This window comes from Hevea brasiliensis, chromosome 16 (assembly GCF_030052815.1).
Source record: "Hevea brasiliensis isolate MT/VB/25A 57/8 chromosome 16, ASM3005281v1, whole genome shotgun sequence".
In the NCBI taxonomy this organism is placed as follows: Eukaryota; Viridiplantae; Streptophyta; class Magnoliopsida; order Malpighiales; family Euphorbiaceae; genus Hevea; species Hevea brasiliensis.
The window spans coordinates 57,073,489-57,144,034 of record NC_079508.1 but is presented as its reverse complement, the minus strand read 5'-3'; the positions used below and the strand labels follow the sequence as shown (position 1 = coordinate 57,144,034).

The 70,546-nt window shown below is 34.0% G+C and overlaps 8 protein-coding genes and 2 pseudogenes across 13 annotated transcripts; 3 read left to right on the top strand and 7 right to left on the bottom strand.

The window, feature by feature from the left end:
- Positions 1-366: 366 nt before the first annotated feature.
- Positions 367-6,040, top strand: LOC110666434 (protein PIN-LIKES 3-like; annotated as a pseudogene).
- A 4,652-nt stretch (positions 6,041-10,692) lies between these two features.
- Positions 10,693-13,726, top strand: LOC110666398 (protein PIN-LIKES 3). The gene is made up of 11 exons (XM_021826885.2): positions 10,693-11,069; positions 11,211-11,359; positions 11,437-11,516; positions 11,604-11,728; positions 11,853-11,974; positions 12,260-12,460; positions 12,612-12,719; positions 12,794-12,894; positions 12,999-13,051; positions 13,141-13,326; positions 13,418-13,726. Exons 2-11 carry the CDS (start codon positions 11,225-11,227, stop codon positions 13,540-13,542), a joined length of 1,236 nt encoding a protein of 411 aa, XP_021682577.2. The 5' UTR covers positions 10,693-11,069; positions 11,211-11,224; the 3' UTR covers positions 13,543-13,726.
- Positions 13,727-21,955: 8,229 nt separating this feature from the next.
- Positions 21,956-24,723, bottom strand: LOC110666430 (vacuolar iron transporter homolog 2.1-like). Its single transcript, XM_021826913.2, has one exon. The coding sequence runs from the start codon at positions 23,218-23,220 to the stop codon at positions 22,318-22,320; it is 903 nt and encodes a 300-aa protein (XP_021682605.2). The 5' UTR covers positions 23,221-24,723; the 3' UTR covers positions 21,956-22,317.
- A 1,112-nt stretch (positions 24,724-25,835) lies between these two features.
- LOC110666397 (uncharacterized) lies at positions 25,836-26,925 on the bottom strand. The gene is made up of 3 exons (XM_021826882.2): positions 26,468-26,925; positions 26,256-26,372; positions 25,836-26,164 (listed from the first exon to the last, which is right to left on the bottom strand). Exons 1-3 carry the CDS (start codon positions 26,822-26,824, stop codon positions 26,087-26,089), a joined length of 552 nt encoding a protein of 183 aa, XP_021682574.2. The 5' UTR covers positions 26,825-26,925; the 3' UTR covers positions 25,836-26,086.
- A 1,235-nt stretch (positions 26,926-28,160) lies between these two features.
- On the bottom strand, positions 28,161-29,791 carry LOC110666396 (uncharacterized). The gene is made up of 2 exons (XM_021826881.2): positions 29,592-29,791; positions 28,161-28,865 (listed from the first exon to the last, which is right to left on the bottom strand). The coding sequence occupies exon 2, from the start codon at positions 28,846-28,848 to the stop codon at positions 28,402-28,404; it is 447 nt and encodes a 148-aa protein (XP_021682573.2). The 5' UTR covers positions 28,849-28,865; positions 29,592-29,791; the 3' UTR covers positions 28,161-28,401.
- Positions 29,792-33,132: 3,341 nt separating this feature from the next.
- On the top strand, positions 33,133-36,543 carry LOC110666403 (probable L-type lectin-domain containing receptor kinase S.5). Its single transcript, XM_058138681.1, has 2 exons — positions 33,133-34,531; positions 35,568-36,543. Exons 1-2 carry the CDS (start codon positions 33,292-33,294, stop codon positions 36,356-36,358), a joined length of 2,031 nt encoding a protein of 676 aa, XP_057994664.1. The 5' UTR covers positions 33,133-33,291; the 3' UTR covers positions 36,359-36,543.
- A 1,629-nt stretch (positions 36,544-38,172) lies between these two features.
- Positions 38,173-51,133, bottom strand: LOC110666424 (kinesin-like protein KIN-14E; annotated as a pseudogene).
- Positions 51,134-51,371: 238 nt separating this feature from the next.
- LOC110666394 (N-acylphosphatidylethanolamine synthase) lies at positions 51,372-55,540 on the bottom strand. 4 transcript variants are annotated; one of them, XM_021826877.2, is made up of 5 exons: positions 55,190-55,536; positions 54,971-55,098; positions 53,599-53,684; positions 52,344-52,481; positions 51,372-51,873 (listed from the first exon to the last, which is right to left on the bottom strand). In XM_021826877.2, the coding sequence occupies exons 1-5, from the start codon at positions 55,396-55,398 to the stop codon at positions 51,589-51,591; spliced, it is 846 nt and encodes a 281-aa protein (XP_021682569.2). In that variant the 5' UTR covers positions 55,399-55,536; the 3' UTR covers positions 51,372-51,588. The 4 variants fall into 4 exon arrangements, with proteins under 4 accessions (XP_021682569.2, XP_021682572.2, XP_021682570.2 ...); XM_021826880.2 differs by having other exon boundaries at positions 55,225-55,526; XM_021826878.2 differs by having other exon boundaries at positions 55,183-55,418.
- Positions 55,541-56,583: 1,043 nt separating this feature from the next.
- LOC110666392 (protein transport protein SEC23 C) lies at positions 56,584-64,102 on the bottom strand. Of its 3 annotated transcripts, XR_002497155.2 has the most exons (13): positions 63,133-64,101; positions 62,842-63,015; positions 62,161-62,322; positions 61,239-61,381; positions 60,772-60,847; positions 60,505-60,680; positions 60,316-60,397; positions 59,360-59,437; positions 58,904-59,065; positions 58,558-58,821; positions 58,228-58,302; positions 57,918-58,022; positions 56,823-56,870 (listed from the first exon to the last, which is right to left on the bottom strand). XR_002497155.2 is itself a non-coding variant. In XM_021826872.2 (12 exons), exons 1-12 carry the CDS (start codon positions 63,853-63,855, stop codon positions 56,730-56,732), a joined length of 2,286 nt encoding a protein of 761 aa, XP_021682564.2. In that variant the 5' UTR covers positions 63,856-64,102; the 3' UTR covers positions 56,584-56,729. The 3 variants fall into 3 exon arrangements, 1 of the variants encoding a protein (XP_021682564.2); XM_021826872.2 differs by lacking the exon at positions 58,228-58,302 and having other exon boundaries at positions 56,584-56,870; positions 63,133-64,102; XR_009144747.1 differs by having other exon boundaries at positions 56,818-56,870; positions 57,918-58,302.
- A 1,278-nt stretch (positions 64,103-65,380) lies between these two features.
- On the bottom strand, positions 65,381-69,722 carry LOC110666393 (ABC transporter G family member 11). The gene is made up of 10 exons (XM_058137790.1): positions 69,058-69,722; positions 68,540-68,829; positions 68,223-68,394; positions 68,004-68,126; positions 67,386-67,514; positions 66,997-67,191; positions 66,617-66,703; positions 66,253-66,525; positions 66,036-66,143; positions 65,381-65,953 (listed from the first exon to the last, which is right to left on the bottom strand). The coding sequence occupies exons 1-10, from the start codon at positions 69,445-69,447 to the stop codon at positions 65,600-65,602; spliced, it is 2,121 nt and encodes a 706-aa protein (XP_057993773.1). The 5' UTR covers positions 69,448-69,722; the 3' UTR covers positions 65,381-65,599.
- Positions 69,723-70,546: the final 824 nt, after the last annotated feature.

Genomic DNA, 70,546 nt, shown 5'->3' with positions numbered 1-70,546 from the left:
GAAAAATTTTTGCAGGTGAATTCAATATCAGAGGCGAACTCACTATAATAAAAAAAATATTAATTGATTCCTTTTATTTGAAGTTGTTATTGTATATTTATATATTTATTTAAATTGATTTCTTATAAATTTAAATATTTAATATTTTTAAAAAGTATATTTTTTATTAATAAAAAATCAGTTGGCTCTATATTTTAAGTAAATTATTATATGTATATATACACGTCAAAATCATCAGTTTCTTTTCACCGCTTATGGATGTTTCATTTTTTCGATTTTATGTTTTTAGAGCAACAAGACAGTGTTTTATATATGTGTATAGTGCAGCAAAGAGTTGTTGTGAGACTTTTGAGAGGAGAATTGAAGATGGGATTAGTGGATCTGCTGGTAGTGGCATTAATCTCAGTGCTGGAAGTTCTCCTTATAACCGGGATTGGCTTGTCCCTTGCTCTGGATCGCATAAATCTCTTGGGATCCACAGCTAGACACAATCTCAATAACGTGAGTCCCTCATTATTAATCAACTTGTCACTTTTCTGGACTAATTGTCCTCGTGATAACTTTTCTGGACTAATTGTCCTCCTGATATATATATATATATATATATATATATATATATATATATATATATATATATATATAATGATGATAAAACATAAATAATTAATTTGCACATGGCAAAGCCCAATTTGTCCTTAGAGAGTAAAGAGTATTTATTTATATAATAAGTTTGTTTGGTTTTGCCAGCTAGCCGAAAATTATTGCTTAACTATAATAAAATCATGCGGTAAAATTTTGTTAATTATGACGATTAATATGTCAAATTAAGATTAAGAATTTGAATAAATCAAATACAATTGAAACCGATGCCAACAACTATGTATTTGTCATAAATATTTTTCTTTTTAATATAAAAAATTTGTTATGTGGGACCAGCCATTCACGCTTAGGACCCCACATAATTGTATGGTCAATACTTTTTTTTCATGGACATCTTCATTACATGTCAATGTATAAAAAGCCAATAGTACACCACTATTTTTGTGTGCACATTGGAATTAAATCTTTTACCAACTTAACGTAGCCCTCACTCATGCATTCCCAAGTTTAGTTTACTTGGGCTATTTTAAAGAATTAATTATTTTTTTATTTAATTTTGATTAAAATTTAAATTTAAAATTTTACAATTCTATAATATAATATAGTACTATTAAGTTAAAATTTATGGGTGATTTTCATGGAAATTATTATTATTTTTAAAAAATTGGTATTTGACTATATAATCTTACCTTGTGTTTTGCAGCTGGTATTCTACGTGTTGAGTCCGGCACTGATGTTAGCCAACTCGGAGAAACTATAACTTTTTCAAGTTTGGTTTCCTTGTTAGTGATTTTTATAACGATTTCATGATAATTTCCTGGCCCATCTCACTTTAATTTTCTGCATTTTTATCAGCAACTCTTGGTACAATTTTTAATTTGGCCTTATATATATAGGTGGTTTATGCCAGTAAACATTCTGCTCACGTTCATAATTGGGTCGGTGTTTGCTTGGACTCTTGTTAAAATCACTAAAACTCCACCGCAACTCCAAGGCCTTGTCATTGGTTGCTGTTCTGCTGGAAATTTGGGAAACTTGCTTTTCATTATTATTCCAGCAGTGTGTAAAGAGTCAGATAGTCCTTTTGGAGATTCATCCGTCTGTTCTACTTATGGAGAAGCTTATGCTTCTCTTTCTATGGCAGTACTTAACTATCTTCTATTTATATTTCTGATGTAAGTGCATATAATAGAATCTATTTTTTATGATTAATTTCCAACTAGCTACGGTTCAAACTCTAAACTTCATAGATGTTTATTGCGCTACAGCTGGGAGCTGTATATAAATGGGCATATGTGTATTTTGTAATGCGGATATATGCACATAAGAGTAATGCTGCATGCACAGCTATTGATGACACAAATGAAACACAAACATTTGTAGAGAGTAGCATGGAATCACTGCTACTTCCTTCAAAGGACACCAATGGCTTTTCAAAAACTAGATACGCGGGAAGAGTTTCTTATTTGCAGAGAGCTTTTCAGCGTATTAAGAATTTCACAGAAAAGATCAACCTAAAGATGGTTTTTGCACCTTCCACAATAGCAGCGGTATGCATGCAAGAGAACTAATATGCAGGATTTCTCTATCTTTAGCATCAATTATTATATTGTTTAGGATGAAGGCATCTATTCATCCTCTATATAATTTTCTCCATATGAGAAAATAATACTACTGTGCAGTAGTCCTGACTAATATACTAATTTCCATTCATTTACTTCAGATTATTGAGTTTATTATTGGGGCAGTCTCTCCAATCCGAAAGTTGATGATCGGTGATAGTGCTCCTCTTCGTGTGTTTGATAGTTCTGCATCTTTATTAGGGTATAATTAAATCCTACTCTGGTGATTTGGAAGCCAATTTTGATAGCTTTCATTCATCTCTGATAGTCTTCTTGAAAGTTGAATTTGCAATATGATCAATAAATAGGATCAACAGGAAGACAATTGCTTTAATAATAACTTGCAACATTGAGTCACTATGTATATATAATTTAATTTTTTTCAATTTCACATGGGAATAGTTATTTACTGTGACATCCATATCAATTTTGGTTGCTTAATGACAATCTTATCGGTTGCAGGGAGGCAACAATTCCATCTATGACCCTGATAGTGGGAGCAAACCTTCACAAAGGTAATTAATTTTCTGATTCTAATATTATCTTTGATAGCCTGAATCTAGTTAGTAATTATAAGTAATGATTATCATCTTTCAGGTTTGAAAATATCAGGAGTAAGCGCATGGGTGATTGTTGGAGTTATAGGAATGAGATATATTTTGATGCCTCTGTTAGGCATTGGTATGGTGAAAGCAGCACACCATTTTGGTATGGTTGGATCTATAAAGGAAGAATGAATCTTCATTCCTTAATCAAAGGAATTCAATATCAACATCTGTAAAATAGCATAATATCAGGCACAATATCATCTTATATAAATTAGCACATTTTTCTTGATTTGTTACCTTGTATACTTAGCATTCTTTGTATATACATATTCACACTACAACATCAATAAAATCAAGTCAGAATTCCACAAATCATTCAATCTCTTTATGTTATCAAAGCCTCTCTTGCTTTAGGGAGTTTTTGTTTTCTGTTTGTGTATCTTCTCTTTATCACCATGACTAAGTACCCACCCCCAACAGTTAACTCACAAAAGGGTTGTCCAACCCATGACCCAAACCTCCACAGACACAACAGCTACTCTTATTACCCTTAATCCAACCTCACAACTGCCAATAAAACTCACTGGCAGTGGCAATTTTTTGACCAGGCAAGCCCAAATTACCACTCTTCTCCTTGGCTATGACTTAATGTCATACGTTGAAGGCACTTTTCCATGTCCTTCAACATTTATCACTGACAACAATAAGCAGATTGCAAATCCAGCATATAAATCATGGCAGCGATAAGATAATCTCCTCTGGAATGCTATTATGGCCTCTGTAGATCCTACCATTGCATCTCTAGTTGCATTTGCAACCACCTCAGAACAAGCATGGCAGAGGCTAGTCACTACATATGCCAATAAATCCCAAGCTCGAATTTAGGTTCTCCAAGAGAATCTCACACATGTGATGAAAGGAACCAAGTCTGTTGCTCAATATCTCGGTGAAACTCATACCATCGCTGATGAGCTCTCTCTTGCAAGCTCTCCTGTTGGACAAGTCGAGCTCATTATCAAAATACTAAGTGGTCTTGGCCTAGAGTTCAAAGAAATTAGTGTAGCTATTCATGCTTGTGATCATCCAATCATCAATGAAGAACTTTATGACAAGCTTAGTACACATGAAAATTTTCTCACTCATGAAGCCTTGAAGAAAGAAGCTCAGACAATTTCAGTTCATCATGCCTAGCATGGACAACAAAATTCCAATCAAATAGGTCTTTCAATGGCAATAAGACTACTTTCAATAATAATTGCAGGAATGGTGGAACAAATGGAGGTTTTTCCCAAAACTATAATCCTCGCCAGTACTCACAACACAATAATAGAAATTTTAATGTTGATTCAGGATGGCGCAACACAAAAAGCAGATGGTTCCCTTGATCATTTCAAAGCTAGGCTTGTTGCCAAAGGTTTCCACCAACGCCCTGGGATTGATTACACTGCTACCTTTAGTCCTGTAGTCAAGCCTACAACAATATGGTTAATATTAACTCTTGCCACTCAGCATGACTAGCCAATCTCTCAACTCGACGTCAACAATGCCTTCCTACAGGGTAACCTATCAAATGAAGTCTACATGGATCAACCTCCTGGATTTGCTGATCCTAAATTGCCACATTTTGTTTGTAAGTTGTACAAAGCCATTTATGGACTCAAACAGGCTCCACGTGCTTGGTACACTACTTTTTGAGATTTTTTAATTTCCTATGGCTTTGTCAACACTCACTCAGATTCATCTCTCTTTGTCCTCCATAAGAATGAGCAACTATTATATCTTCTAGTATATGTGGATGACATAATATTGATAGGTTCTTCATCTCAATCGATTCAGGATATTTATCAGGTTTTATCATCCAGATTTTCCTTGAAAGATCTATAACCTCTCACATATTTTCTGGGAATTGAAGTTTGCAAGACTGATTATGGTCTCACTCTAACTCAGACAAAATCTATCACAGATTTGCTACAGGAATTTGGCATGATGGAATCCAAAAGTGCAGCAACACCTCTATCTTCCACTACTGTACTCAAGTTAGATAATGGATCAACAGCCATAAATGCCACTCAATATCGACATTTACTTGATGCTTGACAATAGCTATCACTCACTCGTCCTGTTCTTGCCTTTGCAGTTAACAAGCTGTCTTAGTTCATGCATAGGCCTAGCATGCTCCATTGGCAATCTACTAAAAGAATTCTACAGTACTTAAAGGGCACCTTACATTCTGGAATTCTGCTGCACTATGATTCTACTCTTTCTCTCCACGCCTATGCTGACTCGGATTGGGCAGGAAATCCTGATGATCGTACTTCAACCTCCGCATATATGGTATTCTTGGGGTTTTCTCCAATAAGCTGGTGTTCCAAGAAGCAATGTACTATAGCCCGTTCTAGTACAGAAGTAGAATTTAAAGCTATTGCCAATGCTGCTGCAAAACTTATTGGATTACCAATTTACTTCAAGAACTTCACATTTCCTCTCCTAGGTCACCAATCATCAAATGTGATAATCTTGGTGCCACTTACACAACATAGAACCCAGTCTATCATAGCCGTATGAAGCATGTGGCGTTGGATTTTCACTTCATTTGGGACCAAGTTCGGGATGGCAGCTTGATTGTTGAACATGTTCCTTCAACAACGCAACTGGCTGATACACTCACCAAGATCATTCCCACCAAGCAGTTTCGTGACCATCTACCCAAGTTAGGTGTTCAAAATTTCCCACCTAACTTGCGAGGGCGTATAAAGGAAGAATGAATCTTCATTCCTTAATCAAAGGAATTCAATATCAACACCTGTAAAGTAGCATAATATCAGGCACAATATCAGCTTATGTAAATTAGCACATTTTTCTTGATTTGTTACCTTGTATACTTAGCATTCTTTGTATATATATATTCACACTAAAACATCAATAAAATCAAGTTAGAGTTCCACAAATCATTCAATCTCTTTAGGATCAGATTCACTGTATCAATTTGTTCTAATGCTTCAGTATGCACTTTCGCCTGCTATGACCGTAGGTATATACAACTCAATAGGGCTAACTGAAATTGAAATGTTCAACTCCTTTATTTGCTTGAACTGGGTAATTAATTACACAGTGATCTAGCCTGATTGCTATTCCGATGAACTTGGTAGGAATTATTGTGCAGCTGTTCGAAGCTGGGGAGAGTGAATGTTCTGTGATCATGCTGTGGACTTAGTTGTGGCTGCATTTGCTCTTACCCTTTGGTGAAACTTTTATATATGGCTTCTTTAGCCATTTGCAATCTAAATTTCTAGAACACCATCGCCCTGACAAAATGAGATCATATACTTGTAGGTAGATCGATTAAATGGGGTTTTAGTTCTTAATTGGATAGTAATATAATTGAAAGTGTTAGGGTTTAGGGGGTGTTTTTGTGTGGGAAAATAATGGCATGCATACAAAGCACAAAAAATAGTATTCCTTATAAATAAATAATTACAATTATTTCTTAAATTATAAAGTAGTGAGTCCTATATTTTGTGAGAGATGGAACATATGCTCTAGGAGTACACATATATATCCCCTTTGTGAGTCTTTTTTTTTCCCCTAAATTTGAGTTTTTATTATGTGGTGTATAGTAGTTATGTTTATTGTAACCGGAATATGTACTCTAGCTATGTGAATTTTTTTTTTTTTTTGTTAAGCAATGACCAATGAATATTTGATCATCTTTTCATCCATTATCTACAGATTTGGCAGATTATTCAGTAACATTAAATCAAAGTATGGGGAGGATGAAAAAAAAGAAAAAACAATGACGATGAAGAAGAAAGAAGAGAGTTCTAAATAATCATTAATTTGGATATTTCTCTTCACTTTCTACGTATTGGAATTATTTGTCAATCTCCACTTCCTTCAAGTATAGTCTCTTCCACTTTAGATTTGCTGGCAATTGTCACTGAGGGAAACTTTAGTGCATTTTCAAGCAGATGTAGTCAATGGTCAGGTCCAAACTGATTTTACTAATTTTAATTTCTATATATTTTTTTTGTAGTTATTAATTTAAATCGATTCAATTTCCATTCAAAAAGAAAATAACATTTGAATTTAAACTAAAAAAATCTTGTTATATTTCAATTAAATCAATGGCCAAAGGCTTAAATTAGCTCTGAAGTATATCTTAATAGTGAAGTAAGCCCTTAAAAAAATTTTAGATTCATTTAGGAGCAAATAAAGCATATTAATTTTTTCTACCCTTGATGTAAATAAGAAATAAAAAATATCCTTCGCTCAAAAATGACTTCCCTCCACTGCCTTTTTTGTCTCTTCCTTGCAAAAACACCCAGCGCCCTTCCTCATCAACTGGCTACTATCCTTCCAACCTCCCTCCAAGACACATTGTCAGATCTTCTCCTTCAAACCGTTGCTTCTTTCACACTCATCTGCATCGCTTTCGGTTCAGGAGATCTTTATTGCGTAGACTAGACCCATCACCATCTTCTCATTTGACCCAACCCACAAGCAGAGAAGGCCCATGTCTCAACCAGCAACTCAACGCACGCTCACCCCCACCATTCTCACCATACTTTGTCACTAAAACCATATCTGACACATTTGACATTGTATTAGCTGTTCATGAGATGATATAAATCGGGAAACTTGCTGGCATTGCTATTCCATTGAAGATTGACTAAACTAGACAGATTTTGGACATATTTTGTGAGGGAGCGAACACAGGTCTTAATCTCACCTTCGCTGGAGAATTTGGAACCAAATTCTTTTTTTAATTTCTAAATTTTTAAATAATTAAGAAATTTCTTAACTTTAAAATATTTTTAATTATTGAGAATATAAAAATAATATTTTATATATTATTGACTGATTTTTATTATATTTTTAATACTGTTAACCCACACGTTAAAATAGGACATAATATGCTGGAATTAACACGTGGTGCGCTTAATTAAACCATTTAACTTTTTTTTGAAGGCTCAATAGTCAAATGGGTATACTTTAAGATCCTTTAGTCTGAATCAATCAATTTCACTCTGAGTAGGGTTGCAAGCTGTACCAAGTCCGCCTCCATTTTTGAAGTATTTATGATGTTATCAACTGAGCCCATGGACTTGTTCAGTGGGCCCGCTAAGCCACATCTTGAGAATGAGATTTGCCGTTCATCTGTGGGCTGTGACCATGCTAATAGATCATAATTAAGCATCAGGATTGGACAAATTATAATGATATATAAAGATAACATGCGCTTCATTGATCAAATTTAAAAATAAAAAAAGTTTCTTACTGTTGTTAGTGAATCATTATTAATTTCGCCTTTTTCCCCTAAATCATTAGTCATTATTATCTTTTTCTTTAGTCGCTGCGCATCTTTGACTTTTGTTTACACTAATTACTTATCTTGCTTATCATCAAATGTGCTTAATTTGAAAGAAATTACATAATTAAATATCAATTATAACAAAAAAAGCCGAAAGCATAATTTTTACTTAAAAAGTCGAAGAGATTATTATATTTGAAAATATTTAATTCTATGACTTTTAAAATTCGGGTGAGAATAACAATGGGATGAGTCAGAGCGAGAATTGTTCCTTTTGTCCCTGCTCTACAGGAGTTTGGGGTCGGAATTGGACATTTATAGTTGGGGTCCGGGGAGGGACAGGTTTTTCAGTGAGATTTTATTTATTTATTTATTAGTATATAATATAAATTTATTTATTAAAAAATAAAATATAATTAAAAATATAAATTTTATATATTATTTTAATAATATATTTATATATTTTATTAAAATTATAATATTTAAATATATAAAAATAAATTATTTTTTAATAAAAAATAATAATATATTACATGACAGAGAGGATTATGAATTTTCAAGGCAAGATGAATGTCTTTCCGTTCTCGTCCCGTACAAGTCAAGATTTGAGAAAATTGATCTAGTTTAGAACAGGGCAAGCTCGAAAACTTTTATTATCCTTAAATTTGGGCAATTCTTGTCAATGTCAAAATTGAAAGAAAGATAAGATTAATTAAGGGTGCCACTAAAATTTTTTTAATAAAAGTTGAGAGTTAATTTGCAGCTAGAATAGATGCCTCTAATTAAGGGTTTCAAATCAAATTATTAATACCAAATGCCTAATGAATTGTACATTATATTGCATCACAATCTAAAAAACGAATGAGTAATCATGATTCGAAATGGGGTAGAATGACAATTGGTGTTCATTGAGATTGGGAATGGAGGGATCGATTGCAGAATGGGAAGTTAAACATGCATGCTTAGTTAACCATTCTTAATGGTATATGATTCTCTTAAAGTAAAACTTCTATGTTAACAAACAGTTGATTAAAGGACAAATTAAAGCTGCTACAGAGATTGGAGAATCATTCACATGAATCCTCACATGCATCAACTTCTTAATCCAAAGCTAGCGATTCATAAATTAAAACAATACACATCTGAGTCAGTCTTTTATATATTAATTATTAATATTTTTTATAATTCTTTTATCACATTAATTTAATTAAACCCTCATTACGTTACATTTATATTCATGATAATATATATATATATATATATATATATATATATATATATATATATAAAATTTTCAGTAGTTGAATAATTAAGTGTTTTTCTTATAAAGTGAGAGATTCTTTTAAGAAATTTTGTATGTAAAAAAAAAAAGAAAATATTCATTATAATATATAAACCCATCAAAATCAGAAATTTATTAGCATGAGGAAGAAGACAAACTAGCACCACAGCCGTCAACACATACTTTCATCATTTAGCCAACAATATACAATTGCGTGAAGGACATGATCTGTTTGAGTGGAAGACTTCTGTGACTTACAAATTGGGCTGCGAGAAATGATGTTCGTGGGGCTCATCTTTCTCATTCCACTATATAAATCCAAATATGCTTTGAACCTTTTTACCCTCAGTCGAAACATGTTGCATAAATTTATTTATTTATTTATTTTTGAAAATCAAAATGGGGCGGCATAAAATAATATTTAAGTATTTATTCATCTTGTAAACTTTCGTAAACAGTAGGGAGACTGGAATGGATATTTAAGAGAAGAAGCAGCAGCAGCCGCCTTGGTAAAAGAGGACAAGAAGAAAGGGAAGCAGAGAAATAGGAAGGTCGCTGGAAGGGGCTGTGGGACTGCCCAGATGAGATGACAGTTTTGTCATCTTGTTGGGGTGGCTGGCCCGAATCTTTCCACTCCTCTAAATACCGTGAAATGTTATACTACCATTAATTGCTTAAAAATTACAACTTATTTTGGACTAATCCTCCAACAAGAAAGTGATGAATATGTATTAAATTATCCACGCATCTCATAATTATATTTAATGCTAAGATTAAGTCATTGATAATGGTAAGACTCAGAAAATCGTGCTTAAAATAAATAGAAAATCAGGCTTGATTTGAATGAATATTTCATAATCTTTTGACAAAGATATGGTTTAATTTTCATTTAAGAAGTGAAGATCAAATGTGTTCTAGTTCAAACACTTGTCATGACTATAATAAACCATCTTTTAAGGCTTTTGTATGTGTGGTGTGAAGTGAGTGAATAAGTTTGCGGTGAGAATTGGACAGGTAAAAGCATCGCCTTTTGTGTGTCAACGTGTGTGTAAGCTTGATGAAAGGATTAAAGAGTGAATGAGATAAAATATAGAAATTAATTAATTTATTTTTTTAATATAAAGATGAAGTAATTAATTTAAGAATTAAATAATAATTTTTTATAAAATTAACGTGTTGAATAATAATCATTCAGTTTATATATTTAAAAATTATTTTAAAAAAATAAATTCTGATGGATAAAATGTAAGATAAATTTACTTGTTAATCGAGAAAAAGGATTTAAATTGGATCAACAGGTAGTGCAATCACATAAGACCATAGTTGATGATATGGGTTTTTAAGCTTACAAGCTAGAAAAGCCATTAAGTGATGGCAACCCCCAGAGTGCCATTTTTCATTATCATGGTATTCTAGCATTTAGAAAAGAAATAAGATTTGGAGCATCTTTCATCTCCTCACTGTTCTTGTCTTTGGTTCCAAAAGGAATTTAAAACAATTGGGAATCGTACAAAATAAATATAAAAGTTTAAACTATACCAAACCAGTGCTACTATCTCCTCTTTTGAAAGCCGCCTACTTGTTACCATATTCTTCCAATGCTTTCTCTTACTTTATCAATCTCCTGTTCGACTTCCTCCTCACTTCAACGGAATATTCCCTTTCCTTCTCCTCTTAAAAAAACTCTCCACCCACAAAGAATTAAGGTGAGCACTTTTTTGTTTCATTTTTGTTCCTCCACTTGGTTCTTGGTCTACATTATTCCATTGCAGGGCAGCACGTCGAAGTTCAATGGAGTGGAGTGCATATATAACCTGTACTTACACGGTTCCCTTGTATACACGCAGGAGCAACAGTCACCATGCGCCTCCTGGACCTATTTGTCATTGCTTCTATGCCAGTTCTGAAAGTACTCCTACTCACAGGACTTGGCTCGTTTTTGGCATTGGACCATGTCAATATCTTGGGGGAGGATACAAGGAAGCAAATAAATCAAGTGAGTCTCACCTGCTGGATTTTAATTGATAAAATCATCACTTATGTATGGGGACTAAACTCATTCTCTATGAGCAGGTTGTTTTCTATGTGTTTAATCCAGCCCTAGTGGGTAGCAACTTGGCTAATACAATTACCATTGAAAGCATGGAGTTGTTGTGAGTTTATCATTTTAATCCTATATCAGTCTAATTTTAATTAATCGCTAGTCCAAATATTATATAGTTTGTTGTTTATTATTGCAGGTGGTTTATGCCATTCAATATCCTTGTTACATTTATTATTGGCTCTGCATTGGGATGGATACTTATAAAAATCACAGGCCCTCCAAAACCTCTAAAAGGTCTCATATTGGGTTGCTGTGCAGCAGGTACAGGCCTTGCAGTTTATAGTGATCTGCCCTTTGCTAATTTTGTAATTATATATGCTGCATCGCAAGCTTCACATTCTTGCATATTCTTCAAGGATTTCATATTTCGAAGTTGTTGTAACAGGAAACATGGGAAATTTGCCTTTAATCATCATCCCAGCAATCTGTAAGGAGAAAGGCAGTCCATTTGGACCCCCTGATGTTTGCTACACAAATGGAATTGCTTATGCTTCACTTTCAATGGCGGTATGATATTGATTCTGATATTTCCTGTTAAAGCGAAGCATAACCCGTCAATGATCTTCTGATTATTTATATATTTCACTCGTTTTTTGTTCCACCTTATTTCTGACAAGCTGAAAGCAAGCAATTAATTTGGTTGTCAGGAACAGTATCATCCCATGTCCTGCTTATGCTTTCCTAGCAGATGACTTTGATTTGATTTTTATACTGCATGGATTTTTAGTTTCCTTTTTCCTTGTTTGGCCTGACTATGGTGACCGAGAAATTCCATTTTTTGATACTCTTCAGATAGGTGCAGTTTATTTGTGGTCTTATGTTTATAACATTATAAGGATTTGCTCAAGTGAGATGAACAAAGAAGTTGCTAATGTCGACATGAAGGCCAATGGAGGAACACCAAAATTCATCCAGGAGAATAATTACAATTCCAAAGAGCTTACATATGGCTTATTGCTTCCTGATAATATAGAGTCTCAAACAAATGCCAAGGTTCATTTCCATCTTCTCCCCTCTGCTATATTGCCTTGGAAGTTTCAATTCATCTCTTCAATTAATCATACTGCTACATGTTGATACAATTCTTGTTAGTGTTAAAACAACAACAAGAATTTTAAGAAGTTCATCATTTGATTGCCTGTAGACTTTCTCCTGCACACGAATGGTTTGGGACAAGATCAAGAAATGCATAAGAATGATTTCAGAAAAACTTAATCTCAAGTCATTGCTTGCACCTTCAACTACTGGAGCGGTATCCCCTATTCCCTTACTAAATTAAACAAGACTTGTTTGAACTGGCTTTCATAGTATCTTCTGATAGCATAGGTTGTCGGGTTTGTCATCGGATTGGTCCCTCAAATTCGAAAGCTGTTGATTGGAGCTGGTGCCCCTCTTCGTGCAGTTGAAGACTCTGCTTTTTTACTTGGGTATAAATCCTGACTTCCAGGCCTGAGATTCTAAATTTGTTTATCAATAATAGAAATTGTGTAATAGTAGTCATCTTTTTGGTGTACCTAATTTGCAATTGCAGGGATGCAGCCATTCCAATTGTGACCCTGATAGTTGGAGGAAACCTTCTTAGTGGTAAAATCTTAAAAAAAAAAAAAAAAAAATTAACGAATCAGAGTATATCATTGTTGAGTCTTCTCATATATAACTTACTGTAAATTCAGGTTTAAAAGGGTCGGGAATTCGTTTCACTCTCATAGTTGGAATATTAGCAGTTAGGTACATTTTCCTGCCTCTTCTGGGCATTATCACAGTAAAAAGTGCAGTGCGTTTTGGTCTGGTGCATTCAGATCCCTTATATCAATTTATTCTTCTGCTGCAATTTGCCGTCCCACCAGCAATGAATATAGGTATGATAAAATTGGAGGATGAATTGAAGGGTAAATTTCACCTTTCTGATGATTGTTTCAACTTTCAATGATGTGGGGTTATATTTTGCAGGCACAATGACTCAGTTGTTTGGAACTGGACAAAGTGAATGTTCTGTTATAATGTTGTGGGCATATGCTTTGGCTTCGGTTTCGCTAACATTATGGTCAACCATTTTCTTGTGGATGGTATCATGAGTAGTGAGTGCATCTGCAAATTGGGTAATCACCCAAATTCGAATTTCACCTTCCCACTCTCTGTAACCAAGAAAAGGAGAAAAATCCTGAATGCTGAGTACCTGAATATGTTGAGAAAATTATTATTCAAATTGTTTGGATTATGGTTTGTAGTAAATGTAAAACAAATCTTTTTCAACACTAATATTCAAAATCTAGCTCAAGGATCATTTGGCTCCAATCAATTATTTTTATTTTATTTTATTTTATTATGCTTCGACTAAAGATTTTTCTTGATAATTCATCATATAATTGTATTACAATTTATCTAAATTTATTAATAAAAATGAATTATTTTTGAAATAAATAAATAACTAAATTATTGAAAATAATAAAGAGAACTTATGATAATCAAATCAATTATGTTGCAATAGTGTCTTTTTGTCACGACCCGAACTCACAAGTTGGACTGGCATTAGGACCTGTATCAGCATAAAGCTCCAGAAGCCCGTAGTAAGCATTCCTTACTATTCCCACATCCAGAAGCCCAAAATTTGAGGCCCATCATGCAAATAAAATAAGATAAAATATTATGTTATATTTTTATTTAGGTCAATTTAACCCGATAACTATTAAAATCTAAAGCCATGGGAGCCCAGCTTAACCCTGAATCAATCAATTATAAACTATATAAATATCATAAAAATTTCATTTATTAATATCAAAACTTAAATTAATATAGTCTTCAACAAGGCTCATGCTGCTGCTTAACACATGCGGAGTTATAGATTTTAAATTTTGAAAATAATAAAACAAATAAATAACTGATGTTAAACCTGCGAGGAAGAAAGCATGCTCCTGTAGCCTGAAAAAATAGTGAACAGAAGTGAGCGTTCGACTCAGAGAGTAAATATTTATTTCATATGCAATTTCTATAACTATTTAATTCTAATGCATCATTAGAAATGAAATGCATTATTTTCATATAAGTCAAACAAATCGTATTAAGTCACATCAAAGATAATTTGGAGCACTCACGCATCTGTGTCAAATCCATACTCACGTGTACATATATAGGGAGCTAATCCCTCTACCTAGCTCTCTTAATCCAAGACTTGTAGGCGAGATCAACTCGAGCCGGACTTTCGCTTAATAATCCATATGCAGGGGCCAGTGAGATTAACTCAAAACCGTGCCTACCCCGACTTGTACATAATGAGGATCGGGTCCCAGCGAGTCAAGTTTTAGCCGCGTTTACCTGTACTACTCATATCCATATACTCCACATACAGACCAACTTACACACACAGCTCCAGATTATCAAAATACAGCAACCAAAGTAATATCATCATGTATAAATGCAAAACAAGACATGTCTAATATTTAACTACATAAATATAAATATAAGTGATGCACGAGCATGTTAGAAATATAATAATATTGAAATTGTAAATAAAATAAATATCTACTAGCAGTACACCAGAGACTACTGTAGAGGTTGGTGAAGGAAAATGGTTGACCCTGATCACCTACATAATTTTATTGTAAATTTATTATTGCTAATTCAAATAAAAATAAATTTAAAGAGACAAGCACATCCTAATTTATGTCAAAAATTCGATAGAGTTTTCCCTGTACCTAGCACCTACCCAACCTGCAAAAAGATTTAAATAACACTTCTAAATCTCGATTTCCACAATCACATCTCATTAACGTCATATGACCCCTCTTAGGCTCTCCAAAACAGTCAATACTCACAATATTAAAAATTACATTTAATCCGTGAAATTAACTTTTTTTCAAAAATCACTCAAACGAGCTCTAAAAATTCTAAAATTTTGTCCTGTAGTCCTTAATAATATTACAAGGCTATTGCAAAAGGAATTTCAATTTTCTAATAACCCTCGAATATTTTATGAATTTTTATTCAAGACTATTACTCAATTCTATAAGTTTAGCTGTCACTCAATTCTATAAGTTTTCGACAGCTAAACTTATAGAATTGAGTAATAGTCTTGAATAAAATTTAAATACCATAAATTTAGATGATCTTATATGGTTAGATGCTAAAAATCTAACTAAAGCCGATATATATTTTTTAAAAATATTCCACAATCACTTAAAAATTCAACAAATACCATTTAAAAATACTCCACAATCACTTAAAAATTCAACAAATACCATAGAACATCTCTAAATAATTTTACTTTCATCATATATTTTTCTTAGAATTTTTTTTCAATTTTTTCTGTTTAAGAAACACTGCATTTAAGTACCACAGACTGAAAAATAAGGAAAATAATCTTACCCAAAGCTTATCTGTGTCTTGAAAATTCTAAAAATTTATGAGGAAGCCTCTGAAGGTTGAATCATCCTCAAAGCTCACCGGAGCCACCGCCGAAACCACCACGCACGGTGGCCAATCGTCGATGACATCTGTTGGATCTGATCATACCAAAATGTTTCTCTCATCTTCCTGAGTCTATAGGTGGTCTGGGATCGTTGATCCAATGGTTGGATCGTCTTAAATCTGACTAAAAAGTTTGAAAAACTCAAAATTTCTCTCCTTTATATCTCACTCATTCGACCACAAAATATTGCAAAATGGGTATAAAAAAAAAGCTCTCCAAATAAGCTCTCCAAATAAGCTTTCCAACGCCACCTGAATTGCCTTGATTGGACTTCGGATGAAGCCGGAATCGCGCCTGGAAGTTGGCTACCCTGCACGCGCATTTTTCTCTCTCCTCCATCACTTGCCGCCGCTTCTAGTGCTTCTCCAGCCAGCTAGTGGTGCGCCGGCGTCGTGGGGTGGTGGGAGAACTTTTTGCCGGTGGTAGTGGGTGATTGCTTGAAAAAATGGAGGAAATGGGTGAAAAAAGGCAAGGAGAAAGAGGGTGATGGGAGAGGAAGAAGAAAGGGAAGGGGGGCGGGGGGTGGCGGGGAAACTGCTGGAAATTTTTTTTTTTTTTTAATCTGGGAATGAATATATATATATATATATATATATATATATATATTGTCTAGATTCATTCCTAGAAATAAAAATTATAATATATAATAAATAAAAATAATAGTTAAATTAATAATCATAATTAAATATTAAAAACAAGGTTAACAATAATAAATAATATATTTTATTAATTGATTTAATATTAATATTTAAAACTAATCATTTAAATAAAATTAGATTGTTAAATAATTTTACATAATATGTTTAGAAACAATTATTAAAAATATATGTATAAATAAAAGTATTACAAAGTTATAATTTAGTTAGATAATGTTAAAATAATATTTAAATACCATGTAGAAGTATAAAATTTATAATTTAAAAATTTTGGTTATTACACTTTTATTATCACCGCCCTCAACCCTGCATTCTATAAACAGGCAACTTGAAATTTTAGTTTATGATGGAGTTAGATCACTGCCTGAATTTTTTCTTCTGATTCAATTTGCACTTCCTCCAGCAATGAACATAGGTCTGATAATAGTTATCGGCAAATTGTCAAGCTTTCAAGCATACGGCTAGTCAACTTGAACAATTCTTGACTGATTGAGATTCATTTTGGAGACAGATTTGGTTACGTTTTTGAATTGTATCTTAGTTTCTCTCTTATATTTAGCCATAAATTCTGGCATAGTTTGTGGTGTTCCAGAATTTGTGGAATTCTAAGTTACTCTAGTTGGTATTAGTTGTTGACCAGCTGCACCAAACTTTTGTAATTTGTACTCTTTGAATCTCAGCCATGTATTGAAGCATATGTATATATATATATATATATATATATATATCAGAAAATAATGGGAGTTGTTGAATTCCCTTTTGTTTTGAATGCTCTATTTTCTGCTCTTCCATTCTGCTGCAATTTCTCTAAATCATAGCAGTGGTATTAGAGCTTCAAATGGTCTTTTGTGTGACCTGTGAAAGAGAGAAAACAAGTTAGAAACCTTCCTCAAAAACCTTCAAACACCTGTGAGTGAATTTATGGCTTCAAATAGTTACTTAGCTCCTCCTCCACCTATCTTCTCAGGAGAAAATTATTCCATTTGGTCAGTAAAGATGCAGGTTTATCTTAAAGCCTATGATCTGTGGGATGTTGTAGAAACAGGCAAACATCCAGCTCCTTTAAGTGACAATCCCACACTTACTCAGATCAAGCAACATAGTGAAGAGTGTGCAAAGAAGTTCAAGGCTCTCTCTTGTATATACTCTGCTGTATCAGATGTTATTTTTACAAGGATCTTGGCTTGTGGATCAGCTAAAGAAGCTTGGGATAAGTTGAAAGAAGAGTATCAAGGGAGTGAGAAGACTAAAATGATGTAAGTTCTCAATCTAAGAAGGGAATTTGAAGTTTTGAAAATGAAGGATACTGAATCTATTTAAGAGTACTCTGACAGGCTTATAAAAGTTGTAAATAAAATCAGATAATTGGGAAAGGAGCTTAGTGATAAAAGAGTTGTGGAAAAAGTTTTAGTGAGCTTACCTGAAAGATTTGAGCCTAAACTTTCCTCTTTGGAAGACTCCAAAGACTTGAAAACCATTTCTATTTCAGAATTGGTGAATGCTCTTCAAGCTATTGAGCAAAGAAGGATTATTAGAATGGAGGAGTCCACTAAAGAAGCTTTTCTTGCCAAACAAAAGGATAAGAAATCTTAGGAAGCTAAGAAGAGTACAAGTGATTCAGCAAACAAAGCCAAGGGACCTGTAAACAGAAGGAGTGGCAGGAAATCAAAATTCCCACCTTGTCCTACTTGTAACAAGACCAATCATCTTGAAAAAGATTATTGGCAGAAGAATGTAGTCAAGCCACCTCAATGCAACTACTGCAGAAGGTTGGGACATGTAGAGAAAAATTGTAGAATCGAGCAAAGCAAGCTGAATCTGAACCAGCAATAGCAACCTACTTAGCAAGCAAATTACACTGATGATCAAGCTCAATATGATGATCATGTATTTGCTATTACTCACACTACAAACTCCAGTGGAAGACATGCATGGTTTGTGGATAGTGGCCGCAGTAGTCATATGGAAAGAGATGAAAGCATGTTCTCTTCAATTGATTGATCAGTGAGAATTAAAGTCAAGCTTGGAAATGGAGAAGTTGTAGAATCTCAAGGCAAGGGTTTAGTATCAATTCAAACTAAGCAAGGTACTAAACTAGTTCCAGATGTTTTTTTCATTCCTAGTTTAGATCAAAACTTGCTTAGTGTAGCCCAAATGATGAAGAAAGGATATTCCTTGTCATTCAAAGGCAATGTCTGCACTATTTTTGATTCTCATGGTTCTGAAGTTGTAAGAGTTAATATGGTGGGTAATAGCTTTCCTGTAAATTGGAATTCATTTGATCAAATCTCTTATGTGGCTAGAACAGACGAGTCTAATTTGTGGCACAAAAGATTCGGTCATTATAATTTAAATTCTCTAAAGTTTATGCAAAGTAGGGACATGGTTAGAGATATGCCAGAGGTTGTTGTGGATGGTAATGTATGTGAAAATTGCCAACTTGGGAAGTCACATAGGCAATCTTTTCCAAAAAATGCAGCATGGAGAGCAAAGGAAAAGCTGGAATTGGTTCATACTGATGTTTGTGGACCAATGAGAACAGCTTCTTTGAGCAATAACCTGTATTTCATCTTGTTCATAGATGATCTCACCAGGATGACTTGGGTTTATTTTCTCAGCAATAAGTCTCAAGTTTTTTCAGTCTTCAAGAAGTTTAAAGCTCAAGTGGAAAGACAAAGTGGTTGTCAGCTGAAAACTTTGAGATCAGATAATGGTACTGAGTACACTTCTCGTGAGTTTTATAAGTTTTGTGAAGATTTAGGAATCAAGCACCAACTTACTGTCAGCTACACTCCTGTACAAATGGGGTCTCAGAGAGAAAAAATAGATTAGTCATGGAAATGGCCAGATGCATGATGATAGAGAAGAAATTACCAAAGAATTTCTGGGCTGCTGTATACACGGGTGTATATCTTCTCAATAGGCTTCCTACCAGGTCTGTTCAAGGAAAGACACCAGTGGAGGCTTGGTTTGATTCAAAACCATGTGCTAAACACTTGAGAGTGTTCGGGTCTATGTGTTACATTCATATTCCTGCTATAAAGAGAGGGAAGCTTGATGAAAAAGTTGGAAATTGATATCTTTTTAGGTTATGCTGCTCAGTTAAAAGGTTATAGAGTATACAATGTTGAAGCGAAAAAAGTTCTTGTGTGTAGAGACGTAAAGATTGATGAAGATACATACTGGAATTGGGAAAAAAAACAAGTGGAGCATTCTGATGTAATTCAACAAAAATTGAGAATGGTGTTGCAAATTCTGAATTGGATGATCATAATTCTGACAGTGATTCATCAATTGATGCACCACCTCCCAAGACCAAATCTCTTGCTGAGATTTATGAAAGATGTAACTTGGCAATCTCTGGACCTACAAGTTATGCAGAGGCTTCAACAAATGAGGCATGGGTCACTGCAATGCAGGAGGAGCTTAAGATGATAAACAAAAATGAGACTTGGTTTCTCACTCCTAGAATAACAAATAGAAAAGTCATAGGAGTTAAGTGGGTTTATAGAGTGAAGTTGAATCCTGATGGCACTATCTTCAAATATAAAGCAAGGCTAGTTGTGAAAGGGTATGCTCAACTTCCTGGAATTGATTATGGAGATACTTTTGCTCCAGTGACTAGGCATGACACTGTAAAATTGCTGATTGCTCTTGCAGCTCAGTTTGAATGGAAAATCTACCATTTAGACATAAAGTCTGCATTTCTAAATGGTTTACTGGAGGAAGAGATCTTTGTAGAGCAACCTAGAAGATTTGTTATGGCTGGAAGTGAGGATAAGGTATACAAGCTAAATAAAGCTCTGAATGGCCTAAAACAGGCTCCTAGGGCCTGGTATAGCAGGATGGATTCACATCTACTTGATCATGGTTTTACAAGTTCAAATGAGCCCACTTTATATGTTAAATGCAGTGGAAATAGAAGTTTGCTGATTATTTCCCTCTATGTAGATGATCTGTTAGTGACTGGAAATGATGCAGATGAAATTAAATTACTGAAGCAACAGATCATTAGTGATTTTGAAATGTCTGATCTTAGGGAAATGAGCTATTTTCTTGGCTTTGAAGTCAATCAGTCCTCTTGTGGCATCTTTATTTCTCAACATAAATATGCTTTGGATTTGCTGAAGAAATTTAATTTAGAAAGCTGCAAGTCTGTTGCAACTCCTCTAGTTTTAAATGAGAAGCTGGAGAAGGAAGATGGAGCAGCAAAGGTGGATGCTACTGCTTATAGAAGTTTGGTGGGTAGTCTTCTTTATTTGACTACTACCAGACCTGATCTAATGTTCTCAACCAGCTTATTGTCTAGATACATTTAATCTCCAAGTCAAAAGCATTATGGTGCAGCAAAAAGAGTTCTTAGGTATTTGAAGGGGACTGCTGATTTTGGAATCTTGTATAGAAAGGTTGAAGAAGCTGATCTCTGTGGTTTTTCTGATAGTGATTGGGCTGGGTGCTTGGATGATTTTAAAAGCACCTTAGGTTATGCATTTTCACTTGGTTCTGGCATTTTTCCATGGAACTCAAAGAAGCTAGATATAGTTGCTCAGTCTACTGCAGAAGCTGAGTATGTTGCTGTTGCCTCAGTTGCAAATCAAGCAATTTGGCTAAGGAAAGTGATGACTGATCTGAAACAAGACCTCAAAGAATCAACTTTGATATTTGTGGACAACAAATCTACCATTTCAATGATTGAGAATCTAGTTCAACATGGCAGAACCAAACATATTAATGTGAAGTTCCATGCCTTGAGAGAAGTTGAGAAAAATGATGAAATAAAGCTGGTTCACTATTCTTCTAATGAGCAGCAAGCAGATATCTTTACTAAAGCTTTGCCAAAAGCTAAGTTTGAGATTTTGAGATCAATGTTAGGTGTCTCCAAGAAGAATCTCAAGGAGGAGTGTTGACTAATTGAGATTCATTTTGGAGACAGATTTGGTTACTTTTTTGAATTGTATCTTAGTTAGTTTCTCTCTCATATTTGGCCATAAATTCTGATGCAGTTTGTAGTGTTTCAGAATTTGTGGAATTCTGTCTAACTAAGTTACTCTAGTTGGTATTAGTTGTTGACCATCTGCACCAAGCTTTTGTAATTTGTACTTTTTGAATCTCAGCCATGTATTGAAGCATATATATATATATATATATATATATATATATATATATACATCAGAAAATAATGGGAGCTGCTGATTTCCCTTTTGTTTTGAATGCTTTGTTTTCTGCTCTTCCATTCTGCTGCAATTTCTTTAAATCACGGCAACAATGAATCCCAAAATTTGCGGGTACAATGACCGAGTTGTTTGGAGTTCAGTGACTCTTCCACGGACTCATGCATTTGCCTCAATTTCTTGTCATTCATACAATTTCTTCCAAAGATTCTTTCTTTCTTTATTGTTATTAATTGAGAAATGAAGAAAAGGTTTGCCACATCGACTTCTAAACTAAAACATAAAAAGAAAAAGGGGAAAAAAAAAAAAAAAAGACATGAAACTCATAATGCAAATTCAGCTCTCACGCACTTCCTAAGAAGCATTTTTATTTTTAGGGGAGTTTCCACAAGAGAATATTCATGTTCCTAACATCATAGAACACAAACATAGGAGTCAAACAATATATATTCGGCAAGTATCAGCACTTTTGGCTTTATGTAGCAAAATAAAATTGCTTATCCCTCCTTTCCTTGGCCACAGTAGGTTGTGAAGATTCATACAGGTCTGATGCCGGAATCATTCTGTGGCGTTACTGCCCTTGTCGTCACTGTCGAAAGGCTTTAGCAAGCCATATGTAATTGCCATGGCAATCCAACCACCAACCAGGACTCTTACTGCAGAAGTCGTAACTGCTGAACCTCCAAGAAAAGCTCCCAAGCTGCCAAAAAGAGCCAAAGCAATTGATGTGACCACTGCAATCACCACCATCCTAATAACATTTTGAGTAAGAAGAATGGCAGGCAACAACGGCACAGAAGACCCACACAAAAAAGCCAAAGCTGAGGCAGCTGCAGCCTTGTAGGGGTTTGTGATCAGCACCTCCTCTCCGTTATCATCATGCGATGTACCAGAACTTCCCCTTGCATCTTCTTTAAGAAGTTTGATCGTAGGAGTAGGAGACCTCCCGGGAGTCACAGTAGAAGGCAAAGTTGGCTCGACTACACTTGGCGACGCTTTCTCTATTGACTCAGTGCCGTGCTGGATATTTTCCAAGGGGGTCACAGTTAAGTTAGTCTCACCAAGCCTGGTTTCTTCATCAATGCTAGGCGGAGTGGCAGTGATGTCGAGCTTGATCGCAAGATCATTATGCTCGCTATCTTTGGAACCACTGTAAGAAACAGTAGCCTTTTCAATATCTCTCTGTGTTGAGACAGAAACAAACTCCCCAACAGCCATACTAAAGGCACCTGCAAGAGCTCCAGCTAGTCCAGATAGTACCATGGATCGTCCATCTTCCTCTGCTGTACCTACACCAAGCATAAGTGACGTAGTGGAGATCAAACCATCACTAGCTCCTAGAATGGCTGCTCGAAGCCATTGAGCTCGTTGCAGTCTTTTGGCCTTGTGATATTTGTTATCACGATCAGCTTCTTCAACCTTGTGTTCAGCACAAGTTTGTGATATTTGAGGGGAAGTCATGGGAAAGAAAGTTGGAGATCTAAATATAGGAACAGAAATTTGGGGGAGTGTGGCAACAAAGTTGAGACACGCTCAAGGCACGTGGAGTGACTTCTATAAATACTATGAATATACAATACATATATGCTGTGAGTGAGAATAATATTCTTCTCCAGCAGGTTTTTCTTTGAAAATAGCAACTGAAGATGCCTAAGGGCCTACAAGCGTTGAGGTCTAGGATCCTGTTGTCTTCTCTTATACCAAAACTTAGCGCTAGCAGTACTACAATTTTGGTCCCTCGTCTTGTTTTGTTTCAATCGGAGAAACTTCCTAAGTCTCTTCATTTCAAGCTTGGCAAAATGTTTGTTTCTACCACTGGCATACTGCAATTATACCCATAGTGCAGCCAACTTACCAGCGATATGCTTGTATTTAAGTTCTTACATCCATCAGAAAGGAAATAAGTAGAAAATTCTTTTCTTTTTGATAAGTCCATCATTGGTTGATGCATTCTTGTGTTTCTAACTGTCATTAGATTGCCGAAAATTATTATGCTTCAGAAGTCCTCTCTTCTTCAAGAGGTTCATGTTGTAAGCTAGTCTTTCAACCTGTTCAAATGTCCTATAATTCACAAAGTGTGTAACTCAACTATGCAATTTCATCCTTACTTAAAAATGCACAAATTTCAGCAGATAATGAGAGGCCAGAATGGGAAGCATCAACAGAGTAAAGTAATAGGAAAAACCTTCCTTCACAATCACACAGCCACTAAGCACCATAAAAATTCTCTCATTAGTTAAAAGAACAAATATTAATAACCACGGAAACAGTTTACTCAGTATTCCGCTAAGCAAGTTAATTGCCTTCCAAGCCCTCGATGCTTCAAATTTCCCACCAACAAATGTATAAAATAACTTGAAACCAAATTCACTTTAGTCTTTTTCTGAAAATGATGTGCCAAAACTTGGTCTGGTAGAAAGATAACAATAAATAAACCATACCCAAATAGCATGTGTCAAAATAGAGCACTGGTTTTTGTTCCATGAAGAATTAGTCATGAACAAGTCACAATAATTTGCTGCCATGTAAATTATTTAAAGCTAGCCTTTTACGGATTTCAAACTTCAAATCACACATTCCACGGATCACCAGCGCACGATTGAAAATTGACATGTGCCAAAACATCAATTGAACACTTTCCTGAACAAGGTAATTCTACCAAAGTTAACATGCTCATCAGGCATTTAAGCATAATCATTTGCAAATGATGCAATCAACGTCTTAAAGCTCATTAACGTTAATAAAAATGGACGACTCAAAAATCCCATGGACATACCACTTTGAAGAGTCATAGCTTTTTGTTCGTTTGTGTAACAGAGGATTAAAGGGAAAAGGTTAGAACTTTTAATAACAACGTCAGTTTCTTATCAAAAAGGGTAAATTATCATCGGGTCCCTATAATTCATCCAAATTAACTACGTAGTCTCTATTTCTTTAAAAACCTAATTAAGACGTTCCTATATTTTGTAAAATTAATCTCTTTAGTTCTTTTGTTAGATTTATGTCAAAGAAAACATTAACAATTTGCTTTAGCTTTGGTCAAAGAGACTAAATAGTATGAACATTTATAATTACAGGGACATTTTAATTTGGTTTAAAAAAAATAAAGATTAAAGTTAATTTTGATAAACTATATGGACCTGATAGTAATTTACCCTATCAAAAAAACAGGGAAAAGCTTGGTTAAGATGATAAAGATTTTGTTTAGGGCTTAATTTGGTGGAAATATGAATTGGCGTTTCTGGCTCAAAATGGGGCCAAAAAGGATTAATGAATGTGGCTGTTAATGGCTGAATTCTGAAAGTGCTTTCCAGTATGTACTTCCCAATGTGAATAAAAGGAAAAGGAAAATAAAAAAAAAAAAAAGATAAATAAGACTAGGTAATTGCACCTAAAATTCCAAACAATCACACCTTAGACAATGGTATCACACTCACATTTGAAAAGATATCTTCATAGATTGTCCTCTAAATATGGAAACGCAAAGTTTACCAATATGATTAAAAAAACTAGGAAACAGCTCATTGCCCAATTCACAAGAGAGAGAGAGAGAGAGAGAGAGAGAAACCAAGACACCTCCTGCATCCTATTTCCAACTCATCTACAACTATATCTGCATCCTAGACTTCTAAAAGACTGAACAGCAACTGTTGAATAAATGCAAAAATAGGATTCTGTTGGCAATAGAAAGTTCTACAACGTCTCAACGACTGATTATATCAAATCTAGACCCTGTCTATATTTTCTAAGTCTTTAACTTGTTCTCTTGAAAATCAAAGGGTTTTATATATAGTTAACTCAATTAATTTAATCCTAAACTAGTTGAAATTGGCTATATCTATCCATTTCCTCAATTTCATCTGGTTTAGGGTTATCTCATCAGTCCCATTTCTTATTCTCCACCACTTCAGTGTGCTAAGATCAAAGTGCTTTACACATTGATGCTTGTGCACAACAGGTCAGGACTATTCCACAGCATATACCATTGGTCAACAAGATACAAAAAAGTTGCAAATTGTCAATATGAATCCAACAAAATATCAATTCTTTGTTGGTAATTCAACGACACATGGGTATGCTTGGGGCAACATAACAGTGAGAAATAATTCTGCAATGAGAATTTTTCCACACTACATATCATATAAAATTGCAATGTTATAGAAAAAAATTCAGCTTTCTCAGCATATTAACCAAGGAATATCTCACCGTCAAGAACCACAAAATATTCTTTCAAGTATGAAATCAATAAAAATTGTTCTCTGACGTAGTTATGTATTCACAAGTGAACTGCACAAAAAAAAAATGCTAGAAGAAGGCAGGTTTGACTTTAAAGATATCCATCTCTCCTGTCTTGTTCCTCAGCTTCTTTGTTAGCAACTTGAACAGATTTGAACCACAAAAATGCCTGCGGAGATAGAAAACTGTATAAACGAAAATCCTAAGGAGATAAAATTTTCCAATTCGACCACTGCAAAGAGGTAAAAAAAATTACGTACGGAAGTGGGGATGCCAGTAAAAGCAAAGAATCCGAGCAATGGAGCATAGAAGATGTTGTCGGAGTTCAAAATTCCAAAAGCAGGCTTTTGATTCACATACTCAAACACAGAACCTATCTGCATTCATTCAACTCTAATCAGTGAACCTATTTATGATCTATCGCCTTTCAATTTTCATGGTAGATAGAGCGGAAAATTAAGAAGAAGCTTACAGCAGCAATTGCGGTAATTGCTGAGGCAAGTAAGTAAACAAAGAAGGGAATCTCGAAATTCTGCTTCGCAGAGTTGGCGTTGGCGTTGCCATTGGCTTCATCCCGGGCCCAAGGAGGAAGCTCATCGGAATCTGGTCTAGCCCAAGATGGGATAGATTCCTCAGATTTGGTGGAGTTTGCAGAACCTTCAGTTGCAGCAACCACGAGCAACCTATGAGAAAATTTGCGGCTTCCACAAGTTATCCCCGTGGTTGGTTGATCCAGATTTAGTATCCTCGGTCTAACATCTACCATTATGGTGGAATATAGAGCACGGATTGAGTTTAAATTGCACGAAAACAACAAGTTTGCAGCCATTGTTTCCTTCTCTAACCCAAAGAGTGAAGACTGAAGACTGGAGCTAATGCCTAATGCTCAGCGCTGCCCAGCCGCACGTAAACTTATCGCCTGATTCTATACTTTTTTTTTTTTCCTTTTATTTGTAGTTGTAAGATTTTTACAAGCTTATCCTTCAAAAATTTAATAAAAAAAATTATAAGCTTAATTACGAAATTAATCCAAATTATAGGGTAATTTTTTAAACTATTGCAAAAAATTTCAAAATTGAATACCTATCTGAAGTTAGAATTTAGACAGATTATATCATAACTCTTCAAATATAAATAAATATACATTTATAAGATATGCACATTTATTATTGCTCTTTTATTGAAATACATATATTTAAATTTTCAATAAGTGAAATGAGATGGCAGAGGTCCCTTTTTTCTCAATCAATAATTTTGGATTCGAACTCTAGCATGAAGCACCTTTAAAATTTGAAATTTGTGAGATGATATTTTACCACCGTTTGTGGGCCTACTAAATACGAATCCTAATTAATTAAGTCAATAGACTTTGAATATCAGGTTGTTTCTGAAAAAAAAAAAAAAAAAAAAAGAAATACATATATCTAACTTAATCAGTAAAATATTCTCCTAATTAAATCTAGAAATTCCTTCTAAACTCTCTTTGATTATGGGTAGTTGTCTTGCTTATCTCGAAACCCTTTGTGATTAATTATGTCACAAAATCGCGCGAACGCATTGATCATTTGTATTTTGTACCCTTCTGGTTTCATTTTTTAATCACTGTTTTCGTAGCTAAAAGCATAACATCAAAAGTTAGTTACCAGCCGTTTTATATGACCCAGAATTTATATTTTTTGCACCGCAGCCACATGCCATTAGGATTTCAATATTTCATATATAATAGTTTAGGGGATAGTAATTCATTTGAAATTTTCAGATTGGGATTATCAGTGGGATAAATTTGCCTCTTATTATTTAGATTTAATATATTATTAACAGAAAATAGGCAATGGTCAGAAAAGGATTTGTGAATCTTGCAAGATTGCACCTTCATTTCTATGCTTTTTAACCTACGCTTTTTAACCTACGCTTAACGATTTAGAATTTTAGAAAAACATATCCTGAACCCAGTTCGAGATCATTTTCATAGACTTCGCTGCAGAACAACAACAAATCCTGAAACCTGCAAGATCCCAATTTTGGAAGACACCACCTGCACTATCACATATCCCAATTTTCATGGACTCATCTCAGTCGATCAAAATTTTGAACAATTTACGTACCTGAGGAAATGAGAGATTAAAATAAACTATTTCTAGCAAAACCATTGTGAAATCTGCAGATATCATGCTGCACATAGCAGAATGCATATTTAACGACTCAATTAAAATATTTAAAAACAATTCCAGACATTTTACAGTTATCAAAACATAAAAGGAAACAATTACAGGTCTAAGAGTACATCTACTGGGAACTTCACTTGACCTATCAGATATAAGTGCACCATTAAAGTAGGCAACGCAATTACATATCATACAAGCGCACAAATCAATAATCACCAAGAAAGAGGTGCACATATAAGGATTACAGTAATTGCAACCCATGAGGATGCACTTCCCAAGGATCAATTAGACCTTCTAACACAACCAGCTGGTCTAACAATGCAAGCTTCTCATCTTCAAGAGTCTTGACCTCCTCTTCTACCACCTGCAACTCTCTCCCCAGTCCAAAGCTTTCTTCCTCCAACAGCAAATACTTCCTTCTGAGAGCACGATATTCATTCCCTGATGTAGAGGAGTCGGGCAATGAATCTGAGTTTGATCTCTCCTGTTGCTGGATCATCGGAGACCCCTCATTCTTCAAGCTCCTTTTGGAAGCCTTCTGGTTTGCTTTTAAAGGCCCCTTTACGTGTTGAACCTCTCTGATGTCATTACCTTGAAAAGGATTCAAGGAAGCTCTAGAGGTTGAGATCTTTTTGCGTGGCTCGGAGTTTGTGATTTCCCCTGAAGGTAGCATCCTTGGATCTTGCATGATCTTAGCAAGCAGAACTGCAAGATCAAAAGCAGAAGACCTTAATGAGAATTTCAACTATTTCCAATCCAAGCTAATTATAATACTCGCTGCTAAAATTAAAGTATGGTGTAAACCAAAATACTGCAGCCTATTAACATCACAAAATATATGGCTGACAGACGTAGGAAAACATCAATTGCATAGATTTAAACATATTAGGAGATGCCATATGAGCAAGCTTATAAAATATCTTCGTATTTCAAAGGGGCTTCATCATACAAGAACCCATATGCCAAAATGAACATATAGCTTTATCTGGTTGATGAAATTAGTTATTCATCTGATTCCAGAAGTCGCTCTCAATCCTATTGATGCATTCATATCATTCTTTTATAAATTTTATTTGTATTTCTAAATTTTTTCATTGTGAGAGATTTAAGCTTGAAGAATATGGTAATGTTATTGACAAGAATTATAACAAACAAGAAAATAGAAGGAATACCTAAAATTATAGAATACCTAAAATTATAGAACACCAAACACGTCCACCGATTAGGCATCATCAGATAACAACAAAGCACTTAGAAACGAAAAGAGCTAAAATTTTAAATTTTGTAAGGTAATGGCAGGAACAGGTAGGATACAGGTCGACGTCGATACTTGAAAAATATAAAGGGAAACAAATAAAAAGAAAAAAATAACAATTGAGAGGATGGATAAAAAGAGAAGAAAATTATACAGAAATTGAAAGAAAACCTTACTCGATTTGGGTATGCATGTCGTTTATCTTCTTTATCTCTCTGTTATGCTCCTTTTTTCTGTAGAACGGGAGGAGAAGACGAAGGCGGTGGTGGCACTGATAGGGTTAGCCGGATTTTTGAGAATGAGCGGAAATGGAGGACTAACCCACGGAATAGTGAAAAGAATAGAGACGTAAAGGATTCGACATCCTCTATCATATGAAGTGTACAATACAAATCTGATAAAAAAAAAAAAAAAAAACAAAAGTGTACAATACAATGTCGTTTTGAAATTTCGAGCACTGGAGACGGCAAAAAAACGACGCCATTTCAATTGTTTGGATGAGATCAAATGGTTTTACCGTTTTAGACTCGGTAGTCGATTAGTGAAAAGAATCTTAAAATAATTTCTTAAATTTATTTTTTTCCTCAAAATTTCTTAAAATTACTTTATAGTATTTAAAATTATTTTCTTAAAAATACTTTTTAACTTTTCAATTTGAACCGCAAAAAACTAAATTTTACAAATTAAATGAAAATTAAATGATGATGAAATTATAATAAAATAACAATAATATTAAATATAATGATAAAGTATAAGAAGAGCTTAGTTATTAAGGTAATATTTTCTGAGAGATTTTAATATTATTATTAAAGTTGTTATGAAAAATATATTTTTTTAATATATTAATTAAATAATATTAAAATTTAATTTAAAATTATCTTTAACATGTTTTAACAATTTATAGAAACTTTAAAATAATTAAATATTTTTTTATTATTTTTTAATAACATTTAAAATAATAATATTTCCAAAACCGTTTATTTTAATGTTTTAAACTCGAACTTTAGAAGAGGCTGATAAGATTATAAATTGTATTTGGGGTAAAAAAAAAAAACTCTTTTTTAAATTTCTTTTAATAGAATACGGTATCTAGAAGGTGGGTAATTATATAATATTCTTACTATTTTATATAAGATTAATATAATGAATGAAAAATTAATTAAAAAATAATAATTAAGCATAATAGGTAATTATTATTAAAAAAACTATCTTGAACCCATAAAAAAAACTGAATATTATATAATTCACTTATATTTATTTATATAATTTTTATTGACATATTATTTCATGTAATTCATTATACATGGAATCGTTGTATTATATAATTTTTCACAAAGGTGATATTTTATTAATAAGAAAAGTTTAAGGCGAATAATGACATATATATAATTTATGTTATACTAAAATAATAAATATAAACCTCTAACTATATGACATAATAGTATAAAATTAAAAATATATTAATCATTAAAATTAAAAAGACATGAAAAATTAGAGATTAGTAAAATAATAAAATAAATATATTATTTATAAAAAGTAATAAAATAAACATATTAGTTAAAAATAAATGTATATTTAAGTTGATTCATTTAAAATTTGCATAAGAGTTGATGTCACTAATTTAATTTACTTATATGGATATAAATAAAATAAATTTTGAATTTGAATGAAATAAATAATATAAAGCTAAATAAGAGGGAAGATATAAAAAAAAAAATATTGTATCCATATAATGAGAGAAAAGAAAAATTAAAAAAAAAAAAAAAACAAACTGATTTTAGATTATGTGATAGGAAAATATTAGATTGGATTAAATTCAATTTTCAATAACCACTACTAATCAAATTTTAATTTTAAATATAAAAATTTGAATAATTATTAAATTTTTATATCTAATTTAATGACAACTAGTTAATCATAATATATAAATTATAAATTATTAAGGTTCGATAAAGAATTTAAGGGGACAATTGATAAAAAATAAAATTTATTATACATATTTAAAATTTTATTTTTTTACAAATATATAGAGTGATTAATAAAAAAATTTGAGAAATTATTTAATTAAAAATTAAATTTTAATAGCATAATATTATGATAATAAATAACAATGAACGTCAAAGAGAATATTTAAAGAAGGTTATTAAATCTAATTAAGTCCACTTTGATAATAAAATCAGATAACTGAATTTCTCTAAGTAAATAATCACAACAACAATAATGATGTGTTTTTTTAATATATATTATTATTATTGTGATTATTTACTTAGAGAAATTCAATTATCTGATTTTATTATCAAAGTGGACCTAATTAGAGTTAATAACCTTCTTTAAATATTCTCTTTGACGTTCATTGTCATTTATTATCATAATATTATGCTATTTTATTTTTATAAATTTGAATTATATATATTCTTTTTTTTTTCTTTTCATAGTTAATAGCCAACATTGATCAATAAATAAAATTTAATTACGGGCTAAAAATAGAAAGATCTATATAGTTTTTTAAAACAAATTATTTCAATAATAATATTATTTATTAATTGAAAATATTAATTTAATAAATGGAATCCTTTATTTTTAAAGAAAAGTTTATTAAAGTTGATGATAACCAGCTCCTTTGCTGCAATGAAAGAATGGCGGCAAGTCTGTTTTTATTTTCAAGTTAATTAGGGCTATAATGTGAGGCTAATTATTAGGTATACCAAGAGCACTAAAAAATAGTACTTTTTCTCTCACAGAAAGTAATTACTTTCTATTATATATAGAGAGTGAATCTCACGTGATTATGAGAGAAAGTGTATGCACACCGGATACACCTAATAATTTCTCATAATGTAAATGTAAGTTTTAATTACTATTATTATTAAGTGCAATTTATGCCTAACTTGGTCAAATTAATTAATTTCATAAACTCATGTTTGTTTGTTTTTTTGTATGCATTGCTGAGGTTGATTAATGGTTTGGGTTGAAGAACATTGGGATGCTATTTCATTCCAGTCAAAAGATTGAGATGGTTGGTGATGAGTAAAAGTAGAAAAAGGTGTCATAGTTTTATTAAAACATCGAGTCCTATTCTTAAATGTTGGGTATATATATTTTATTTATTAACAAAAAAAAAATAGAGAGATAATTAATTATTGTAATTTTTTTTTAATCTTTAAATGAAAAATTATATGATATTATTTTCCTTTCAAATAAATAATAATTTATTTAGACACATAAATAAATATATAATTATTATTTAAAAAAAATTATGAGGTAATTATAGATTTTGAGATTCATCTATGTATGGGCATGTTTACTTATTAAAATTCACATATACACATATATATATACATATATATATATATATATATATATATAAATAAATTTTAAAACCTACAATCACCATGTAATTTGATTTTTAAAAAGTAATAATATATTCTTTCATTATTTATTTGTGTTTTATATTAGATGTTAAAATAAAATTACAGGAATACTATATAATTTATCTAATCCATTCTTGCATTGAATGCATGCAAACGTAATACGGTAATTAAATTATGACGTATTATTTAATCAAAATGACGACAAAGAAAGTATAATCTTTTGATTTTAATTTCAAAACTGTAATAAAGTAATAAGCAAGCAATAAATTTAATGGAAATTAACCAAATTTTGAAAATTACTCACATGTCTGCCCTTTATTTATAATAATATAAAATGCAAGTTTCTTATGTAAGGAACACGCTTTCTTTTCAATTTGCTTTACTTTATATATACAAATAATGGTGATGTAGCCTTCAACTCTATCTTCTGGTGCGGCGGTCTCTCCTTCTCCTTTGCTGGTCTGGTTTAGTTTCGGTGATCTATGAGATAGTTTACGTGATATTAATGGATCTGTCCATACTCCTCACCATCAACATCACCATCACCGTTTTATACTTCGTTTTACCACCCGCCTGCCTCGCTCATAAGTTGGAAACATTAGACTATAAGTTTGGTCCATTCAACAGTTCTTACTACACCATCTTCGCAGTCCTAACGCCTGCTACAATCAGCAACGATGCCCTTCAGGTCACTCCTGATTCTGCCGGTAACTTCACCCTCTCTAATAGGTCCGGCCGCGTATTCTTCAATCACACTTTCACTCTCTGGGAGGAACTACAAGGAGGAGCTGCAAGGGTGGCTTCGTTTAACTCTTCATTCCTCATCAATGTCTTTCGGGTTAGTAACACCTCTGGCCCTGGAGAGGGATTTGCCTTCCTAATATCACCCGACCTCAGCCTTCCTCTCAACAGCGAAGGACAGTACCTGGGTTTGACTAACTCCACCACCGACGGCGATTCCTCTAATGGCATCGTAGCTATTGAGCTTGACACATTCAAGCAGGATTTCGACCCAGATGACAACCACATGGGTCTCAATATCCACAGTGTCCGCTCCAACAAGACCGTGTCCCTTTCCAACTTTGGCATTCAGATAGCTCCTGTGGGAACCAAAGTTTACATGATCTGGGTCCATTACGATGGAGTCCAAAAGGTACTGCAAGTTTACATGGCAGAGCGAGCGAAGGCCAAGCCCACTACGCCTGTGCTGACAGCGGATCTAGACCTCAAAGGGCTTGTGAATCAGAACTCTTACTTTGGCTTTGCAGCCTCCACAGGAAGCGCCATCCAGCTCAACTGTGTGCTTGGCTGGAATTTGACAGTTGAGCAGCTACCCTCCTCCAAGAATGGCGACGATGATAATAATAAGCTAATCAAGATCTGCATAGGGGTTGGGGTGCCTGTATTTGTGCTATTACTGATTGGGGTAGTGGGGCTGACCTACTATCAGATGAAAAAGAGGGCGGATTCAGACCTCAAACTACTTGGAGCACTTAAGAGCCTGCCAGGAACGCCGGGGGAATTCCGATTTAGAGATTTGAAAAATGCGACCAACAATTTCGATGAGAAGAACAAGCTTGGTCAAGGTGGTTTTGGTGTAGTGTACAAAGGAGTGCTGCCCAACGAGAAAGTCCCTGTCGCTGTGAAGAAGTTCTCCAGAGACAACCTCAAGGGTCAAGACGATTTCTTGGCTGAGCTTACCATCATTAACCGTCTCCGCCATAAACATCTTGTTCGATTACTAGGTAAGTTTTCTTTTTTTTTTTTTTTTTTTTTTTTTTAATTTTAATACCCATCATGTTCATCCTCATTTAGCAAGATATTAATTTATTTATTCATTCTTTATCATGAGTTGTACGGCCCAAAGTGAAATCATATTCATATATAAAATGTTTAATTACATGAAAATTAATATATATGAGATTATTTTTAAGGGATAATTTTTTTGATAATTTTTAAGGGATAATTATTATTTAGTTAATGCTTAAAAAAATATTTAGTTAACATAGTTTAATAAAATTAATTATTTAATCTTTATCTATCAAATTTTTTATTATTAGTATTATTTAAATTATTATTTATAGTCTCTTTATTTTGAAAAAAATTAATTAGTTAATTATTATATTTTAAAAAAATATTATTATTTAATTTTTTTATTCTAATAGAATTAATTAGTTAGTTAACGTGTCTTACAAAATACATTATTTTGAAAAATATATTTTTAGATGAAAATAAAAATTTTACTATAGATATTAAATTTAAATTTTATTTTTTAAATATTATTTTTATATTTTCTCTACTGAAAAATAATTTCTCTTGATTATTTAAAAATTTAAAAAAACTGATTAACTTTTTTGTGTGAACATCTTATAGCATTTTTATCAACAAAGAAAAAATAAAGAGAAAATGAGGGAGAGATAAAGGAGAAAAAATATAAAGTGAAAAATAAGAGAGGATAAAAAAATAAAAAGAAAGAATTATAATAGTTTAAATATAAAAATTAATTATAAAATTAAATAATTAATAAAATTATAAAGATTAACTAATGTATTTTTTTAAAATATAAAAATTAATTAATTAATTAATTAATTTAATTAAAATAAATAATTAAATAGTAAATTGATTAATATTTAAAAATAAAAAAATTAATAAATAGAATAAATAATTTAATAAAAATAAAATATAATAATTAACTAATATATCTTTCAAAATAAAAAATTAAATAATTAATTTTATTTAAATATAAAAACTAAATAATAATTTACCTATTTTTGAATACAGGGTGGTGCCACAAGAACAGGACGCTGCTTTTAGTGTATGACTACATGCCAAATGGTAGCTTGGATAAACACATATTCAATGAAACTGAAGAGAAAAACACTCTGGAGTGGAAGCTCAGGTATAATATCATAGCTGGCGTAGCATCCGCGCTGCAGTATCTCCACAACGAGTACGACCAAAAAGTGGTCCATAGAGACCTCAAGGCCAGCAACATCCTGCTGGATTCCCACTTCAATGCTCGCCTAGGAGATTTTGGGCTGGCTCGTGCCTTGGATAATGAGAAAACCTCCTATGCAGAGCTCGAAGGAGTGCCTGGAACTATGGGCTACATTGCCCCTGAATGCTTTCATACTGGCAAAGCCACCTGCGAGTCCGACGTCTATGGCTTTGGTGCGGTGGTCCTTGAGGTGGTGTGCGGGCAGCGACCTTGGACCAAGATTGCTGACTTCCAGTTCTTGGTGGATTGGGTGTGGTGGCTGCATCGTGAAGGGCGTCTACTGGAGGCGGTTGATGAGAGACTGGGCAATGACTACGTTGTTGAGGAAGCTCAAAGGCTGCTGTTGCTTGGGCTGGCCTGCTCCCATCCTATCGCCAGTGAGAGGCCCAAAACCCAGGACATCTTTCAGATGATATCAGGATCAGTTGCAGTGCCCCGCGTCCCACCTTTCAAGCCGGCTTTTGTGTGGCCGTCGGCGACGGGCCCGGATATCACCAGCAACAGCAGCAGAGATATTACAGCTAATTCAACTCCCATGACATCTGGTTGGACTCCTCAATGCGTCAGCTCATAAAGGTATGCTGGGAGGTACACAGACAACTCTCTCGTTTAGCAAAGTCAATTCCTTTCTCCAGTGATTCCTAATTCTTATTTCTCTTGTTTCAGTTTGATTATTCAGTTCATGGATCATTGTTGGCAGGTGGAAGTGCATTTGTACATTTCGATCAATGGAATTTTATAAGTTTTTTTTTTTCCCAATTTATAATTTCCTGTATTTGAGAGAGCAAAGGTCCTATCTAAACAAAACAAAGCTAACATCATGGATAAAGATGCACTCGTCCAAGCTTATTTATTGATCGTAGTTCAGCGAAAGAGGTGTAGAGACGTGGGTGTTTAGAGTCCACAAGTTCTGCCGGAGCTTCCATTGCTCTGTCTTTGCACTGTACTCGATGCTTCACATTGCAGAGCATTCCCAAAGCTCCACGCCTTTGGTCATATGTGGAGAATCATTTAATCAAACATCTCCAAGATGGATTGTGTACGTATATAAATAAATAAAAACTAATTGTTTGTGTATATATCAGAAGAAGCTATCGAAGCAACATACCCAAGATTGACAAGGAGGATGCCTGGCTCCAGATCCACAGCCACAAAAGCACCAGCATTTTCACCATCTTCAAGTATAATAAGAATCCAGAATGTGTGTGGGAAGCGTACAGTTTCAGGATTGAAGTTATACTTGTTGATCCTAAATTGGCAAGGACATGCCTGGAGCAAATCAGTTATCAATCCCAAGCTTTGAGCCAACTTCTAAGCCAAATCCATGGTCAGCTCATAAATTGCTTTGCTTCAGCATACATCTCTGCAGGTAACAAATTGAAATCAAGATGAAAATTAATATATAAAAAATGTAGAGCTTCGTACCTTTGATGAGGAGAGGCATACAACTGGGAGCAGAAGGCATGCACATCTTGGGAGGAGCCCATGCAATTGCGTTAGATGAAAATATATCTTCATGTATTTCCATTTGCTTGCAACAACTGTTTAAACTCACTCTGCACTGCTTCATGCTGTACTGTTATTTCTTTTCCATTCCCAAATGAATTTGCATAACGTAAAATTACAATAAACATTATAAAATAACACCAACAATGATAAAATTATTGGCTACACTTTGAAAGAATTCACTTCGACAATCACCCAAAAACAGCTTGATATTAGAGAAGTTTGGAACCTTGTTTCATTAAGAGATTCTATCCTCTTTATGCAGAATCACCAAATTGTTGAAAATATAACTAAATAGCCGCTTAACATGCACAGGTGCAATTAATAGTGCAAAATTAGGATCAGACTTCCCCATATTAAAAATGGATTGGCCTGTGTCACATCCAAACAGATCAGATTTCATGAATTCATTAAATTTTCATTTCATTCAAAAGTGTGGTCCACATAAAAATGCCAAGTAATATATACACGCCATTCTAACTATACAACCTAAATTTTTTTAGGAACTTCTTGAGCCTACGTATGATATTACAATGAGATCATTGATACCCCTTCGTATCAAATTAGCTAATCAATCTACCATCTTCGTCTTCACAGTTCATGCGACAAACCATATGTTAAGATTTTTTTTTCCCTGCAAGTTCCAGGTGTAATTTCGCCTCAAAGGAACAAATTATAGCCTCTACATTGGATGACGACCATCTGTCCTATCTTTCATTGTCCGCTCCTCTTGGATCTCTTCATATGCTTCATCATCCCCCCTCCTACCTGCTTGCTCTTTCCAATATGCTACCAGTTTTTTTAATCGAGTCATCTCTTTTGATGAAACATTTTTGCTTGGATCATTCACAATTGACCTAACTCTTTGATGCAAACCTGAAATCGCACAAAGTGAGATGTTGTCGTTACCAAAAGAATCTCAACAATGTAAAAGTTAGTTAAGAACAAATTAGACTGTATATAAGTTTAGTTTAGAAATCAATGATATTTTGTAATTCACATATCATCAACTTCGTACATTGAAAATACCATTATTTGTAAAGTATCCACAGAAAAAAAAACCCCTAATAAATAAGTTTAGAGAACCTATATGACACAATATAAACATATATTTTGAAATAAAAATATACATTAGAGAATTGTAGGTCTCATCCAAATTTGATTCGGCTGGTGATACATTTACAAACTTAAAGTGTCTTTGCATTACCACCCAGGGAATCACTCATTAACATGGTTAACTTGTGGTTTCTATAAGGTATGTGTTGACCGCCAGAAGATAAAGCATTAGTGACATCTCCGAGTGCCAAAAGAGATTTGTTGATGCTTTGAGCTTCCTTAAGATGACTACCTGAAGAGCCTGATTTCTTTACTCTTTCTGAACCAGCAAGGTCCACAAAACTTAACTGCATATGATATCAAAAACTCATGATACTAAACATAAATGGAGCTATGTACAAAATCACATAAAATAAAATAATTGAAGCTATAACCTGAGAATAAAATAAAATATCAAATCATGGACAAGCAAAGTATATCACTAATACCTTTCCCTTTGCAACAGATTGAGTCTGAAGATCACTACTTTCAATAACAATTGAAAGTATCAGATGAGATCTTGAACTTTCTTCATTCACTTGAGTTCCAGGTGTATGTCGCCTTGCAGATCCTCTACGAATGATATTCTGTAACTTCCTCCAATGTTTGGATTGATATGATTGTTACATTGTCTATGGATACCATACCCTGAACATCAAAAGTTGAGATCCATAAAATAAAAATAATGTTAATCAAGCTCAAACAAATTAAACCTAAACAAGCTTCAATATGAAGTTCATATACCAACTTCTTTAAAAGCTCATATTAGTAACACTTTATGAAAGAACAATCATCTTCGAATCTTTTTTAATATCCAATTTCAAGGGCTTCACATTTTTTGGCAATAAAAGGTCCACAAGTGTATCTTGGTACAACTCCACCATGTATGCCTGCATCATTGTATCAAGTGTTAGACCATGAAATAAATGTATTTCCATTTACAATATAAGTATTCACAAATATTCACAAATGCATAAAAAGAAATTTTTATCTTTGCTTCTTTGCTTGGCTGGTATCAAAACAATCCTGCAAGTCTAAGTGTCTAACAAAGGTTATGGCTACAAACATACACCACATGCGGTTGAAGTTAATAGACAATACAGTTGACATCAACAAGAATTTTAGTAACAGAAGAAAGTCTTATCATGAAACACAAACTACGTGCACTTGTGCAAATAGACAACACTGTTTGCAAAACAAGAAGTTTAGTAACACAAAAAAAAAAAAAAAAAATCAGATCATGCCAATAGAGAGTAAAGTAAATTACAATCATTCTAGATATAAATTAATCAAAGATTCTAGCTAATGGAAGTTGGGAATTAAATTTCTAAAAGAAAATGTTAAGTTATTGTCAATATCCAACAATTGCCATTAAAACCAACTTACCTTTAGTGAAAATACCAATTTCTTGCTATCACGCCTTAATATTTTAAAAAGCTCTGCAGTAGCTTGTGGTGTGAGTCCAGGATTATTCTCAGAGCCATACATTGTAAATGTCTTCCCAGAACCAGTTTGGCCATAGGCAAATATGCAAACATTATACCCATCAACAGCAGATTGAACCAAATACTGCATTACAAAGAATGGCAATTCAAATACTTTACACCAAGCTACAGAAAAAGTTCATATGTTAATATATCCAAAAGTCAAATTTGCCCTTGTGTCCTCAAATACATCATCTTGGGTAGCATTGCCATCGAATACACGATCGTATACATGTTGTTTTGCTTTATCATCTTTCCATGATGTTCAACTGAAATTCATCTGTACTTGTAATCATGTCTCTTTCCTTTTCAGCAATCTCTTTCTCATTCAAAGGCCGTAAACGACAGAAAACCCTAATATTGCCTTTCATGTCTAAAATAAATTGAAGGGTTGAGTATGCGTTAGTCAAATCAACATAGAGATATATTCAAGTTTTGAAAGAAAATTGATGTTGCAGTTACAATGACTAATATTACAAGGAGCAAAGGCTCATGTAGCTATTTTATGAATGTGATATAGTGTTGGAATGGAAATTCCTAAGCAACTCTGCTTCTCCAATCCTTTTACCTACATCCTATATTCTTTCCTTTTTCTTCCCTAACTATGCTTATTGCCTTTTAAGAGATTGAGCCAAAAACCAAATCTTATACACAAATATATAAAATGTTTTATTTATCTAATTACTTTTTTTTTCTAATATCATATACATACATATTTATTTAAGTAACTTTTTTTGTTGGATTCAAATTAATATCTTAATTGATGTTTATTTCTTTTTGTTTATATTACAATTTTAGATTTTATTGGAAGATTATATTAAACTTTGTGATATGTCTTCTTTAATTTATTTCAGACAAAAAGAGCTCCCAGCCATATTATTAACCAAATCAAAGCATAATATTTTAGTTTGGTTTGATATAGGTTTTGAAATATTCGGTTTCGTTTGACAATTAACACTTCAAATCGTTCTCATATTTGCTACTTATAACTAGTCATGCATCCCTACCTAAAGTCTATTAAATATAAGTTTGAAGAATATGCCATGGCTTACCAAGTAATTATATTATTATTACTATTTCTTTACTATTATTGAAAAACAGTTATTATCATTATTATTTATTAAGATATTTATGGATATGAGGAAAAATGAACAAACAGATGACAAGAAGACCCCTATCAATCTTGAACTAAATTATTTAAAATTATTTTCAGGTTATGATATGATTTTCAAATGATGTTATGTATAAGCTTTAAAACCTAAAATCAATTACAATGGTATAATCTTTCAGGTCTAATCCTTAGTTCAAACTGAGGCTTAGTTCAGTTTAAGAGTAAGCTATTAGAATTATTTCCAACAGGGTATTTGATAACCTTCTATGGTACTATAGTAGCGCTTCCTCAAAACTTGTTCTTCCTTGTCAAGTACTTCAAGCTCAGCAAGTTGAACTCCTTGCATCTTCAATATAGCAACAGTTTGCTCATTTTTTCTATCTAATGTCCTGAAAGCACATAAAAACTTATTAGGTTGTTTTCAATTAATGATTTTTGTGAGACCAATTGGCATGGAAATTAAACAAATGAAATATTTACATCCAGCAAAAAATATATACTCAAATATACCTCTTTCATTTCTCTGAGTTCCTCTAGTTCCTTCACACTATTTTGCAAGGTAGCAAAATCTGCATCCTTAATTGCAAGAGTTGATTCGTGGCAGCTAATTTTTCTGTAACCACTTCCAACTTCTTTTCAAGTTCAGTCACTTGAAGCTTTAAGGTCTTGTGTTCTTGCTCAAAGTTTTTCTTGAGAAATTCCATCTCTATTATGACCAACAAGGAAATCAAATACTTCATTGTTTGAAATCAGCAATAAATTGTTTAAGAAAATTTAAGAATTTATGAAAACCTCTTCAACAATCTTTTTCTCAAGCCTAGATATCTTCTGTTCTAGAGACACTTTTTCATCTGTCAATATTTTCATACTGTCTTTGGTTGCATGCAACCGTTCATTGCGCAGTTTCAGTTCATCTTGAAGCTTGTGCAATGCCTGTTTTATGCAGAGTTGAAAATGATTTCAATCATAGATCAAAAGGTCCAAATCTGACTTTAAAGCTATGCAAAAATTAAATATAAATTCATGGGATACATATATTTGCAGAATTTTACCTGATTGTTGATCCCAATCAAATCCTTTTTTGCATTATTCTCTGCAGCTAGGTTACCAAGAGTGGCAACCTCATTTCCACGTTTCTCTTCTCCAATAAAGCTACCTATATATACAGAATCAATGCTATTAAAGATAGATAAAATGATGAACAACAGGGATATCGCTACAAAATTGATTGTACTAACTTGAAGTGTTGTATCCTTTTCAGCACACACTGATCTAAGTCTATCGCGATCAGAATTGACTTCTGCCAAGTTTTGCTTTTCAAATCTCAAGGAATCTGTCAAGCTCTCCAATTCTCCTTGCAATTTTACTTCTTGCCTTTGCTTCTCATGCAATTCTTCCAATAACTAGATTACCATGTTTAACTTGTTAATCTCATTTCCATTTTTGCAAGCAGCTACAAGTCTACAAATATCACACCCTGGAAAGTAACTCATTTCAAAGCTGCTTCATAATCACTTGATACCTTGGTCCTAGCCAAAATAAATAACCAAGTAAAGCAATACATGGTAACTATCAAAGGCACAGGCCACATGAATTCACAAAACACTGATCCAACAGCGCATCAAATACCTTCCAAAAATAAAAGAAAACAGAAATGGAGAGAAACATGACAATAAATACATAGATATTAGATAACTTCATTCATCTTCAATATGTTTATGATTTCATAAAAAAAACATGCATCTACTTCTTTTATAATACATTCAAGGCATATCCAGTAAGTTCAACATGGACATCCCATTTTTTAGGGTATATTCATGATCCTTCCATTTTAAAAAATAATTTCCAATAAATTATAAATTTAAATGAAATAGAATTGTCGCTCTTTTGGCCTACTATCCTAAATGCTGATTGACATAGAACCCAAAGTTTACACCCCAAATATTTTAAATAATTCAAGGAAAAAATCCTAAAAAAATTAGATCACTATTTGTAGAAGTAAAAAAGAAAATTAAGAGTTCCTAAATAACCCTACTAAAATACTAAACTATTGTAAATAAGTAAGAGGAAATTAAATTCCTAAACAATAAAAACAATGTGTTCCCTAATTAGAACAAAAAAAACTTGAATTTCATGTCTATGGTTTCTAGTTAAAACAAAAACTCCTAAAGTAAATAAAAAAAAAAAAGAGAAAACAAAATCAGTGAACACAAACAAAAATACTCTAAATAAAATAAAAAAAAAGAAGAGAAAACAAAATCAGTAAACACAAACAAAAATGCTCTTGATTTCCTTATTCTTAGAGATTCACTTGGTCATCCCCCCACAGATACAAAACGGAAAATACAAAGTGCCATATAATACAATGAATGATGATGCAAACATATTCACAGCAAAGTAACTGCATTCCACCAACATATAAAGCTTGCTACAAATGTTCATTAAACATAAGAAAAAATTTATTCATCGGTTACCTGATCAGTGTTCTTCTGAGATTCCCCAATACTTTTGGACAATTCCTGTACATGTTTCTCATAGACTTCCACATTAGGAGGCTTAAAATTGTTAGAAAGATCTCCATTCACTAAGCCACTTGCAGCAGACCAAGCTTTAGAATAATTACGTAGCATAACATCATTTATATGTGTCTGAAGAGCAACACAAATTTCTTCTCTCTCCAAAGAAGAAATTTTAACTACTAAACAAAAGAATACAATATGGTTATAAAGCATTTGAATTCAGCCTACGGACAATCAACAAATAGGACAGTATTCTAGTTGTTGAACCTGCTTGGTCTCAAATTGAATTATGTGAAGAACACCAGCAACTCACATCTGAAAGAAAACAGCAGTATTGCTACTACCAAACTGCATTATATCTCTTAGCTCTGCTGAATGCAAATATTCTTTTGGAACAGGATGGAAAAAAAATGCACCTATAGGAAAATGAATAAACAAAATAATATATGATCATGAAAGAAATGCTAAATGTACATTCTTTATGATAGGATGGGCTTATGAATGTAAAATTTATAAGTCTTACCCCTCACTCATTGACAACCAAAGTAATCTGTCCTGGCAATCTTACAGACACCAAAGAAAACTGAATTCCCATAAGGAAGTGTCCTCAATATTCGCAAAAATTGTTGTCTTGCATCATTTTTTGACAGACGTTCCTAAATGGTGACAGAACTTTTAGATATTGAACAAAACATCTCACCAAAGATGAATAGTAATGTACAAGAAAAGAAGCAAATAGAAAATAAGGGATGTTATTCTAAAATCTAATGAGTAGAAAACGTGGAAAAAGGTTCAGTAAGCTTAGTCTATAGAGTAAAAGTAAAAAATAGGTATAGCGTAAAACACATTAATCAGCCCTTGCACTCTTTACCAACAATTAGAAGAAAGTTCAAAAGTGTTTTATTTCAGACCATGTATGATAAATTATGACAACAACAACCTAAATCTGATTAATCCCAACGTCCCAGAAGAAAACTCGGTGGTATAGAAAAACAACAATAAGAAGTAAAAAAGGTGTGACAGGAGAAATTTTATATCTTGAAGCTATTGCATGAATGACAATTACAGTAAAGCAAATTGAAGAAGAAGCTGGCTTACTAGAAACTAGGTAAATGCAATATCTTATACCTTATATATAGAGCTTGTTGCTTTGATGCCAAAAGCAGTCATTAATCTGACATAGAGGGGAAGCATCGCATAGCAGTAAACACAAGAAATAATAGGATATATTAGTTGAGATAGGTAGATATGGGTAGATATGGGACTATTGGACATCTTACTGAACACACAACACCTTAGATCAATTTGGCCAGATTTGACCGAAGATGAGTAACAAAAAGATTTGCTGGGAACTTAAACCCAAAACTAGTTACTAATATTATTATTTTGATAGAAGTTTATAAATACAAACATCCTCCAAACACCGTTGCTGAAAATGATTTTGCAAAAACTTTCAAAAAAAGAAAAAACAAAAAAGAAAATGAGAGGCATTGCCAACACAACTAAACAAGCCTTATTTGTTGACGTTAAAAGAAAATAGAACATAGCAGAAGTGAAAAAATGGTAAAACTTCCAAAAAGAATGCAAGAGAAAAACCATGCAATATTCTAGGAGTAGCATGTTCACAATTATATGTTCTAGCAATCAGTATATCCCAAATGAATATTATCAAATTGTGCAAGCAGATTGCAATATTGCATTCAATGTTCAGAAAAAACAGAATGCAGCCAACATAAAATTTGAGGTAAGATAATTTCTTGACATTATGAAGAAGAAATGTCAAGATTGGGTTCCAACCATTGAATGGTAACGAGAAAGAATATCCAACTCCCATTCTCGCTTTCCTCGGGTGATTGCAATCTGTCTAGGTAGAAACTGCTCAAGTCGGGAAGTCCAATCGCTGCAGAATATAACCCAACACCGCCGAACTCAAAGAAATAGCAAGTAGAGGTGCAACACCTAATTAAAACTTTAACTTAGCTTTTAAGAAACCAAAACAAAGTCAATGCAAAATTGGACATTGAAATGGCCAAGTTTAACTAGAGTTTGACAAAGGAATAGAATTACGAACGTGCACAATGCAAAATTGGAAATTGAAATGGCTAATTTTAACTAGAGTTTGACAAAGGAATAGAATTACGAACATGCATGATTCAGGGCTACCAACAAATCCAATCTCAACCAAAATTTGCAATGCAGACAACTGCGCAGCTTCATCTCTTCCAACAGGATAATTGCCCAATATATAGTAATGTTGCAACTGTACCAATATAGACATGCATCAGTAAATCTAGAAGTTAGAAATTAATTTAAGCTTTAGGAAGGAACATCACTGTCATTCTTAACTATAAGGTAAATTTGCATTATACTTAAGGATTCGTTTACAAACTTGAACATACAATAATTGCGCAAACATTGGGTGTGCTACATCTTCATCTGACTCCCGAAATAGCTTTTTGTTAAATGTTAATTTGCAATGCAAGATTTCTCCCTTACTTCGATCGTTGGCTGCCTTGAATTCTGCCAACAAATCGCCTACATATTTGTTGTCATCTAATCCAATGTATTCCTCTACACAAGAACGAAGTGCATTGGATAACTATCCTATTAAATTTTTGTCAAGAAAACCATCAAAACATCAAAAAATGTCAAAGAAAAATTACCATCCCATGGTCAGGTGACTTGGAACCAGTAACAACTTTACAGCACTCAAACAGACTAAAGCTAGAATATGCTGACATCTTAATTATCCCAGAAAGTTCCTAAAATGGTATGAATTAAATTAATATAAATCCTCTTGAAAGCTCAAAGACAAAAGAGAAAAGAAAAAAGAAAAAAAAAAACTCAAATGGAATACATGCAAGAACTTTGCTCTCAGTTTAGACTAGAATTCTAATTAGGCAAAGTACAGTGGTAGCAACATTTGTCTATGAACTTCCAACAATTATAGGAATTTGTAACCAGGTAATATCTCTCTAACCAATTATAATTGCTTTTTGTATTTTTCATTTAACAAAAATTAGAGAAAAAAAAAATCAGATGAAAGGATAGTTGACTCTCCAATTTGTCAAGATCTAACCGGATAATGTGGACACTGTTGTATTCATTGTTTAACCATCTTAAACCACTTTGTATCATCATGAACCACTGCTATGTGGGCTACTGGCCTAACAATGAGGTAGAGCTGGGGCAAACCACGTGGCCCAAAAGTCATCCGTGGATGTTGGCAATAGTTTATAAAGGTCCATATGTACAAACAATCTCAATAGTTGTGGGACTTCGGGTGTACACATGCCAAGCTCATAAGATGCTTGGGTCATTAAAAAAGCCATCATTTTGATTCTAAAATATTTAGGTGGGCAACTGGCCAAATTCTTGCTTTATAGATGCAAGTTATTTAAAAGAAGCATTTCAAAAGGACCATAAGGTGTGCTATTTCCTTAGCCTCCAAAAGACTAACACAAGGGAATTCCCATTCAGGCAACAACTAAATAAACTTGTTGGGAACTTAGGATTCCATCAAACAATGCACACCATGGCCTAAGTTTAATGATATTGTTCCTATTATTTTTGGATGACCTCATCATAATTTGTTTTGCTTTACTGCAGTGAGATTGATTTAACATCGAATGAAGATGCCATTTTTCCTTCGACCATGAAGCAATTATTTTATGCGTGCACAAAAAAAAAAAAAACCCTTCAAAACCTACTTTGCTTTTCTTTTTTCCTTATCTAATGGGGATTAAGTGTTTAGGATTATACCCACCAAAGAAGAAACATACACAAAATATAACACATGCAGTACAAATAAATTTGATAAGAATTTTAATTACCTCAACAGCATCAAAGACAGTTGTTGCCATGTCATATGTGATTTCTTCAAAAGTTTCATCCAAAAAGAACACTATGGTTGTAAGCTTTCGACCAGTTAGAAGAGCTTCAATTTCCTCTCGTCCTGGTATCATATGCCTGGGACCAGCCTTAACAGAACGCTTCAAAGCATTTAATGTATTTACTGCAAGGACTTGGACCTCAGAATCAGTACTTGCACCATATGCTACATTGTGAACATACTCAAAAAAATATCCACCAATGTCCTTGCTAGGAAGCATGGAGGATGCACATAAATACATTAGCTCTCATGCTTTAATCAAGTATTGCCGATAATTTGAAAATAAACTAAGAAAGTTGGCATCAGTAAAGAAATAGACATAGATTAAGCTTTCATATATATATATTTTTTAAAAAGCAATCATAAAAAGCCACAAATCATCATTTGCCGACTTATAAAAGAAAAAATTGACTAGAAATGCCCTTGGGCATTAGCCCCAGGGATTAATGCAGGTTATTATAAGTCTCAAGTTCAAAACTTACCAAGCCCATGAAAGAAAGCCAAGTCAAAACTTGTAAGCATATATATACCAAACAAAAATATACATGCCTGTCAGGATTATTCCTGGTTTGCTTTGAAATCTGAGTAAAAAGTTCACCTCGAAGGTCTACCTGTTTTAGTGTATGCTTGTATAATTTTCCAACAAGTTCAATCCGTTCATCCAAGCTTACTGGGGCTACTCGATCAGATGAATCAACTCCCATGTACTTCAAAATTATTTGAAACAATTTAGTTGCTCGACTTATCAGATCGCTATTAATTTTAAGTAATGAAGTTGGTGTAGGATCCTGCAAAAAGCTATTAGAGTTAGCTCTTCATGAGTTTGGCGTACACAAGAAAGCAAATTGCCATGAAATACAGTATAATGTTTCACCTTTTGGAATCAGAGCGTATCCTCAAATGGGAATTTTTCCTGAGCTTGAGGGCCTAAAGATTTTTTTGAAAAAGAAGCCACGTTTTTAAGTGGATTGAATCTGTTTCTGCATCATCCTTAAGAATCCCTCAAACTACAAAGAAGGTTACTGGAAATATAAATGATCATTAGCCAGACATGATAGTTATATGTTCAATAATAAAACTGACGCGGGGCTTTTTTTTTTTCTTTTTAGAGGCGCATTCCAAAATAGTCCAAACACACCTCCAAGTGTCCTAACCCATTTTAGATTCCTGTTTTGTTAAAATACAGCTCCAGATTTAGTTTTAGATGCTTTCCTATTTCAGTTAGTATTTAATTATCCTATTCCAATTAGGTTTTAACTTAGTTTTCCTATTTCAGCTAGGATTTAGTTTTTCCTATTTTATTTAGATTTTCCTATTGCATTTTAGTTTGTCTAACATTCCTATTTAATAGATCTATTTCTCTGCTAGAATTAAGAGTTTAAACTCTATAAATGCCCCTTAATTACATGTAATTCAGTTTAATTTTCAGTTAATAAAATCTCAGCAGAGATTTTCTCTCAATTTTCACTTTTGTTTGTGAGTGTGAGTTCTTTTCTTAAGCTTCACGCTGCTTCAAAAACCCTTTTCTTTCACACGTTGCACAAATAGCAAGAAAAATTATAAAGTTACCTGGAATTTAAGAATCAAAGGAATAGCACCTGCAAGTTCAGGAGGAATAGCAACCGAAAGTGTCGCTTGTGTACTGCGAGGGACAAGCAAAAGAAGCATAAATATTAACTAGTTACATGGTAGACGGACTTGCACATGACCAAACAGAATATATATATATATATATATATATATATATATATATATATATATATATATCTTCTTTTGCTTCTTTTGTAAAAAAAGCTTCTTTTCTTTTTTTATTTCCTTGGGAGCTATTTTTATTTTCTGGGTTATATTAGTGTAATTCATGAAAATTAATTCATAAGTACTAAATTAGAGTACATATGTTTAGTTAAAGTGGTTAATGAGTAGTTAATGCCTTGATAAATTTTATACACTCAATCATTAACAAAACAATTAAAAATAATATTAAATTATTTTAAAATTGAATGAGGGTATATGGTAAAATTTTAAAATTAATTAAAGATGATATAGTGAATCAAGTACAACGACTTGTACAGGATCAGAGGAAAATTCCAAGGACCCCACCCACAATCTTTGTCCGTAGACTTGGACTTGGATAGCGAGATCATATTTTGAGAGGAGCCCAAATCCAGTGTTTGCAAATCTATTCAAGTACTGTCATTGTTTGAGCGACTGGTCCATTCAATAAGGGATTACTGGATTGCCGGCACTTTGCCAAGGAAATCTCTCCAACTCTCGGATCCATCAATGAACAATATTATATCAAGACATCATGATAGTTCCTCACCATACTTGTGATTTCATTAAGCTTCTATCCCTTCTTTCTTGGGAGAAATTTAAGATTACTTGCAATCCATTTCATCTCTATTTTTGTTGCAGCTATTGGGACGAGCCTAAGAAAGGCTCTGATGTGGTATAGAGCCATGATGAACTCCAAGTTGACTTAGAAATTGATTCTCAACAGGTGGTGCATGCCATAACGTCTAGTGATGTTGATTTTCAAAGTTTGGTAGTGTGATTTGGGATTGTAAGCTTTTGTTTCACCAAGGAATTTCCTTCTCCTTGAATTGGGTTAAGAAGGATGTCAATAGAGCAGCTCATGCAATTACTAGAGATGCCATAGGTCATGACAACCTCACTCTTTGGGTTGCACCCTTCTTCTTATCTATGTTTTCTTCATGATAATCTAGTGGAATCAAATCCCTCTTTCTTTTCAAAAAATTTTAAAAAAAAGTTGTATTAAAAAAAAAAAAGAAAAAAAAAGTCTGAGTTTTGTAGCATTTAAGATAAAATATGAGAAAGTTGCGCTAATCCCAACTTTACAGTGCTACCAATGAATTTAATTACTCATTGGAACCTCTTCACTTTCTGACACCCATTGCAACTACCATAAGATAAAGAATATTGAAGTTTTGTTTGGGTTTTGGTCTCAAAGGTCCGTGTTCTACATCCCTGTTTGTCAGCATGAACCACCAAGTTACATCTTCATCATTGGTCTGCCCCACCAAATGATGTGTGTGATACAAATCATACCCCTCTGTCATCTAAATCAGATGGAAGTCAAATCCTGCAAACCTACAAATCAAGTTTTTCGAAATAAAAAGCTAAAAGATTATATTCTGCATACTTTGCCTACAAAATTCAGCACTTCTTACGGTACATTTTCTTACTAAATGGCATACACATGATATCTTAAATGAGTTGCAGATGCCAATCAAATTTCCAGATAAGTTGTTACGTCATTTTCAAAAAGACGCAAGTCTGCTCAATGTACAATACAGGCGTGAAGAAATAATTAAGAATGCACAGATGTAAGACTTGGACAATCATTTAATTGAGCGAAAAACACGAACACAATCCTTTTATTGTCCCAAGACAACAGGGATAACCACGATCAAAACTTGAAGAAGAGATTTTCTTTTGTGAGAAAACCAAGGAAATAACTTTTTCACAGGTAACTCGTAACTTGCCAAATGACTGGCATGAAACATCTTAATAGAACTAATTGATGGGTAGGGCATAAGGCTTCTACTCCTTGTTCCACGAACTACACCTATTTTGAAACAAGACCTACAACAAGGGGGATCTGGGCCAATAACAAATAACATGCAGATAGGAACAAATACCTGAATGTAGCTTCCAACTGTAAAGACCCTTCAGACCATTGCCAGAAAAGTCCCATTAATGTTCTATGCCAAGGTGTCATAGTTACTTTTTGTCTGTTGACCTGAAATCCCAAGAGAATTTACACAATCCTGGAATTTGATTTATTAGTGTAGCTTGCATATATATAGCAGACCTTACATGAGCAAACGTGCATCAGAAGTGTACTTTTCATATTCTCAATAGGAGTTAAAGTGGCTTTTGTTTAACACTGACATTACCAAATCTAATTCCTCATGGCGATTATAGATTTTGGTGCACATTTAACAATTCAGTCGATATTTGTTTAATAAAAGGAAGTTTAAATAAATAATAAAATATCAATTAGAGAACAAAATCTCATAAACCACCAAACCTCTCCAGAACATCAGGAAAAAATCTTTATCAGTACTGGAAGTTATTTAAATAGCTGAACATATATTCTCTGCCGTTTCACATGCTTCAAAGGAAAGAACAGCCAAATTCTCTCATACTCAAGATGCACAAAATTTAGACCCTTTACTTCAGAAAACTTTTACCCAAACATCTTAAGCTTTCCATGACATTTTGGATTTTCTCTGAAATAGCCATGTAGAGACACCTCTGTGCTGTTTCATCCAGTCCATAATAGGAAATACTGGGCCATCCTTTGCTAGGAAAATGCAATTTACGAGACATAGAAATTGCCATTTGCCTCATTTTAGGAAGTTCAAATTCTATTGGCTCACCAACAACTATGTTAATTCTTTTGTTACATAACGGAAAAGGAGGCCTTCTTCCAAACCAATAATTCTCAGGCATCACCTGTGATTATAATTCACAGTGTTAAATGAGATAATATAGACAATAAAAATGGGCCAGTTGGGATAAGACATAAAATCACTCATATGATTCAACATGTCAAGAAACTTGAATATAATAATAGCAGTCTCTAAAACTTTATTTCACTTAAATAAGGATGATAGGTCTACACATATGTCAAATATGGAAGTGCTAGGATAGCTTAGATATGCATGGTTGGGCATTCAAAGTGTTCATTTTACATGCCTCCAAAGAATCACAGTAGAGCGAAAGAATTATTTTGTTCTTCATCTTATTTTAAGTGTTTGGCATGCCCGAGCTGCCAAGGAGATACAATTTTTCCAAAAAGGGGCCAGATCTAGTTAGCACTAGGAGGGGCCTCAAGGAAAATCTTGTCATTCTATTACATTGACCTATGGCCGTAGTGATTTACAGAGGGTCTATAAATTTAGATAACAAAGGTAAAGAAGTACCTCCCCAAAACCTTGATGAACAATGGGCAAGACTATTGGGGTTACAGGGGCACGGACAATGAGACTTGCAGTTCCCCATTTTAATCGTCTAATTGGTGCATCCTCTTGCAAAACTTTTCCCTCTGGAAATGTATGCAGCTGTCCATTAGGGACATACAAAGAAACCATCAGAACAAGAAGTAAAATGTGATTGTCTCTTCGAAGGAGAGGAAATAAGAAGTTGAATAAGAAATAAAGATATAGAATTCTCATGGAACAAAAAGTTTTAAACCACTCAAAGTTAACTATGCAATGCATGTATTGACAACTTCTTGTGAGAAAGTACGTATGCATCTATGAGAAATTGTGAACCTCAAACATTTTCCAAGTAATGAAATAGCCACTAATTAATTTAATGCTCTGGTTCAAGTTGCCCAGGCACTAATTGAAATTGTGTCCACAATTGCTAAAAGAGATTGTGATCTCAAAAAAGAAGGCCCATATAACTTTCACAAAAGTGGCCATTAATCACTGGTATCAGCAAGAGACTAGAAGGTGGATAGGAAAAGTGAAGTCAATTCCCACACAACATTTAACAAATGCTCATTTATACAACTAAATACTCTTTTATATAGCAAAATTCTCTTGATACTTAACTTGTTATTTAGAATTTTCTTTTAAAAAAAAGGACATCTCCCATAGACCAACAAGAAATTAATTAACGAAAAAGACAATAAAAAAACAAGGGTATGATATATCTGGAGTCAAATGAACTCACAGACTCCATTCCTAATCAGATGAACCTAACTTGTATTTATTTGCCTAATCAGATCAACCTACATCTTACTCCCTAAATTTGAAAACCTTTTGATCCTGTAACTTTTTCCTAAATAAATATTCAGTAGTCAACTTCAGTTATTCTTATGTGACCATAGGATAGAAGATAATGGTAGGAGAGATGGTAGAGCGGAAATAATGAGCAAATAATTTAACATGGAACATCGATATGAGAAGTGGGAGGGAAGCTAAGAAAATATTCCTAACATGACCATAGATACCAGAATGCCAGTCAACAATCTGAAAATGAGAACATTACAAGTCAGGCAAAGTCAAATGAGCAGTTTACACAAATATGAGCTCCATACTTCCCTTGCATCACTGATCAGTTATCACTAACATTAAGCCCAAGGAGTTCATCAAGACCAAAAAGGGTGACCCAGTACACCAAGAATCACACACTTGCGAGCTCAGGGAGGGTTGATGTAAGCAGCCTTACCCATGCGCCATTGCCCAAGTGTTCAAGAGCTTCATTCATGTGTTCTTGATAAATTCCAGCACCCCTAGTAATAGGTATACATTTACCTGCACAATTTCCAATTTCAGAAACAAAGGCCAATGTTAAGATTATTATGTTTCAAAGCAACACTAGTCTAATCATGCTAATAATCATTATGATTGCCAGGAATTCCAACTGAGTACAAGCAAAACTAACAAAGTAATTACCCCTAATTGACTCGACCGTTTAAGCTAAATCCTACACATGGCAAAAAAAAGGAGAAAAGGGAAACTGTAAAGAGAACTAATCACAGCTGTTGCCCCTAATTCACTGCACCCTTCTTGTATCTGTGAAAAACATTTGCAAACCTTCCCAAATAGAACCACCTTAACTGAATTCAGTTCCCCAGCTGCTGGTTTAGTCCCAAGTAATAACAAAAGATTCTAAAGCTATTCACAATAGTTTGAAACCCTTGAAGGTTAGACAAGTTACCTCCAAACAGAAAATATGGCAGAGTTGTAGCCAAACAGAATAGAAATTGTGATCTTACCTCAGCCTCTTCTAAAGAAACAACAAACTTGATTCCGATCCTGATGTTTATTGTAGTGATATGATTGCATCGAATTCTAATATTTTATTTGATTTCAAATGTTCACATTCTTGATTTACACAAAATTAACATGGCAATGTAGCTCTCTACCAATGTGGTCTGTAATTGAGAAAAAGAAAAAAAAATCTTTTGAGACACCACCTCCGCCGTAAACAATGCTAGAATCATCATTCAAATCCCAAGCACTACTAAATGAATATCCAACTTTTATTAAATCCGTTGAAAAGCCAATTCCACATTATTTTCTTCCAGCATTTGATGCCTTTTTTAATGCTGGATAAGAGGAAAGGTGAAAAAAAATCTTTGCATGGAATTATATGAGCAAAAGCTATAAATAATCAATCCACCATTGTAGCAACTGGCTAGGTAAAACAAACTCATAAGCCCCCGAGAACTACCCTTGACACTATTCTAGTGAAGAGTTCGCAACCAAAATGAATATAAATACAGAATAATTACAAGTTATATAATAATCTTCCTAAGTTTCTAGGGCTAGAAAAGCCATGAAAGTTACCAATCTAACCGAAGATTGTATTTTACACGGTAATTCTTAAGAAATATAAGCGACAGCCAGATAGAATTTTTTTTTTTTTTTTTGTCTGACAGATAGAATTAGAAGCCTAAGCATTCTAACTCTGTAGGTGGCCTTCAGCTGATTTTTCATTCTCAAATCAGAACTAAAGAAGTAATTTGAACCCTTAAAAACATTTTAAAAATATAAATATAAAAGGAGGCTGAAAGAAAATCATGAAGAAAAAATACCAAGGCGAAAAAAATAAGACAGCACGGAATTTTTGAAACAAATGTCTTCTGCGGCGAGTACCCATCGAGCCAAATTTGCATCAAAGGATGGAAAGCCAGGGAATCCCCACATGACTGGATCATCCAACCTATTAGAAAGAACGAAAAATAAATAAAATTGCAAACAGAAGAAGAGCTACAAAGAAAGAAAGTGGTGATGATATTGCTATGACATGTTACGTGGACATGTGATTGCTAACAGTGATGAGGGGTACCCCAGGGGGTCGAGATCGGACAAGATGAACAAGTGTATCCGCATTATGAACGGAGGTGGTGTTGAGAAGATTGGCTACTGCCTTAGCGAATCCCCCTACTGCCATGAATACCATCTTCCTTGGAATCCCTCCCATGTGCTTTCCACTTCCTGCCCATTCCAATTTTCGCCCCATTTATTGACACACTCCTTAGTCCTGAATAAGATGGACAAACTCCATACTCGACTTCTGCAGACTTCAATTGGGTTTTGGGTAAGATACTCCCTCGGTCTCAGACCCTTTTTCTTTTTCCTTTCTATACCCGTTACCATTGACCCGCGACTATTATGATAGCCGCCCAATAAATACATATTTTTTATTTAATATATATTTAAAAAAATAAAATATATTAATTTTAAAAAAATTTAATAATATAAACTATGTAATTTTAAATAAAAACGATATAAACATAAGATATATTAAAAAAAATAAACAAAACTTATTGCTTTCATTGTACTAATCATATTATTTTCTAAATTAATGAAAAATAAATATAAGCCTACTTTAGTTATAATAGCATGTGATTTATAAACCTAATTGAATTTATATATAATTATAGTTATATCTATAATTATTAATATATAATTAAAAATATTAATAAAATTTTAGTTATAGTAATTAATTAAATTAAAAAATTTAACGTATGACATTAAATCAAATTTAAAGTCTAAAAAAAATAAAATTTAATCAAATCGAGTTAAATTTCAAACTTTATTTTTAATATTAAATAAAGCACAAACTAAATATTATATTGATTCACTTGAATTACACTTCTAATTAATTATTTATTACCTTTCCCTCTATTCCTAGAATCTACCAAACATGAAGAACATGATAATAACTCAAGCTAACTATTTATTTTATAAAAAATAAATTTTATTTTATTACTTAATTATAGTATTAAATTAATAATATTTATTTATTTTATATATGTATAAATTTATTTATATTTTAATAAAATTATCAAAATTTAAAAAATAAAAAATAATTTCTTTTTAAAAAATAAAAATAATTTTCTCAAAAATCACTTAATTTTTCTTTAATTAAAAAAATATTTTTTATTAACTAATTTTTTTAAATATTTTAAATATAAAAAAATCCATAAAATAAGAAAATATTTTCTATAAAATAAACAAAATCTAAAATTGTAAAAATTAAAAACTTGTGCAATAATTTGAATTTTCTTGATCATCTGGCCTTTTATTTATGTCATAAATCACTACATTATCAAATAATTAAATCATCATTCTAACACAAACACGTTTATATTACAACTATTGCCCACAGGTACCAACTTATAATGTCCTAATAGAATCACCATAAAGCTGCAAGAACTCTTCATTATACGATTTTTTTTTTATGTGATTAATCCAAATCACAAGAAAGAGTAAAATAAATTGTATAATTATTACTGTACAAAAAAGTCAAAACTAAGTTTACAAAATTGCCACTAATCGTTCGCGTTTTTATTGAACTGCTAGTCTCTGCAGATGATCCAAGAAGACCTCAAAGCTTACATCATCTGTAAACAATATATCTCCGCCTGGAAGAGGAGAATCAGTATTGTATGTAGCAGACGGATTCAACTTTGCCAGAAGAAAACGAGCCTGCATTAACATTATGAATTAGTTAGCACCATACATGCCCATACACACAATAACAAAAGCAAAAATCACAGGAGGACACATGGAGGCAAGTGACGATGCACTGTCTCCGCACAATGAACTGACTGCATGACGCCACAGAATATGCCTCAGCAAAGCCCATGCGTAGAAGAGGAGAAAGAGGAAGGGTGATGAACTAATTTATCAGCCTCGACCTCGACAAGAACTAACAGAAGTGAAATTTAATATTTTGTCAATGATACAACAAGTACGGCTCCCATAAAAAAGGACATGGAATTTGATATACATCAAGAATTGCAAAATATCAAAAATTTTGATTTTGCAGACTGGTTTTATGAAAACCCACCAAAATGATGTCATTAAAGCAAATTTGAAAATCTTGGGTCATTTGCTTGGTCCTAAATAACGTATATTATCATGCAAATCTAAACTTCCATTTAGAGATGTCAATTTGATCCTGCCTCAATGTGGACAGAAAACTTCTGCTCAGCCTAAGGTAATGGGACATTGGTGGCTTTCCGTCACCAGCCCAACTTCAAAAGATATAAATTTTAATATAATCCAGCTTTAGAAGTTATAAATTTTAGCATTACTTTTACTTATATATAAAACAATTATTCGTATTTGAACATCTATACTTTATTACTTACTATTACTATTACTCTTAACTATAGATTATCAACATGCAAAATTTAACACTCATAAATTGGATTTTTGATATATTAAAAATATAATAGTTTAATAATATATTGACAACACAAAACTTTAAATAATTTATTACATAGAAAACATATTTTCAATATATTATTATCAACACTTAATGGGCGAATGGAATTTCACAATTCACTTTGCCTCGTATCATTCCTATTTCCATTTGAACATAACTAGTGGGGAATCCTTAGGTAAATGTCAGGACATTGTTAAAAGACACACTGACACAGGCAGTTAAAAGCACAAACTATGCTACAACAGTTGTATATTCATATACTTTTTAACCAATAACTTAGGTTAAGTGTGATAGTAAATAACCTGTGAACCATGTTGATCACAAATGACTAAACGAGGAACAGGAAACCTTTCCTTGATTATCGCATCCACATCATCACGGGGCGCTTGCAGCAATTGGGCAAATGCCTGCAAGAGCAAAAGCAAAAGCAAAAGCAAATTAGAACCGAGCATTAAGGCAACAACTTATGTCAGAATTGGAGCTGGAGGCATTTGACTACAAAAAAGAAAGATAACAGATTTAACCCAAAAAAAAAATGAAAGATGATAGACCCAAAAGCAAATTCTAAAGACTCTTTATGGCCATTGATAATCAGTTAATGTTTCATCTCACATGCAGGTGACCTTCTTGTGCACTGACTGGTAAGATTGTCTCCATCTTAGAGGACAATGCCTTCTATGATTAAATCTAAAATTGAACAGTTTCCAATTACAGTTAGAAAACAAAGCTAAAACAAATAAGATAAACGGGAGAAAAAATATTTACTTGTCCTTTGGTAATAAACAACCAAAAGAGTGATTAGCACATGATGCTTATGAAAGGCTGTGATTTCACATGTAAGAATGAAGACTGTTACATCAAACCTAAAACAAAGAGAAAGGTTTTCTTTCTCTTCTTTCCCCCTCCACTCCCCTTCTCTTCCTTCAGAACTTAACAAACTACCTGATGTTCTGGTTGATTATGGTAGCCAGCTTTTCGCCACTGAGCAATAGTTGCACCATGAAAAATAACAACAGTAAAATAAGAGTCCAAAAGCAGGATCCTATCAGCTGCAATGGCAGCCACATCAAGAAGAGCTGGTTCTGGCCCTGAATGAAATGAGTAAGATATCAGTGAAGGTTGTATCATCACAACAGAATTGGCCACATTTTCCCTGTTCAGTATGATCCTGAAGTATGCCGTCTCATCCGGGCTGTTGTTGAAGACCTGTATTAATTTTACTATGAATGAGAACTAATTGAACTACACAAAAAGTTAGATTGAGCCTTTACAGATAATAGCAATATACCTGAACAAATTGGGAACGTCGTAAATGAAACATGAACTGAGGGAATATCGAAAGCCGAGGAGACAAGCTGAAAGAAGATGGGCTGTCCTTCTGGTAATCTCCAAATTGTGAACATATATGTATTAAAGCTTTATCTAGCCATCTTATCGGGTCAAACTCAGCCTGCATGCCAAGTAGCACTTTGCATAATTTACAAGGGCCACTTTTATGCATCTTCAATCTAAATTTGTTCCTTTGTAACTTTGCTCATAGTTATACTTGTATGCTTATGCATGTGTTTGTGTGTGTGTGTGTGTGTGTGTGTGTGAGAGAGAGAGAGAGAGAGAGAGAGAGAGAGAGAGATGTTGAAAGTCTATCCAAAAGATTTCAATCATCAACAGAAATGTTAAAGCAGAAAATGTGAGCCACATTATCCTGGATCTGAACGCAAAAAACCACAAAAGATTGGCCAGTTACCTCAATTTCCATTTTGAAAGAGACTAGGCGTGCCATGGCTACAGCAGCTGCTTCTTGGTCAAATCCAGCAATCAAATCCTAACGCATTTTAAAATAGATTCAGAAGCATGCCATGAAGACACTGTCTAGGGGGAAAAATAAAAATAATAATAAAAGCAACATCATTTCATGACCTTCAAAAGATAAAATAACAATCTGCCTCCATTCGCGAAGTCAACTTATTACTGAGTTTACTAGGATTTAGCAGCCCAAATCAACCTTTGTGGATTCTACCAATTCTTTTTTCATCTCCTTAAATGAGTACTTTATTATGGAGACTAAAATTATCAATTTATCATACACAATATTGGCATCTAGGTGCAGAATTTTATTTACTTTTTAAAGTATTAGAAGATATATTTAAAAAATTCAAAATTAATGAACTTATCAATGATTCTTTGTAATTTTTGAGCAACGCCAATTATTTTTTTATGCAAGTGATAAAGAAATCTATTATTTATATTGAGTTTACAATATTTGGACTTAAATTTAAATTAACGAAAGTGAATTTAGCTTAAATAAAAAAAAACCTGAACTTGGCCCAAATTAAAAAAAATGAAAAATCAATTTAACCAAACTGGTTATAAATTTGAATCGGTTTTAATATCTAATGATCTGAACCAAACTGTACAGACAACTAAAGTCAGCAACTAACAATTGTTTTATTAAGCAATTAACGTTCACTTGTTAGTTGTTACCATCCACTAGCCACAAGTATCAACTAACAGTTATTACTTTTAATTGAACCAAGTGGTGCCTAAAGTTCCTTCCCACCTTCTTTCCCTTGATAGTGTTTCTCCTTAGACCATTAAACAGAATGTTTCACATCTATGTAAAGTACAGCACATTTTTTTTTTTATCCCCAAGTGAACTGGTAAATGGTAATGCAACACATACAAGAGGAGAAAAGAGCTTGCCTGTATGCTTCCAGGTCCAGCAACCCATCTTCTAGAAAGGGTTGTAACGCGGAGTCTCATTTGACCACTGCTGTGCTGATAACTGTAATAAAATGTCAATTATAACTTATAAGCCAAAGATTTTTCCATCTCTGTCAAAAAGTGAAGGAAAGGAACCACAAAAGAAAAGAAAAAGCTTGGAGTTCATACTAAGTCAAAAATTGGAAGTAAAATTGATTGCTTGATGGTTGAACAGAAGCATCTGGACTGTCCTTCTTCACAATTTCAAATATTATACATAAAGTTGTAGCTTTGTCTAGTCCACACATCTTCCAAGCACTGGTATTACCCTGACCGATGACAGTATCGGAGCACAAAGGACCTTTCTGCATAAAGTCATTGTTAATAAATGATGAAATAAAGTAATGAACAAAATAGGGGGAGGGGGTAAAGGTCTATAAAATCCTCCAGATATACCTTTTCAAGCGATGCACAGGGGCCAATAATGCCTTGAACTTTGATATCCTTTGAGCTGTTTATCTCAAATATACCACTATATGCAAGACAGGGGAAAAGTTATTAAGATGGCGCTCCAGTTTGAGTAGCGACAAATATATATTTAACAGAATGCATAACAAAAGGTGTTAACTCTACCAAATATACCATTTTCTTTCCATAAGGATTGCACAAAAATTAATCAAAGAAAATGCTGAAAGTATCAAGCATGATAATTGACAGAGCATAATAATAAAGATATAACTGTTGAGTGAGAAGATACAAATTCATTCGACAATCCCAGTGGCAATACGTCACCAAGCAAATAAATTTTAATTGAATCTAAAAGTTTGACTTGTGATGAGAGAGTTATAGTGATTAAGATTAGGCAAAGGTATAAAATTTGCAACTTCAGAAAGCAATATATAGAGAGATTGAAGAACTCTTACTTTGATGATAGTCCAAGGTCATAGTCATCAAATTGGAAAATACGTCTAAGTGAGTCCTTAAAAACTGAATGGCCAAAGCTTTCTGCAAGAACAACAAGCCCACCAGTTTTTTCAACTGCAACTTTAAGTTCAGCAACCCCCACCTAGGAAGAAGGAAAGACAAGCAAAAGAAATTTGATTTTCAAGTCATAGTATTCCCTGTATGAATCTGCAACTATAAACCCATTGAACAAATACTTGAAATTAAAAGCAACAAATTGATTGTGAAACCTAACAGCATTTTTTTGGATCAATGGATTGAAAATGACAGGAGAAAACAATATAATCCTGTCCAATTGGTGTCGGCCTATTTTTTGTCCCCCCTTCACCTTCCAGCAGATAAAAATCTATTCCCATTGAAAAAGAGCAAGTTATATATATATTCATAGAACTATTGAGGGGGGGGGGGGAGGATAGAACTTTTTTGAATAAACCAAAAAGTACAAATTAATATTAGAGTATTACTAAACTGGCCTAAAGATTATAGTATGAACTAAATAATTAATAACAGGAATTCCGTGCCCCAATCACTGATTATAATGGCAAGCTTTAGATAGAGATTTACCTATTGCACTGATTGCATTAATTGGCCCTTCAATAAGCTACATACACTAGAAAGTTTTAGGAAAGTTTACAATATACAAATAGGTGTCCAATCACCAAATACAATGGGAAATTTTGTAAACAAAAGCAAAAAGCTTATTTACAAAGTCAGTCAGCAGATAAAATTATATTCAGTTAGTTATTCACTTATAACTGAAAAAAAATATATTATTTACAAATTATAATTATTAATTTCTAAATTATTAAATGAAGTACTCTTTGGTTAACTCACACACAATCAGACGCCAGCCTATGTGCTTGATTTAAAGTAGAATATTACCTGGTCAAGAGCACATGCAAACAGATCAAGTACGTGGCCTTGATGCACAAGCTGCTTTGCAAGTCCTTCGTAGAACTTCACAGCTTTATGATAAAGGGGAGCAGAATCTTTATCCAGGTCCTTGTGAGAACGAATTGGTTCAGAGAGATTCTTTGACACGATCTAGAGAAGATATACAGGAATAACTCAGTTCCCAGCAATATAAATCAACAGGAAAAGATAGAAATAGAAAGAACAAGACAATCTCTCTTTCAACAGGGAATAGAATTTGGGAGTTAAATGCCAGTTGAAGTGCCAAACAATGCAAGCATAAGAAAAAGAAGTATCATATAAGAAGGTAAAGTTTTACTAAATTTATGGTTCAGCAGCAGCAGCAATTAATATGAATATTCAAGAGAAAAGATTGAAGCAAAGAGTATCTCATGTTCAGATCAATACAATAGAAAATAAGATAGGCAAACATGAAAAGTAAACCATCCAGTGGAGACGACTAAATTATACTATGATGTACGAAGTGGATATGAGGGTCACAATTGAGCCAAGCCAAGGATCATGACGTTCAAGTTTGGACACAGTAACAGTATCAAGGCTCCAGATAATCAGTCACAAGGTCAATATATTAACAATGAGCAATGAATCGGATAATGTGTTTCCTAATAGAGAAAAGTGTAAAGCACTTACAGCACCTAGTCCTTGAGTGGATGGACCACCAATGAATGCCATAATTCGAGCTCCAGACCCAGGAACACAAGCTCCTAATAAGCTGGCCGCCACACAAAGAGCCGTGCCAGTACACCTGGCAGCCCGCTCATCAGGCGGAACAGGCCAAGGATCTTTCTGCAGCTCTTCCAACACCTTACATTCATTTTATTTTGTGAGGATAAAAGAAATTAAATTAAGAAATTAACAAAGTATATGAGACAAGAAAATGTGATTTTGATTGTTGAAATGAGAAGGCATATTCAAAATTACCGAATTGAGAGTAAATTCACACTCAGAGGCGGGCAATAGGAAGCGGGAAATACTCTCGGAAGAGAGGCCATCCCTAGCGCCCGCAATAACACCAGTGGGAGGCTTGGGCTTCTTGAGAAAAAAACCCATCTGATCGAGAAGCTGGTCCTTGGACACGTCCTTGGAGCCCTTGAAGACGTAGGTTTTGGGGATCTGGCCGAAGCCTAGCTCGTGAACGTGGACCAAGGTCCCAAAAGTGATGAGGCCAACGAGGGAATTGTCCGGAAGGAGGTCGATGGCCTGGGACAAGGCTGACTTGAGGAAGGCCATCTCCTCCTCGATGATGCAAGTGTCCACTACGAACATAAAAACCGACGAGGACGAGCACTTCTCTGCTGGAGTCTCGTATTCGATGGTGGTGTATTGCGGGAAGAGCTCCGCAGGAAGGTTGTCGTCGCTGATGGAGGCGTAGTGAGGCGGGAAGTGATTGCGTTGGAAGCAGAAGGGGCAGATCCAGATCTTAGCCGCGAAATCCACGATCGAAAATGGGTTAAGCACGGAGCGGCAGGTGCGGCAACGCAGGGGAGAGTAGGGGAGGACCGGCATGTTGGCGAAGTGCTTGATCGGAGTGTAAATGGCTGAGACGGGTACCACACAGTTGCTGGCCTCTTGCTTGGTGCCCGGAAGCACGTTCCACGGCATTCTCACTCCGTCCTGCGATTCCAGGTCCAGGAATTCCATCATTTTTCTTGCTAATTCTTCTCCTTATTTCCACTATAGGGTTTATTTGTTTTTGTTTTGAGATGAGTATGTGTTAGTGTATGTTCAATCGAATTCAATATCAAAATCTGTATAAGTAATACAGAAGAGAGCGCGAGAATCAAATTAACAACAATGCTCTGCGAATTTGTCAACCGCTCTCTTCCCTTGGCCTTGCCGCCGGACCTTTGCATTATACTCTACACAGTACACTCCTGTTTGAATTTTTATAAATTATTTAATTTATCAAAATGCTGAACTGGACCATAAAAGAAAAAGACAGGAAACTCAATTATCGAAGCCCATAACGAAGCTTGCTTGTTTTGAATGAAGATTACATGGGTCGGGCCTAAAATATCCAATTCTGGAGAGTGGGGGGAACACTGAACTCCCAGGTTGAGCATGGCAAGGCTCAGATTTTGCTAGAATCAAATTCTTTTTTTTTTTTTTTCCTTCTTTTTCCAAGAAAAATCAAGCAGAGATTTTGGTAAGCGTGTATTCTGCTTGCCGCTATGGCTGTTGCATCGTCAACTGACCACATTGACGTATTTTGGCACGAGCGCATGCTGAAACACGATGCTGGTAAGGGCGTGTTCGATACATGGAATGCTTCTCTTCTTGCTGCTGGTACTAAATTGTCAGCAATGAAGCATAACCTCGATAGGCATGGAAAACTTGCGCATAGAATTTTTGCATTTGAGTTAGCCGATCCTTTCTAGGTTTTTCATTTAAGATAGCCCATCCTTTGATGATGCCACATCCATTCATTGCACATGCAAACTCACAATTATACACAATTTTCAATAATTTGTTGCTGTGTCTAGTCAGTAGCCATGCTCTTACATTGGCTGTGGTAATTCTATTATTGGTATATGAATATTTTGTTGAACCCATATCTCATGTTCACCTTGATGCAGCAAGATGGATGATTGCTGTTGAGACTATCCTAGCAACATAATGAAGGAATTGAAGTATTGAACTTTCTCAAGCACATGGGAATCTAAAGATGGAACTCATATTTAGGAATAGTAACAAACACTAGAATTTGACATTCCTAGTCACTTCCGTAATAGATTCAGGGAACCAAACACCTCCTAGAAAGACTTAGGACTATTCTCTCACTTAGATAATGAATTATTACACCAACCGAACAAAGGTTTATCTTTCCCAGTTGCTAACTAATTCTGCCAAGTAAAGGAGCTTAATGTAAGCTACATTTTAACTTTCAAGTTAGGAGATGCTAGAAAGTCTGAAACCTCAACTCTGTAGAATCTTTATATAACGTTACAAGTATGTATTTTGAATGAAAAGTTATTGGTTCTCCAAAAGTTTACAAATTCATTTTCAGTTCTAAAACTAACTGAAATTCATGACCGTTAGAGTAATTTAGATTGTATTTCCTTATCTTACTATTGGTAAAATGATTTGGTCTCCATATATGCGCCCTGATTGACCAATGAATATGTATCAGATATCAAGGCCCTGACACTAATCCAAATATAAATAGAGATCAATGAATTTTGTGTCTTTTGTTTCATAGATTAGTATATAATTTTAATTTTAGTGCAAATATCATCTCTTTAAACATAAAGCCTAACGTACAAGTATTTCCATTTCATTAAAGCATAGCACGTCTAGAAATTAGAAGAGGATTATATATTTCTATTTCTCGTAGCATTTGTTGCATTGGATTTGCAGAGTGAAATACCATATGCTAGCTCTCTTTCATCTATCTTTTGCCAGTTCCAGCAGGACGATTTGCAACGTAAGTCCTTAAAGAAGGAGACTGGGTGAGACCATCAGGAGCTACTGTTATATTTTGAGTTCCATTCTTATGCTGCATCCTTCTCCTTGCTAAATAACCCCTGATCCAAGGGGTGACATCCTCACTTATCTTGATCATGATAAAAAAGATTATGCGGTAGGCCACAATCATGCTGAAGATGACACTGAGATCCACCCATTTTGATCGGTGCACATCTATCTGGAATAAATTTTCTAGTATGTACTCACCAGGAATCTTGGGAAGATCCGGTGTCTGGTTGTCAAACCACAAGCCTCTCAGATCATTCTGATATTGCCCCTGAAAAGTACATATACGTATAAGCAATGATGAAACACAGCAGCATTTCCATTGACTAATAAGGCTTGGCATTGGGTAGCACCTGTAGAGCCCAGAAGTGGAAGCTAATGTACGACATTGGATAACGCCACACAGGCTTTGGTATATCATTTGGAAGCCTAAAGTATCCAGACACTAGCATGAATATTCCCTGAAATGTGGAGAAAAATACATAAATTACTTGGGGATCATTTTACAGGATCTCATGCTCATGTGAGGATCAGTTTAGTTGATCTCGTATCACAGATCAAAAGACAAACCTGAATTCCAGCTCCGATGATGATACCCATGAGGAAGTTGGGGACAATACTAGCTATGGCCATCATCAAGCTCTCAACTACGGTGACACTTGCATAAAGGCACAGTACGAAGAATAAATAATGTTCGAAACCAGGGTGAAGGCGGACCATGAAGTAACAAATGGTTCCAGATAGAAAGGTGATCATTATCAGAAATGGCATTGCAGAGATTGTGTTGCTAATTACGAAAGCTATAACACCATAGTGACCATTTAACCTCTCCCTTTGGAACACCTACAGTAATTTGTAGAAAGATTAATCAAATCATTTTGCTCCTCGTAGCAAATCTGTGTTGGCTTTTTAGTCTTTATAATAATACACTCACCTTCATATCTTCTACAAAAGAAGGAAACCCACCAATTGACATGAAAGTGACAAAACCAAAGACAAAGGAAGCACAAGAACCTCTCGCCTGCTCAAGGAATAATGGATCAAATTTATGAGCTTATAAGCCTCCACATATCTCATAATGGATCAATATATTGTTGCTTGATTTTTTTCAGAAAAGCCCATAATCCACTTTTAATGGAAACCCACACCAAAATTCCAACATGTTATTCTTGATGTGATAAGAATTAAGAGTGATTGTCTTGTGTGCTTGAGTGAAGTGTCAAAAAAAAAAAACTGAAATTTCTATCTCTAAAAAGCAACCTTCAGAACCACAAACTAAAGTTAGAAAATGGGTGCAGAGGACAGAAACCGTACCAGAATTGAACTGTAACCTGTCCCCACATTCAAGTAGATAGTTCCAATGCAGACGGTGACCACAATGTAAATCACAAGCCTAAGCCAGTAATACCCAAAGTCCCTTGACATATTGATGAATGAACGCTTCGTTAAAGTAAAGGCCTGCCTCAAGAAACTAGCCTGACTTCCCCCTGGATCAAGCACAGTTCCTTTCTGCAACAGACAATAAAGAGACATCAAATTTAACTCGGTTATTCAAAATCCAAATAAATTGGTATTCACAAACAGAGAGAATTGGAATGAGAAAAATTCCATAGCTCATAAAATCGAAAATATAAAAGGCTGCCTAATTGTTAGCTTGATCTGAAACCTGCAGCACCATAAACAGCACCATAAAAACCACTTACAACTTTGGATATCTCCTCAACTTTTTCTCTTGCGGCATAGTAGTACTGAGAAGTACGGTAGTGGTCAACTAGAGTTCGTATGGCTTCGGCTGTCGTTATCTTGTCCAAAGGATCCTCACTTGACTCAAACTGAATAGAAAGCCAAGTTTTTCAAGAAGAATTAGATAGTCCTTAAATAACAGTCAGTGAGACAGGGAAGGAAATGAGATCAAATTAACCAAGCCCATCTTCCCAGATACTAGTTCATGCTTGTATATATCATGGTATTTATTATGGATCAAGAAATCCTCCTTAATAAAAATAATCAATAACATATTCTTTTAATAGAAGATTTAAATCAAATGAGAGATTATTAGGTATACCGATGTATATGTACCATCTTTCACAACCGCTCAATTTTTTTATGTGAGAAAAAAACACTAATTTTGTGTGCACGGATTATTCCGTAATCTTCCTAAATGAATTGGTTTAAATGATAGACAGTGATTTTTGGTAACTTCCCATACATTTCAATCAAGAAAAGGGCAGTCTTGTTTAAATTAGAACCTCAAATTCCACGAAATGAAAACCAACTTCGCTAACTTAATTATCAAGCCAGATGGAAGGGAGATGTGATACCCGCAGTTTCATGGAGCCCTTCAAAGTAGCCTTTACTTTGTCAAAGTCAGAATTGATGCATCTAAGAAAATGATCAGAAGGGTTCCTCAAGGCAGGGCAGGGAAAACCAGCTTGTGCAAAGAACTGCCGACAACAATTAACGCATTGTTAATTAGAAGTTATTTCATTTCTATTTGGTGAAACAGATGAAAATGGTGTATACGAGCAGGGATTTCTTGCCTCGTATGCCTCTGAAGCCTGACCAAAATAAACAGTTTTGCCTCCTGAAAGCAAGTACAATCTATCAAAGAGCTCAAAAACTTCACTACTAGGCTGGTGAATTGAAGCAATGACAGTCCTTCCATCTCTAGACAGCCCGCGTAATGTTTGAGTTACAAAGAAAGCCGAAGCACTGCCACACCAAATGAACGAGATAAGATAATTAAAACAGTGTATTGCGAGACAGGAAAAGACAATTCTGGCAGTTGTTTTTGAATATCAGCACTATTAATTTAATTGTTAAGAACAAATTCGATCTAAGAGCATAATTAATTAACCTGTCAAGTCCGCTGGTTGGTTCATCCAGAAAGAGCAATCTAGGCCTCATTAGGATTTCGAGAGCTATGCTGACCCTTCTCTTCTCCCCTCCACTGATCCCACGCAAATGCCAATTTCCAATTACTGTGTCTGCACAATCTTGAAGACCCATCTCTATTATAGTACTCTCAACCAATGCCCGCTTCTCCGACCGAGGCATCTTATCGGGAAGACGTAGTCGAGCTGAATACCAGATCGTTTCCCTCACCGTTAGAGTACCAATCAAGTTGTCATCTTGTGTCACATAGGCCTAAGTTTACATAAAGCATACAAAATTAGTGCGAAGAGTCATGGCATGCAATAGGATTAAAACATGTTGAGAAACGCAGAAAAGAAAGTTTCTTTGAGCCTAAATGACCACGTTAAGTTAAAATATATAATAAACCAAACATTAGATGATGAAAAATTTAAGATTACATGCAAATATACGAGTATTTATTTGTGAGTCTAGCAATAAATTAAGCAGTACTATACTCACAGCAGCTCCGAAAGAGAGCTTGGTTTTTCGACCATTGAGGAGAATGGTCCCAGAAAGGAAAGCATTGGCAGCAAGGCGACTAGAGAGAGCATCAAGAAGAGTGGATTTGCCAGAGCCAGAAGGCCCCATGAGAGCCGTGAGTGATCCTGGTTCAGCATAGCCAGTGAGTCCCTCCAAAACCTTTTGTGACTCTCCATTCCTAAGGGTTACCATCACAGTCAGATCGTTCCATGTAAGTCTCGCCGACGCATCCCCCACGAACTCTGTGTTGGATTTGTCCCTCCACAGAGTCTCGCTTAGAGGACTCAACCCCCCTACTACCATCCCACTTGTTGGTGCTGGTTTGCTTGCCTCTATCTCCATCACTACTTGATTCGCTGAGTTCCTCATCTTAGAATTCTGAAGTCGAAATCTTTATTGTAAAACAAACCATGAAAGGACCTGGAAGAGCCTGAGGAAGATATATAATATATGCAAAGAGAGAAGGCGAGAAAGATGCGTGAACGGAGAAACGAGTAGTGTATGAGTTGACCGAGCGAATATATTAATTATGTTAAGAGAATCCCATGCAGAAAGAGCCTGGAACCCAACTTGGACAATAAGCAACACAATTTTCTTCTTCTTTCTTCTTAATTTGTGCTTCAGTTAGAATCTAAGAAAAAAAAAGGTGAAGGAAAAAAAGAAAGAAAGATAGAAGAGTCCATTAAATGGGTTCTGGAGATTGTTGGTAGAGGCATTAAATACAAGACCCACCCTCATTAAACTTGGGGCTCCATATACCACCACTGGGCAACCGTCTGAGATTAAGATATATAACAACTTCTGCTTCAACTTATTTGAATTTATCTACTATTCAGCAATTAATTAATAGCATACATAGGGCTTCAATTCTCACGTGCAGTTGCTTAATAATGCTAGTTTAATTTCATTTCGTAGTGTATATATATTGACTAAATAAAATACACACTTGAGGCTCTTGTTTTTCTCACATGTAAATGCAAAATACTCGGTGCCTAAATACCTAGCCGATCAATTAATGCTTGTAGTTTTCGGGTAGGCATCGCTAGTCATCCCACAAATTAATTGGCCCATCACCTTTGAAATTTTTTTTTTTAATTATAATTTTATTAAAAATCAGAAAAAAAAAACTTAATTTAGATGGTCCATAACTTAAAAAATCTAAGTAAAAAAACTTGAGAAAAGACATCATAATGAAGAACAGAAACAATAAAATTCATCTGTTGAAGAACACCACTGCTTAGTAGATTTTTTTTTTCTTCTCCACATTAATTTCGAATTGATTTTCCATTCAATGTCACATGAATCATGTAATAAACTCAAATATTAATTAATGCCATATAGTTAAATATTTGAGTGCCTTTTTCATAATTGATTTCCGTAACAACTCTTGCTTTTCAATGCATTGAATCAAAAAGCCATTTGGGTATCAGAGTACAAAACATGCGAAAGCTCATGAGGAGCATTTACA

Coding starts and splice junctions, on each gene's coding strand:
- LOC110666398 (XM_021826885.2), top strand. CDS start 11,225: ATGCGCCTCCTGGACCTATTTGTCATTGCTTCTATGCCAGTTCTGAAA. Junction 12,461..12,611: donor AGTCTCAAACAAATGCCAAG/GTTCATTTCCAT, acceptor GATTGCCTGTAG/ACTTTCTCCTGCACACGAAT. Junction 12,720..12,793: donor CACCTTCAACTACTGGAGCG/GTATCCCCTATT, acceptor CTGATAGCATAG/GTTGTCGGGTTTGTCATCGG.
- LOC110666430 (XM_021826913.2), bottom strand. CDS start 23,220: ATGACTTCCCCTCAAATATCACAAACTTGTGCTGAACACAAGGTTGAA.
- LOC110666396 (XM_021826881.2), bottom strand. CDS start 28,848: ATGCAAGATCCAAGGATGCTACCTTCAGGGGAAATCACAAACTCCGAG.
- LOC110666394 (XM_021826877.2), bottom strand. CDS start 55,398: ATGGGGCGAAAATTGGAATGGGCAGGAAGTGGAAAGCACATGGGAGGG. Junction 53,685..54,970: donor GTCTTATTTTTTTCGCCTTG/GTATTTTTTCTT, acceptor GAAATTGTGCAG/GTAAATGTATACCTATTACT. Junction 51,874..52,343: donor TTCATCAAGGTTTTGGGGAG/GTACTTCTTTAC, acceptor TTATAATCACAG/GTGATGCCTGAGAATTATTG.
- LOC110666392 (XM_021826872.2), bottom strand. CDS start 63,855: ATGATGGAATTCCTGGACCTGGAATCGCAGGACGGAGTGAGAATGCCG. Junction 60,681..60,771: donor CCTGTGCATCGCTTGAAAAG/GTATATCTGGAG, acceptor GACTTTATGCAG/AAAGGTCCTTTGTGCTCCGA. Junction 59,066..59,359: donor CTTTCAAAATGGAAATTGAG/GTAACTGGCCAA, acceptor CTTGGCATGCAG/GCTGAGTTTGACCCGATAAG.
- LOC110666403 (XM_058138681.1), top strand. CDS start 33,292: ATGGATCTGTCCATACTCCTCACCATCAACATCACCATCACCGTTTTA. Junction 34,532..35,567: donor ACATCTTGTTCGATTACTAG/GTAAGTTTTCTT, acceptor TTTTGAATACAG/GGTGGTGCCACAAGAACAGG.
- LOC110666397 (XM_021826882.2), bottom strand. CDS start 26,824: ATGGCTGCAAACTTGTTGTTTTCGTGCAATTTAAACTCAATCCGTGCT. Junction 26,373..26,467: donor CAATTACCGCAATTGCTGCT/GTAAGCTTCTTC, acceptor GAATGAATGCAG/ATAGGTTCTGTGTTTGAGTA. Junction 26,165..26,255: donor TTACTGGCATCCCCACTTCC/GTACGTAATTTT, acceptor CTATCTCCGCAG/GCATTTTTGTGGTTCAAATC.
- LOC110666393 (XM_058137790.1), bottom strand. CDS start 69,447: ATGAGGAACTCAGCGAATCAAGTAGTGATGGAGATAGAGGCAAGCAAA. Junction 68,395..68,539: donor CCAACCAGCGGACTTGACAG/GTTAATTAATTA, acceptor TTGGTGTGGCAG/TGCTTCGGCTTTCTTTGTAA. Junction 66,704..66,996: donor CAGGTTACAGTTCAATTCTG/GTACGGTTTCTG, acceptor TTCCTTGAGCAG/GCGAGAGGTTCTTGTGCTTC.